General features: G+C 50.7%; 1 protein-coding gene across 1 annotated transcript; it reads right to left on the bottom strand.

The window, feature by feature from the left end:
* Positions 1–18784: 18784 nt before the first annotated feature.
* Positions 18785–58036, bottom strand: LOC144098189 (homeobox protein SAX-1-like). Its single transcript, XM_077630702.1, has 2 exons — positions 57714–58036; positions 18785–18977 (listed from the first exon to the last, which is right to left on the bottom strand). The coding sequence occupies exons 1-2, from the start codon at positions 58034–58036 to the stop codon at positions 18785–18787; spliced, it is 516 nt and encodes a 171-aa protein (XP_077486828.1).
* Between the last annotated feature and the right edge of the window lie 14053 nt (positions 58037–72089).

A 72089-nucleotide genomic window follows, 5' to 3' on the forward strand; every position in this document is an offset into this window, starting at 1 on the left:
GTCTTGCGTGATCGGAGTGACTCGGGTAAGCTCGGGTTAGTTCGGGGGAGGGCGTCTCGCTAGCTGCAGGCCGCCGAGCGGAGTGAGGACGATGAAGAGCGAGAAGACGCGGTTGCGTAAACATGCAGATGCCAACATGAAGCAGCGAAGAATGAACGCATGCTTTCTCACGTCTACCCGGTTTATTTACGCTAAAGCCCAACACTTTTGGACAACAATTTCTACGACTTGTGTCCGCGCCGAAAGTCATCGCCTGGCTTGTTTCCAGTCTGCTCACCCGCTCCGCGCAAGAGGAGCGTAGTCATTCGTTGTGGCGAGAGCGGAGGTAAGGTGGAATTCCTTAGAATACGAAATTACCAAGTGGCGCGAGGGCAGCCTCAGTACGGTAGGCAACGTTTCGACAAGAGTACTGGTCGCCAAGGCGAAGACAGGATGGATGGATGGATGGATGGATGGATACGGCTTAACCCTTTAAATCGGGTGATGGCTCAAGCCACCTAGCCATGAATTATAAAATTTTACTCTTCTCCTGATTTTAGCCACCAATCAGATAACCTTCGCTTGGTTACTTCTACACGCTTAAAATCTACTTTGCCTTCACTTTCCTTAAACCCCAATGCCTTGGATAAATCAGCCCCGCTGCTTTCCACTGTAGGGTAAAGCTCTTTACGGAAAAGTATCAAGTGTTCAGCCGTTCCCTCCTCCTCTCCGCACGCAACGCACAACGTGTCTATCTCGTGGTACCTGACTCTATATGTCTTAGTCCTCAAAACTCCCGTCCTGGCCTCAAACAACAAAGAACTTCCCCTAAAATTATCATAGATATTTTCTTTGGCAATTTCCTGCTTAAAGATCCTGTATGTTCCCAGTGCTGATTTCGTCAGCATCCCTGTTTTCCACAGAGCTCTCTCTGTTTCTTTAACCTTTTTCTTAACCGATAATTGCTGATTTGCCCCCTACTGCTGCCCAGATATTTGCTTGTCAATTTTCTAGTTCGCTTTCTCCATTTCGTGTCAACATTCATTATATACAGGTATCTGAAAACTTCCCTAGCCCACTGCTTTTCCCGCATTTTTCTCAATCGCTCCTCAAATGCTACCTTACTGCTAGCTTCTCTGCTCTCGAACGACGCCCATCCCATATCACCCTGTATCCTCTGATTTGGTGTATTGCCATGTGCTCCCAAAGCTAGCCTCCCTACGCCACGTTGTTTAATGTCTAACCTTGCTTGCACATCTGGTGTCATGCACAGGACCGCGTTACCAACAGTCAGGCTAGGAACCATCACCCCTTTCCAGATCCCTCTTACCACTTCATACCTATTGCAATTCCACAGTGCCCTATTTTTCATGACAGCTGCATTTGTACTAGATTTATTCATTACATATTTTTCATGCTCTGTCAGATACACAGCACCGTTATTTATCCACACCCCAAGATACTTGTACTCATCAACTACTTTTAGCGTGAACTCCTATATTCTATGCTCGCCGACCTCATAATTAAATATCATGACTGCAGATTTTTCCTTACTAAACTTTAAACCTAATCTATCTCCCTCTGTACCGCATATGTCTATCAACTTCTGTAAATCTTATCTTGTTGTCAGCCATTAGCACTGTATCGTAGGCGTATATTAGTCCCGGCAATGACGGTTTAATCAATTCTCCTTGCTTGAAAAAAGAAAGATTGAACCCTAGTCCGCTCCTTTCTAGCTGGGTCTCCAACCCTTGTAAATACAACATGAACAACAAAAGAGACAGAGGACATGCTCTGATACATTTTTTGCCATTTTATAAGCACTCTAGTGCCTTTATATATATATATATATATATATATATATATATATATATATATATATATATATATATATATATATATATATATATATATATATATATATATATATATATATAATATTTTAAAAGATTAATTACTCCATCATCCACATCCAATGCGCCCAGTATGTCCCACAGATACTCTTGAATAACGCTCGCTTTCGTAGGCTCCGTTAATATCCAGAAATGCTAGCCATAGGGGCCTGTGCTCCTTTTCAGCAATCTCTATACACTGCGTCAATGAAGACAGATCGTCCGTCCTCCAACCTCCTTTGTTTCCGAAACCAATTTTGTAGCTTCCCTAGCACCCCCTAGTTCTCCACACAAGCCTGCAATCTGTCCTGTATAATCTGCATCACCACCCTGTACACCACAGATGTCACTGTTATAGGACGGTAGTTTTTTTTTTTTATTCGAGAAGTGTGCCATGAGGCATAAGTTGAAAAACGAAAGGGGGGAAGGAATGCACGGGATTGAAAGTTAAAAGAAGGAGTGAAGGACCGTTGCGCTGAGGTAGTCGCAGAGGTTGTTAATGAAACGGTTGTCCATTGTCCACTTCACGAAGTCACTTTCGCGGTTCCACCGCAGGCCCACCTCCCTGAGGAGCCGTTTTCTGATAGCAGCCGTCGCTGGGCACGTCCACAACAAGTGCCGCACATCACATATGTCCGGTGCAGCGCCACAGTGAGGGCACCTGTCAGGTAGTGGCAGATCTTTGGCACGCCACCGATGACGGACAGATGGTGTCAGAGCCGCCCCTGCCCGAATCCGGCGCACGGATACCTCCTCCTGCCGAGTAAAACTACGGGGGAGAGGGTGCGAACACGGAGGAATTAGAGCGCGTGTTCGCTGGCGCAGAACTTCGGAATCGGAAACGTGGGACAGGAACGGATCTGGGGGAAGAGGGGAAGGTGGCGGATCGTCTAATGTATGAAGATGAGTCATAGCATCCGCTTGAATGTTATGTGGATCCTGGGCATGGCCGCGAATCCAGTGTATGCGCACAGGACATGGATACTTTGCGCAGAGCACATGAATAGATTGTGAAATCTGGAACGTTCGTCGAACAGCCTTCAGCTGTTTAAGGGCGGCGCGGGAGTCGGTGTAAATGTGAACTGTATTGAATGTTGGAACGAGCGGAAGGGAAGCAATGGCATTGTAAATGGCTTGAAGTTCCAATGCCAGGGGAGTGCACGTATCCGCAGTATACGTCGCGCGAGAGTTGAGATGCAGATGAGATGGACTATACACAGCAGTAACTCCCCTCTCTGCAGAATGAGATGCATCCGTGTATAATATGCACCCTTCAGGCAGATACGCTGCTGATACCGACGGGGAAACAGTGGGGCGATTGTCAGTGAGCTGGCAATAGGACCACGGTGGAAGTGTCTTTAAACGATGAAGTTTGAGAGACTGTTTTCGAGCTCTATTTGCCACCCGTTGGTCGATGATCTCACTGAGTGTATTAAGTTGGGCGAACTCCTGTAGCACAGGTATGGGTGTTAAACGAGGCAGATATGTTATGACGCGCATAGCCTCACGATTGATAGCTTCAAGGGAGTCCCACTGTCTGCGGGTGAGACGTTGAAATTGTGCCTGATATACTATCCGTGGCTGAAGGATAGAGCGCACAAGCTGGCGGGCCGTATGAGCACGTGCGCCACCAGAGCGCATAGCTATGCGACGAATCAGACCTAGAGTAGCGTGAGCCGATTTACGGGTGGCTGTCAGCCACGGGGTGCCAGTCCCAGATGTATGGAGGAGAAGACCAAGAATACGAACAGTTTCTACCTGAGGAATCAGAGAATTATGTACCGTAAAATTTAAAGGGGGAGCTTTCCGTAAGGCGGCTTTATTTCCAATTCGAATGAAACATGATTTAGTAGGAGAGAGTGTTAGACCCAAAGGTGGGAGGCGAGATGTCAATACATCCAGCGCGTGTTGAAGGACCGACTGATGAATAGACGCATCTGGATGACAGCACCACAAGGTGATATCATCGGCATATGCAAGCACGCGGATAGAAGGGATGGTCTCTAGGGCTCGAACCAGAGGAATTAAAGCCACATTAAATAATGTGGGGGCGAGAACGGAGCCCTGCGGCACTCCTCTATTGGAAGTGAAATTACCAAAGGGCTTTCCGTGGACACGCACGCTGAAGGTTCGATTTGCTAAAAAGGCGTGAATGGAGAGGAGGAACCGGTGAGGGAGACCAAGAGTTTGAAGGGAGGCAAGAATGGCAGAGTGAAGGATGTTATCATATGCCTTTGTTATGTCTGTAGCGATTACGGTTCGTACAAGGTGACTCTGGGGAGAGTGGTCAAGCACGTCAGCAGCCAAAGTAGCAAGGCCGTCCTCCGTTCCAATATGTGGGCGGAAACCAATTTGGGAATCTGGGTAACAATCATGAGATTCCAGCCACCATGATAAGCGTGCGGCTAGAATGTTTTCATAAAGCTTGCAGATGGTAGGGGTAAGGGAAATTGGACGAAGGGCCGAGAGAGATACTGGAGGCTGACCTGACTTGGGGATTGGAACCACAATAGAATGCTTCCAGTCTCCCGGCATGACGCCAGAAAGCCACACTTCGTTAAAAGTATCAAGTAGGGTTTCCAAAGCCCTCCCTTCCAAGTTACGGAATAAGGAGTTAGGTATGCCGTCGTGCCCGGGAGTAGTAGTAGTTTTTAAACGGTCAATGGAGGCCAGCAGCTCTGCCATGGTGAGGTCAGAAGTAATCCCATCGGGGGGCTCTCTTACCGATAAGTCAGGTGGAGACGTAGCGGTGCAGTCATGGTTTGGAAAAAATTGACGGGCCGCTTGTTGTGCAAATGTGTCCTCATCCACATTTAGCGCGAGGCGAATGCTCTCTGTGTAATCTGCAACCTGAGAAGGGCGCTCCATGGCGTGAAACACTCTCCAAAGATGTCGATTGCCCTGCGTAGAGGACAGGCGGGCACACCATGCAGCCCAGCGTTGCGTGCCTAGCCGCTTTGCATAGCGCCGCGCCCGTGCGGTAGCGCGGTGAAGAGTAGGAAGAGCCGAAGGGTCAGCGGGGTGACGAGTAGCGTAAAGATCCGCCTGGCGACGAAGAGCCCACAGATTCAAGAGATGTATGTCCGGGTTTGGGTCATCTTCATTTACAGTAGTGGTAATAGTGTGAGTAGCGAGAACATCAGATAGAGTAGACAATGCTGAAGAGGGGTTGAATGTAGATAAATGATTGTCTGCGCGTACAGAATCCCATGATGTTATTCGTACAGTGCGGCGTATTTTCCGTAGACGCGTAGGCGTGAGGGAGGTAAAAATAGGGCTGTGATCGCTACCCCAAGTATCAGAATCAACAGCCCAACGAGGGTTACCGGGGCCTAACCACCAAGTCAAATCAGGTGAATACGGGCCACCTCGTGGGCGGGTAGAAGTATTCGGGTGGTTTAAAAGTTGAAAGGAATGATCTGAAAAGCTCCCTTGGATGTGTGAACCCCTTGAGGAATCCGATGGGTAACCCCACGCAGTGTGTGCGCCGTTGAAGTCACCGCCAACTAGAATAGGGATACCCGAGTTGGTAGAACGTAGAAAACGAACCCAGCCCAGATTGGGAGATGCGGAGCCAGGACGACTATAAAAAGAAACTAGAATAAGGGGTGTGCGTGCAGGTTTTACGAGAAGGGCGACAACCTCTTGACGTGTGTTGCACCACCGTGAAAGGTCGAGCGGTGTGTGCGGAACTGAACTGTGAATATAAATTGCAGATTTACCTGGGCTGAGGGAGGAGGCGGTGCAACGGCGATCAGGGATAGATGGTGAATGGTATGCGCAGAAACCTGAAAGGCGTGGGAGTGCATTATGCTCTTGCAGTAGGAACGCCCATGCCTTCAGCTTTCCGTCGCGAAGGCGGATGTTCACTTCAGAGGCCTTATTAGCGAAACCGCGACAGTTCCACTGCACCACCACCGATGATGATGCGCTATCCATGACGAGGCCGAAGAGCTTCCACGATGAGGGATGTCACCTGCTTCATCAGCGCTAATATCTTGTCCACTGTCGGGGTAGTCACGGCTAACAGGTGGTCGGCACCTGATTGTGGGCCAGTGCTTACCCTAGGTGATTCCTCTGATGATTGCTCCCGAGTTATGAGAATTCTTCGAGAGGATTAAGAACGACGCTGTTCCCGGCGCTGGGTGAGTTCGTCTAGTCGGCGGCGAGCCTCCGCGATTGCATTGTCTAAAGCTGTGTCTTCATCTGTAGTATCCACATGTGATGGATGCACTGGACGTTTGGGCGTACCATTTGATCCGGGAAGGTGAGCCGCTTGTGCATATGTACGCTGGCGAGGAGACATATGGTGAGCAGCAGGCTCCGATAAAGGAAGTTCAGGGAAGTCGTTGTCGTCACATGCGAGAGCTGCAAAGCGATTACTTGTAGGAACATCCATTTTTGCAGGCGACTTGTGAAATTTCTTCGCTTGCTTCTTCTTTGGACAAGCGGGGGAGCGAATGTCATGGTCCGGCGATTTGCACAGGGCACAATGAGCTGTTGGTTCATTCATGTCGGCCACAGCTGCTGGATTAGGGCAGGTATTTTGCATATGTCCTTCTTTGTGGCAGTGATAGCAAAAAATACGACGAGGTCGGAAGGGCTGTGGTTTGACGATCGCACCGTAGTAGGTAAGGTACTTCGGGAGAGTCAACGGGCCTTGCAGGATGAGCAGGTATGAGCCCCGGCGACCCATAGGCCGTGCTTGCAGTACAACATGAGTTGAGCAGCGAATATTTGCGCGCACCTCCTCGGGAGGGCTCGTGCTGTCGACATGATAAACCATGCAGCGGAGTGTGTCAGGACCAGATGCAAAATATATTTGCACCGGGACATGCTTGCTGTCATCCAGGGGGATCCGCGTAACTGCGCAAAGTTTCTGGGCGTCCATCAAGGATGACAAGTTTACCGTGATGGTGTTCGATGGGCGATGGACGACAAACCCGCAGTAGTTCGAAGAGCCAAGGGCATGGTCAATTGTGGCTTGAACATTCCGGGCAGGGATGGCAGTCGTATCAAAGCGCAATGTAGGCTTGATGGTAACGCGGAACGAGTTCGCAGCAGGCGGAAGAGAGCCTTGACTCACGGGAGGCATCTGTGGAGGAGGCTCAGACGCTGGTGACGGCCCTTGGTGGGAATACTGAACTGGCGCGACGGGCACAGTTTCTTGAGGGAGTGCCACGGGCACGGAGGCGGTAGAGCAGTCCATGTCACAGGCCAAAGTCGTAGCATCGGAAGACGGCGCAGGCTGGAGGCCTAGAGGCGCTGACGATTGCGTACACGTGGAGGCTGCGTCAGGTGGCAACACAGCGGGCATCCGCGTAGCCGTCGTCGACAACGCAGAATCCATGCAGACGCGTAGCGCGGCCTCGCTCGGCAGCGCCGAGCTAAGCCTAGCTTGCCCCTGAGGGTTCCGGTTGGGTTTTCTCACTTGAGAATGCGCCCGCCGTGCCGGGAACTAGGAACCTTCTTCTCTGCCCTTTCCCACTCTCTTTGCTCAAGTGAAGCTATTGCAGTACCCGGTCTATCCTCCTTCGATAAATTATGTGCAACATTTTCTTCTTTAAATTTTTCTTTCTTCCTTGTTCCTATGTGTTTTATTGCTTCATTCCGTTCCAGTCGAACACCCTGATCTGTAACAATAAACCTTTGTACTAGCCTAGTCTTATTACTCATTGCATTTAGATGCTTCCAGAATTTTGAGCTGCTTTTCTATCCTTTTTTTTTAATTTTGACATGCATTGGGCACCATTTCTTCTAATTTTCTCATTAATCAATTAGGATGCTTCCCTTCTATACTTTATGAAGGTATCCCATTTTCTGTCTACTTCAACTTCTGGTTCCCCCCTCTTCTTGGAATATCTCTGTGCCCTGGACGCTTCCTGACGTTTCTCTATCGCCCTCTTGAATTCCTCATCACATCAACTCCTGGGTTTGCGTCTTTTCCCTTTTAGCCTTACTCGCACCTCAGCTAGCTCTAGCTCCAGTAATCGAGTTAATTTAGTATAAGTCCTTTCCGTTTCACTATCCTCAAAAATTACTTTCTCAATTTATTTGGCTGCTGCTTCCAATTGCATTTCTGAGTAAAAATTGCCCTCTGATTGTTCATCTCGCTTCAGTCCTTCTTTGGTTTCTCTTCTGAAACTCAACTTGATACGCTTGTGGTGACTACCTAGACTTCCGGAACCATGTTCATCTATGCTCATTACCCCTAATCTATTATACATCCTCTGTGACATTAGTGCATAATCTATCGTCGAGTGCAGACTCCCTGCCTCCCATGTTATGAGCCCTTCACACTTCTTGGTACTGTTGCATGCAACTAAATAATTCCTGCCACGCATGTCCTGCAGCATGTTTCCTGTCGAATCTTTGTACCCATCCACGTCTTCTATATGTGCGTTCATGTCGCCTAATATAATTATCTCGCCCTGTCCTCCTAGCTCATCAATGTAGCTTGAAATACATTCTAACACTTTCCTGTTTTCCTCTTTGGCGTTAGCTCCTGTCCACGTTTATACAAAGGCAAGGAGTGTTTGCTTCACTGCTCCTTTTATTTTTAGCCATAAATGTTCCTTGCATCCCAGTTTAACCCTTTGAAAATTCTTTCTTACTTTCATGAATGAATACCCCAATTCCACCCCCCTTTCTGCTGCCCTCTGTTCTATTGCAATATTCTCATGCGTAGTATGGGTTACAAGGTGGTTGCTCCATGTCTCTAAGATGTATTTCCACTATTCCATATACAATTAATTCCTCCTGCCTTAACTGTTCTTCTATTTCCTCCCATTTCAGTCTATTCCTGCCACCTTGCATGCTAATGAAACATATATCTGAATTAACTTGTCCCTGGCGCTTGTGTCTATTTCTTCTGCGATGGTTCCATCGTCCCTTTGATCTTGGTTCTTCCTTCTCTATAATGGTTTTCTCAGAGCTCTGGGTCCCCCCCCCCAAAAAAAAAAGCTGTTGCCCTGAGACCTATCCTACTATCCACCCTCTTCCCAGTGGCACCACCGTAGTGAACGCCATCCTGTGCAAAAGGATGGGGCCTGGCCTCGTACACTTACCTGTTTACTTCCATTACCCCGTATGTTAATCGTCGACTCATTAACCTAATTACACGGTTAGCCTCAACGGTCCTCCTTTGCGTTACGCTAGCCTGCCTCTGGACCTCTGGGACTGTGTATATGGTCACATGCACACTCTCAGAGGCTTCTCTAAACCTACGCATCCCCACTTCTAACTGCTTCTCGAGATTCTGGCTCCTCCCCTTCAGCACATCGTTGAGACCAGCATGGATAACGACAAGGTGTTCGCCATACATTCTGCCCCATACCACCTCCTGGGCTTTGGCCATTGCATCTACCATGCACTTCCCTGCTTGGGCCTCCACCTGCACCCGCCTGTCCGCCTTCACTGTCGTCAAAACTCCTCCCTCAACCCTCGCTACGTTCGAGTCACCGACTACCAGAACCCTCCTGCGCTCTAACCATTCGCTTCCTAACTGCGACTGTTGACCTCCGGATCGCACTACCTTTCTCTCCCGCCGCCGTGCGCTACAGCCGCGAGTTTTTACCTCTCTCTATTCCCCACTCAAAGCCTGCTGCGCTACAGCACTCTAGGATCGATGAGCCTCGTCCCCCACCTGACACTGCTCCGAACCGGGGTACCCTGCCGGCCGCGACCTGAGCGCTTCTACCTGCTCTTCTAGCTGGGCCCGCTTTTCCAACTCCTCCTTCAGCTCGTCCACAATTCGCTCCAACTGGTCGGCATTAGCCTCCTCCCTCTTAAGCGACTCGGCGACCTGAGCCTCTAACTTAATCCGTTTCCCTCGTTCCACCTTCAGGTCCACTTTGAGTTCCTTAATCGTAGCTGCCCATTCCCCTTTAAATATCTGATTGTGCTGTCGAAGCGTCGCCTAGCGGACTGACGCTTCCCTTGTGCATCTCGTTCATTTTAGGGAGTCTTTTGTGGAGCGTTAGCGGTACGCAGCGTCGTCAACCGCTCAATAAATCTTCGCCAAAAGCTAATTCTTGCAAGGGTTCGATACCATGCGTGAATGAAATCCTTCGGTTCCTCAAAAACTTGACTGACACTTGGAAGCAATGCTGATATTGTGCTAAATGAAACCCCAAGTAATTATTTTATTTCACATTTTACATTTTACCTTCTTTCAAAAGTTAGCCCTCTGTAAATATATTTCTTGGTTTCAATTCCCTCGCTATTTTTTTTTGCTCCATCTAATAGCGAACGGTACGCACGGGTGCTGACGGAAATAAACCTCATATTTAATTCAGCATTCCATTCGTTGTTCTTGCATGTGTCAGCTTGTCCGCTTTTCTCTGTCTCTATACGCCCGCTGCTTACGTAGCTGTTATGGGTTCTTGATACCAGCCGAGTCGTTCGTTTGCAATCTTTCACCAAAAAACTACACAATAATTTTTCGTACAGATGTCATCGGAAATAAATTCTATCATATTTTGTTCTTACATATGAATACGCCTACGGCTCCGTATCTGACGCCCGGTCCATTACTGTAAACCATCGATCGAGGGGAGGGGTGGGGTTGTGCAAAATAAACCGCAATGTGCAAGCCACCAATGCTCCATTGTTTGCCCTACGCTGTAACGACATGGATATGAAGTGCTCATTTCGAGCAATGTCGTCCATAGGTAGGCCCTCTTTCTACATGGGCGCTGCAGTGACGCCGTCTACCATAGCGTGCATTTAGAATGTACCTGAATTCAACCTTACGGCGTGTCGAGGGACCACAGTTGGTGTTAAACTCTGTTGAGACCTTGCAGTATCTTGAAGTTCATTGAAAAAGGCGTTTGGCCTGCAGGCATGGCCGGAAAACCGGTGCCATTTGGATCCCAACGAGTTAAGAAAGCAGTGCCCTTCACTGTTCCTCTCCGTGTCTACAGCATGGCAGAAACGCCATTGTGACGTTCCTTGTGTGTGCTACGAGGGTCCGCGTTCGACGGCGCTGCGTAGACGGAGCCCCCAGTGGCGGCATAAGCACTCAAGGGAAAGCAATTCAGCTGGAAGAGAGGAGATCGGCGACAGCTGGTCTCGTTTTGGAAGCAGCCAGCACACATGTTTCTACTGTATATGGCTACAAGCAACTTGAGTGGGATTGCTTTCGGGCCTGCCGCCATAGACCGCACGGAGAAGACCCAGGTGACAGCTGCGTCCAATTACCGAGCCATACTCGTTGAGAGTGAACGACCAAAACGAAGGGGTTTAAGCACAACCGGACCCCCTTTCCATAGTGTCGGCACGTGTCGAACGCCGCCGCCGCCGCCGCGGGGAGACGGGCGTTATCTTCCCCAATTGCCGTGACCGTGCCGGGGACAAAGGTCCTCGTTTCGGCGGGCCTGGCCCCGTGACAAGACGGCGGGCATCATCACCAACACTCCCGAGCACATCTCAGGACAAGGGACCACTTTCCCGGCCTTTTAGTGACCTCGCGTTCCGGCCTTGAGTGGCGAGTGTCATTTGATGGAGAGCGGAGGTCGGTGACCCGCGGGAACCGTCAGCGGGCCAGAGACCGTCTACCACAGCCGACGCTACCTCGACGAGAACCTTCTTTCCCTCGGACTCAACACGTGACGAGGGCGAGACCGTAAGTGCGGTGGTGTGTTTGTGCGCCCAAGTGAAGGCCATAGGCCCCTCCCACTCCTGCGTGGGCGTCCTCAACCTAGGGAATGTGGGGAATAAGAAGGATATAAAAATCGACAAGGAGTACGGAAGAAAAGAACGCTCAGGACGACATCGTTCGCCAAGGGGGCCTTCAGCGCCGAAGCCCGACTGCGTGCAGCTTCTGCCAGCAACCGTTCGAGCTCAACTCCGGAGCCCCTCCATCGTCCCCATGAAGTCGTCGGCACGTAAGCTCGGACACCCCAGCCTCTGATGTATAATCATAATCATGTATAATTATTGAATATATCTGTTTGTTTAAACGGAGCCATACGGTGTCTCTTTGCCTCTCCGTCCCGTGTGGACCTGCGCATTATGGGGGGGGGGGGGGTTGTCACACTGGTGTCAGAAGTGGGGTTCAAAAGCAAATGTCCTCTGAATGCTGCGACATTCATGACTTCAAAATTGTAATCAAAAGGGAATCACGGGACTGATTGCGGGACTTTTACCCCCATTTGAGAGGCTTGAGGCACCGGAGGGCTTGAGCGAAAAAAAAGGCTGTATCTGAGGGAGCTCCCACTCCACAGCCGTCGCTCGGAGCAAGCATGCTGGCATTAGGAAGCGTCGTTCCGACGTTTACGGGAGATAAGACAGGGGTTCCAATCTGCGATTTCTTTTCCATGCTAGAAGAGATTGGGAAAATGAGGGGATGGTCCGATGCTCAAATGCCGGGAATGGCGAGGTGTAAGATGGCAGGAGCTGCTCATGATTTTGCATGGCGAGACGAAAAAGTAAAATCCACAAAATCATTTGCGGAATTTAAGAACCTCGCGTTTGAGCATTTCGAAACTGAACCACGTCACGTGCTGGTATAGAGGTTCCGTGACGCCGGACAAATGGTAGGGGAGGACGTGCGAACGTTTGCGTCGCGGCTTCAGCGCCTAGCACGCGATACGTTAAGCAGGGAGGAGGAAGGAGACCAGCTAAAGAAGAAATACGCGGAGGATCTACTTAAAGAGTAAATGGTCGCTTTGTTCGTGGCTGGTCTGCAAGACCCCGTGCGCCGGTTCGTGCTCTCGCGCAAGCCGAGCAATTTCGACCAAGCCGTGGCGGCCGCATTGGATGAGGAACGAAATGAGGCGTTAACGACAGCCGCAGCGAGAGTACGCGTCATAGAGAGAGCGGTGCTCAACCCTGAGGTTGCTCTCTTGACAGAGCGGTTAGATCGCTTAGAACAGCTGCTATCTCAGCAGGTGGAACGCCAGGTTGAAGCGCGCGCTCAACAGCGCCCATTCGCTGGAAACCGGAGACCGCCACAAAGCTACAGGCGCGGTATGCGAGATTTTGAAGAAATCGTATGCTTCGCTTGCCAGGGTCGCGGACACATCGCCAGGTTCTGCCAAAACGTGCGCCGTGGGAGCCACAAAGAGAAGCAGGCGAGACACGCCCTAAGCAAGCCTACAGCGGGGCTCCAGATACCGAGACAAAAAACTAGATAGTCCTCCCCATCCTGAGGAGCGTGGGGAGGGAGCAGTGGATGATGAGGTGGTGGTGGTTTGTGTGGCCGACGAGGCATGCCCTGTTGTGCGTTGCAAGTTAAATGGTTGTTGCATGGAATTGTTGATAGATACGGGGTCAAAGGTGACATTGCTTAAGAAGAGCAGTTTTAACACGCTTCGAAGGAAGGGGGACCGCGAGGTGTTGGAAGCGTCTGGTGGTATGGCAACCAAATTTGAAGGCATAACGGAGGGTCCTCTTGGCATAAGTGGACTCTACCGGTTACACTTCTCTCTCGGCGGAATTGCATTGGAGCACCCCTGCTACGTATGCCCGGACACGGTGTCTCTGCCAAACGGAGTGTCAGGTATATTAGGGCAGGATTTTTTGAGAAAAGGGAAGGTAGTAGTCTCATTCTCTGAGGAAGAGGTTAATGCGGGCGGCTCAAAAGTTCCGTTTTTGAACAGGAGAGGGGCTGAGATTCGCATTACCGATATTGACACTCGTCAAACAGTGGGATCATGGGAGAAGGTATATTCGCGGGTTGCCGTGAGGCTGGTCGATGAGGCGGTCGTCCTTCCTTGGTCGGAGCACATTTTGTACGCGTGTGTGCCTTCAGATGTAGAGAGCGGCGCCGTGGGAGTGCTTGAGCCGGTCGACTCTCTCAGCAATGGCCTGAAGGCAGCCGCGTGCCTCGTGACAGTTAATGACGCCCACAGAGTGCCCCTACGGGTGGTTAACTGTAGCCAGCAGCCACTGAGCCTTCCCAAGAACAAAACATTGGCTTTCTTCACCTCTGCGACAGAGAAACGTGAGCCCACCGATACGGTACTCGCAACTGTAGAGCATGCTAGTCCTTCGGCTGCTCCAAAGGCGTCGTTCGATCTTTATCACGTAAAATACAGGGAGAGGGAGCCTCTGGCTGGTTTGCTGAACGACTACTCGGAGGCATTCGCCGCGTCCAACCTGGATTTGGGCTGCTGTGGCGTTATAAAGCACAGGATAGAAACCGGCACTTCATCGCCCGTTTACCAGCGTGCGTACAGGATTCCTTACTCCCAACGTGAGGAGGTGGAGCGGCAGGTGCAGGACCTGATGGATCGCGGCATTGTCGAACACTCAAAGTCACCCTGGGGAGCACCAGCACTATTGGTGGAAAAGCCAGATGGCTCGTATCGATTGGTAATGGACTACCGCAAACTAAATGCCGTAACTCGCATCGATCCATACCCCATCCCCAATATACAGGAGACGCTTTCTCAGCTGGGCTCTGCCAGGTACTTCACTGTAGTGGACATGGCGGCGGGATTCTTGCAGATAGCAATGGATCTGGCAGATGCCGAGAAAACGGCATTCAACACGCCCTCAGGGCACTATGAATGGAAAAGAATGCCGATGGGTCTGGCCAACAGCCCTGCTGTCTGGCAGAGAACCGCTGATGTTATCCTGGCAGGTCTTCTGGGGAGGCTGTGCTTCGTGTATATGGATGACATAATCATATACAGTGACAGTTTTGAGAACCATTTGCGCGATATTGAGCAGGTTTTGGTGCGACTAAGAGGAGCGGGTCTCAAGCTGAAGCCCTGTAAGTGCCAATTCCTCAAAAACGAGGTGAAATACCTCGGGCACGTTGTTTCAGCTGACGGCGTGCGACCGGACCCTGAGAAACTAAGGTGTGTCTCGGATTTTCCATCCCCGACTAGCGTCCGCCAGGTCCGGCAGTTTCTCGGCCTGATCGGTTACTACCGAAGGCACATAGAGGAGTTCGCCAAGCTCGCTAAGCCGCTCACCGCCTTAACAGCCAAAAATGTTTCCTTTCGCTGGTACGAAAACGCGGAGGATGCTTTTGGGGCCTGACAAGGAAGCTAATGAGTGCACCGCTGTTGCGCCACCCGGATTTTAATTTGCCCTTCGTTATGGCCACAGATGTGTCAAAGTTCGCAGTTGGTGCCGTGCTATCTCAGGTTATCGAGGGCAAAGAACATCCCGTTGCTTTTGCTAGCCGACAGCTGAGCCCCACAGAGCAAAAGTACGAAGCTACGGAAAGGGAGTGCCTCGCCGTTGTCTGGGCAGTAAAGCACTTCAGATGCTAACTATACGGCCGCAATTTCAAGCTAGTCACAGACTGCCATCCTCTGAAATGGGTGATGAGTGTCAGGGATCCTAGCTCGCGACTCGCTAGATAGAATATACACCTGCAGGAATACTGCTTTGAAGTGGAGCACAAGTCAGGAAAGACACATCTGAGTGCTGATGCACTCAGCCGCACAGCTGCCGTGGCAGCTATAGATGAGTTTGTCCCCGTAGTCGACCCCGCCGAATTACGCACAGAGCAGTGCAAAGATCCTGACCTGAAGCGAATAATCGAAAGCTTAGAGGGTGCACCGTCTCACCCCGAACAGCTAGGTTATTTCATTGGCAAAGACGGCACGCTGTGTCGGCGCGCGAGGCCAACCAGGAAAGGGAGACCAGAGAAAACCGCTTGGGAGAGAGTCGTCATACCTCGGTCGTGGACAGAAAGGGTTCTTCGCGCGTTTCACGATGCGCCATGCGCCGGTCATTTTGGCGTAGCGAAGACACGCAGGCGTGTGGAGCGTTTGTACTTTTGGAGTGGCATGCGACAGGATGTTAGAGACTACTGTGAGAAGTGTCATTCCTGTCTCGAAAGAAAAACACCCAAGGGACGAAGACCAGCTCCAATTCAGCCGTTCCCTGAGGTTTCGGCTCCTTTCGAGCGGACAGGTATGGACATAATGGGCCCATTGCCCACGACCACTTCCGGAAACAGGTACATTTTAGTATTTGTCGATCACCTTTCAAAATACGCGGAAGCGGTAGCACTCCAAAATCAGAAGGCAGACAGGGTTGCAAGAGCATTTGTCGAACAGATCGTGCTCCGACATGGACCCCCGAGGCAACTCTTGACAGATCGGGGAACGAACTTCGTGTCGCAGCTAATGAGGAGAGTTTGCGAGCTGCTTCAGATCGCTAAGAAGCAGACAACACCGTACCATCCGGCTTGCAACGGCGCGGTGGAGAGACTGAACCAAACCGTGGCCGGGTTCCTGTCGCATTTTGTTTCGCGCGACCATCGGGACTGGGACTTGTGGCTCCCGTATGCAATGTTTGCCTACAATTCCGCAGCACACGAGAGCAAGGGCGAATCGCTATTCTTTCTTCTCTACGGCCGAGACCCGGACCAGCCTACTGAAGTGCCAGAGGGCCCCTGTCGTGTCCCATACGCTTCTCTGGACGACTATAAGGTTGAGCTATAATCGCGCTTGCAAGTGGCGAGGGACATCGCAAAGGAGGCCTTAAGGAAAGCGGCGAAGCGCAGGAAGGAGGTGCACTATCGCAGTGCTAGAGACGCGCCGTTTGATGTGGGGGACAGCGTGTACATTGAAAACTGCCAAAGGCAGATTGGGCTAGCTCGTAAGTTCCAGACGAAGTGGAGAGGACCGTGCGAGGTTGTCGAGAAGCTTTCTCCGGTAAACTTCAGAGTCCGAGACGTGAACCGGCGCTTGATAAGGATACACGCAAATCGCCTCAAGTCGGCACCGGTTCAGTATTCACGAAATGAGGAAAGGGAAAGCGCGGATTTTGATGGGGACAGAAGTGATGCGGAGCGCGCAGATAGTTCGCAAGAAACGCCCTCTCCTGCATTTGTTCGGCAGGCGCCAGAGGTGACGGCCGGAATGCCACCGGATTTACTTCATGCATTGCTAGAAGAAGAAGAAGCGCGCGAGGTTGCCGCGCAGATAACGCCAGGAGAGGCTCCTTCCACGAGCCCTCGCGAGTCTCAAAGCAGACAAAGGGTCACAGACTTACTTGGTATGACTCATGAAGGCCGATATCCGCTGCGAAATCGGAAATCTAAGTCGGACTAATGGCGTAAACAGAGCGGAGTTGTGAACTGGTTAGAATTGTGTAATGCCGCAGCTCATAACATTGCTATGTGCTTATGTGTTAAGATATCGGAGTTGGTAGTTAAACATTTCTGTCATTAAGTAACACCTTCACAGGAGAGCATGTGGAGCGCATGCAGAACCTGCCCTACTTCCTTTCGTTATCTATATTTTTGTCTGTGCCGTGATTGTGCTAGAAGTGGGAGCTCCTTTGTAACTGTGGTAAATTTATTTCGTCCAGTTTGGACTAGAAAGGAGAGGCTTGTGTGCTGAGTTTCATGTTCATCTGTAAAAGATGATCAGTGCTGCCCCTGGAGACGCCAGTTATGACAGCTGAGGCATATGGTGTTGTGCAGTGGTGTTGAGTGCAGCGAAAAGTGTTTTGTCGGACGCACTGGGCGAGGCGATTCAGAAAGCGAAGGGGAGCTGCATGGACTCAAATGTTCGGAGAACATTCCTCTGGAGGGTGAGCGAGTGTGACGTTCCTTGTGTGTGCTACGAGGGTCCGCGTTCGACGGCGCTGCGTAGACGGAGCCCCCAGTGGCGGCAAAAGCACTCAAGGGAAAGCAATTCAGCTGGAAGAGAGGAGATCGGCGACAGCCGGTCTCGTTTTGGAAGCAGCCAGCACACATGTTTCTACTGTATATGGCTGCAAGCAACTTGAGTGGGATTGCTTTCGGGCCTGCCGCCATGAACCGCACGGAGAAGACCCAGGTGACAGCTGCGTCCAATTACCGAGCCATACTCGTTGAGAGTGAACGACCAAAACGAAGGGGTTTAAGCACAACCGGACCCCCTTTCCATAGTGTCGGCACGTGTCGAACGCCGCCGCCGCCGCGGGGAGACGGGCGTTATCTTCACCAATTGCCTTGACCGTGCCGGGGACAAAGGGCCTCGTTTCGGCGGGCCTGGCCCCGTGACAAGACGGCGGGCATCATCACCAACACTCCCGAGGACATCCTAGGACAAGGGACCACTTTCCCGGCCTTTTAGTGACCTCGCATTCCGGCCTTGAGTGGCGAGTGTCATTTGATGGAGAACGGAGGTCGGTGACCCGCGGGAACCGTCAGCGGGCCTGAGACCGTCTACCACAGCCGACGTTACCTCGACGACAACCTTCTTTCCCTCGGACTCAACACGTGACGAGGGCGAGACCATAAGTGCGGTGGTGTGTTTGTGCGCCCAAGTGAAGGTCCTAGGCCCCTCCCACTCCTGCGTGGGCGTCCTCAACCTAGGGAATGTGGGGAATAAGAAGGATATAAAAATCGACAAGGAGTACGGAAGAAAAGAACGCTCAGGACGACATCGTTCGCCAAGGGGGCGTTCAGCGCCGAAGCCCGACGGCGTGCAGCTTCTGCCAGCAACCGTTCGAGCTCAACTCCGGAGCCCCTCCATCGTCCCCATGAAGTCGTCGGCACGTAAGCTCGGACACCCCAGCCTCTGATGTATAATCATAATCATGTATAAATATTGAATATATCTGTTTGTTTAAACTGAGCCATACGGTGTCTCTTTGCCTCTCCGTCCCGTGTGGACCTGCGCATTATGGGGGGGGGGGGCGTCACACCATCGTAGTCGGTCAGCACACGTGTGTGCTTAGCGTGTAGCAGGGGAAACTGACACGTTTTTCCACGCTTCTCGGCAGGGTTAAACAATTTATTCATTCTAAACATGAATTAAAAGTGACACGTATTACCCGCTGAGACTCAATAATATTCTGTTGCTCACATTGATACGATTTTATGCGCACGAACAAATACAGTCGGCTTTAAATGTGCCGCGCACTCTTGTGACCGATGCTTGTGAACGAGTCTCTGCACATGAAGCACCGCTGCCCCCCCTCCTGGTGGACAGCGCGCGTATTGTCTCTGTCTAAAATCCCGTCACGAAGACGCCTCCCAGGTATCCTCGTTTTGAGAGGCAGTGTTCACCGGCGGCCGTCGGTGTGGTGGCGGCCAGCAGGTCCAGGTACACGTCGGGTGCCGACGGGCTCCGCAGGTGAGCGTCGGGGTCCGGCCGCCGAAGCTGCTCGGCTTTCAGCTGGCTCTGCCGCTTCCACTTGGTCCTGGCCAGCGGGGAAAAAACAAAAACAGGCGGAGCGCTGTATTCATTGCGATAAATGAAGTTCACGAGGGTGAACGCTTGGTGGGCGAGTTGGTGTCAAAAAGGTTAGCGAAGCCGCGCTTTTAACCAGTGTTACAACAAACGAAGTTCTGTCGGTCCTACAGTCGCTGTAAAATAGTGAAAGTAAGGACACTGAAAACCTCCAAATATTGCCAGCGAAGTAGACATCCCACATACTTGCTCCGATATTAGAATACATAATAAACTTGGCATTTTCCTCAGGAACTTTCCCGAAAAAGCTACAGATTGCCAAGATTACTTAATTTTTAAAGGAGGAGACTAAAATAATTTCTACCGACCTATATCGATCTTGCCAGTATTTTTTCGAAATGTTTTGAAAAATTCTACAAGTGCGCATTACAAGCTTTATTAACAAACACAGTCATATCAGCTTCCAAGTTTGGTTTTTTTCAGGAAAATCAACAGAAACAGCGTTATTAACCATGAAGGAAATTATATTAGAGTCAGTTGAAGAAAAAGAACTAACTCTCGGGGTTCTCGTGGATTTTTCCAAAGCATTCGGCTTCATAAATCACAAAATATTATTCCTTAAACTTGAGCACTATAGATTTCGCGGCACATTCCTTCAGCTTTTAATAACATATTTAAAGCACCGCCAGCAGCGTGTTGTAATTCACAATTCTTCATCGCACTTTAAATCCATTCATTTTAGCGTGCCGCAAGGAAGTATTCTTGGAGCTACACTGTTCAAAATCTTTATTAACGACATTGTGAACATTGACAACAGCGCTAATTGTACAATATATGCAAATGACGTCAGCATATTTTTAGGGATAAATAATTAGTGACTTGACATTAAACGCTGATGAAATTCTGCGCAAATTGGTCGACCGGAGTACTGAATGTTTATTGAAAATTAACGCTACCTAAACTAAAGCTGTACTTTTTAGACTTAAGAACAAACCACTAGAACATTTACCTACACTAACGCATGGTTCTTAAAGCACTGAAATAAAGGCGTCAGTAATGTGTCTAGGTGTGACACTGCAGTGCAGTCTTTCATGGGACATACACACCAAAAACCTGCTTAAAAAACTTGCAAAATGCACAGGTATGTTATACAAAGCCCGCTCTTTACTACCTATGAGTGTCAGACATTTAGTTTATAATGCACTATTGCTATGTAACCTTTCATATTGTCATCTGGTTTGGGGTACAACAACATGGTCAGATACATATAGGTTACAGAAAATACAGAAAAAGGTCCTTCGTATCACTGAAAATGCCCCGTTTACAGCTCACACTGAACCTCTTCTCGCATCATTAAAAGTAACTCCAATTAATAACCTATGTAATTTATTGCTAAATAAACGATCTGAAAGAAAACAGAAAAATCATGACGCATTCTTTGATGGCACAGCTAACTTACGGTCCAAAGCTAATTACTACCCAACACGTGTTGTGTTGCGTGGTTCATGCGAAGGAGCAGACAAGTTTCCAGAGGCGAATCGGCGTTTATTGCCACATGTTCGTCGGTGCGTGGCTGGTCGAGATAAGCCCCCGCGCAGGTTGCGGCGCACGCCTTTTATTCGTTCTGCGGACCTGCGCATTAACGACTGCGGCGATAGGCAGTACACCATATCCTTCCCCTTTTATATTGGCTAATTTAACAAGCTGAACTCCAGCTTGATATCTTTCCGCTGGTCGACGGTCTCTAGTCGGGTAGCGTCTTGTACCCGCCGTCTGGATCTCTTGCGAAGCGGCAGGAACACTGGTGGTAGCAGCGGAGGATGTCACTGGGTCGACGCTTGGTGGAAGCGCCAGCAACTCGTATCCATCCTGGTCAGATGCCTCGCGGTCCGAATCCGTGGTCCGCGCGGGCAGTTGGTCCTTGTGACGACGCCAGGTGAAACTGCCACGGGGTGTAGACAAAGGGCCGGACTGCCCCACAACAACACCAGGGACTCAAGTTTGGTCTGCCTCGACAATTGTGCGCCATCACTTGATCACCGACTGCTATGTCACGATCACGACGTGGGCGAGCCACGGATTGCTTGAACTGATTATATGCAACCCTTCCTGCCACCGCTGGCTTGACAACATCGAATCGATTTCGCAGCCGTCGTACTAGTAACAAGTTTGCTGGTGATTCAGTTGTTGTCGCATGAGGCGAGTTGCGATAGGTAAGCAAAAACTTGTCAAGCCTTAGATGTAATGTGTCCGCTCCGCTAGATTTACGAAGAGCGTTTTTGAGGGTCTGAATAAAACGCTCTGCAAGCCCGTTTGAGCTGGGACCATACGGCACTATAAGCACGTGACGACAACCCAATTCTTTTACAAAAAGGATTGAACTCTTCGGAAGTGAACTGCGGGCCGTTATCAGTGACAATGGTTTCTGGGAAACCAAACCGCGCGAGCAGCTCTCTCAATTTGTTTTGGTTTCGTTTATGAGGGTTTAACATCCCAAAGCGACTCAGGCTATGAGGGACGCCGTAGTGGAGGGCTCCGGAAATTTCGACCACCTGGGGTTCTTTAACGTGCACTGACATCGCACAGTACACGGGCCTCTAGAATTTCGCCTGCATCGAAATTCGACCGCCGCGGCCGGGATCGAACCCGCGTCTTTCGGGCCAGCAGCCGAGCGCCATAACCACTCAGCCACCGCGGCGGCCTAGCTCTCTCAATTTGTCAACTGGAGTATCCGATGTAGTCGAGCGCATAAAAAACACTTCCGACCACTTCAAGTGCGCGTCCACGACTACAAGAAACATTGCGTGCAAGAAGGGGCCAGCGAAATCTATATGTACGCGCTGCCATGGTGCTGTCGGCCAAGACCAAGGATGCAGGGGAGGTTTTCACGGCTCGCAACGTTGTTCTTGATCACTTACGCAGGCCTTGACACGATGCTCGAAGTCCGTCTGGATGGACGGCCACCACATGTAACTGGGCGCCAATTGCTTGCTGCGCACGTTGCCTGGGCGCCCTTCGTGGAGTTCGTCCAGCATCAAGTTGCGCAGCTTTGCCGCCACGATCACTTGCATCCCGAACATGATGCAGCCTTGGTGAACTGTGAGCTCGTTGCGTCTGTCAAAAAAAGGCTTGAAATCTTTTTCAGTGACAGACGCCGGCCACGCCACATTTATGAAATATACCACTATACAAAGCAACGGGTCCCGAGCCGTTCGAGCAATGTCCTGGTATGCAACTGGCATTGATTGGAACCGCAAAGAATAAAAAGTTTCCCCTTTCTTGTGCTTCGCCCTTCACCATTGATAGCTACTTCCTGTTTTTAGGGGCTGGAGCCTTGAGGAGTGCGTCAACCTTCTCCGTCGTTGCCGAGATGCCCTGTGCGCTGATTCTGTGTCCGAAGTAGCGAATGTCCTGCAGGAAAATCGAACACTTTTCTTTCTTGACATGAACGCCTATTTCAAGAAGTCGTTTAAACACAGCTTTCAGACTGATGAAATGCTCTTCGTCATTTTTACCAGCCACCAGAATGTCGTCTAGGTAGCAGCAAACCCCGTGTAAGCCCTTCAGTATGGTGTCAATTATTCTTTGGAAAATCCCAAGTGCGGAAGAAATTCCAAACGCGAGTCGATTAACAGCAAACAATCATTTCTGCGTATTCAAGTGAGATAGTGTTTTGACGACTCACACACGACCACTTGCTGATAGGCCCGGTTGAGATCTATCTTCGAGAAATGCTTACCTCCCGACAAGGCTGTGAACAGGGCGTCCACCTTCGGCAATGGGTAGCGGTCGACATCAAGGCAGGGGTTAACGGTCGTCTTGTAGTCGCCGCAAATCTGTATGCTGCAATCTTGCTTGATTACGGGTACTGCAGGCGTAGCGTATTCTGACGTCGTAACCACCGATATAATTCCCAGTTGTTCCATTTTAGCCAGTTCGGAGTCGGAAGCTTTTTGCAACGCGAACGGAACATCCCTGGATTTTAGGAATCTCGGCTTCATATCCGGTTTAAGAAAAAGTTCCGCGCGGTCTTCCATTATCGTGCCTAACTCGTCTTTGAAAGGGGGTTGGTACTTCGCCACCAGTGCGTGAAGCATCTTTTTCCAGATTTTCCCCATTCCATCCGGATGGCGTGGAGCCACTCCCGGCGCCCAGTAGAGGTGGTCCATTGTGGTCTACAAAGTAGAGTGAAAGAATTGCAGAATGGTCGCCGTGCTGCACGTCGACCGAAGAGAGTCCCTGTGGTCGCACCAGCGCTCCTGTGTAGGCACGAAGTTTAACTGTAGTAGGCTTCAGAAAAGCCGAAATAAAGAGCTGACGGAACTGCGTCTTTGACATGACGGAAACAGCCGCTTCCGTGTCCAGCTCCATGTTCAAGACGGCGTCGATGGTCATCCGTACGGGGACAGGGTCGCGCTGAGCTGCCGACATGCCGTTTAGACTGAGGGTCGAAGCTTTCCGCGACACAACCGTCAGCATCTTTACATTCTTTTTCATCTGATTTTTCTTAGAAAAAGTCTTACCACTGCTTTGGCAGGCTCTCTGGATATGCCCTTTTTGTGTTGCAACTGAAACAGGTTGCGTCCAAGTGAGGGCATGCTTCACTCCTGTGTTTTGGCGAACCACAGCGAAAGCAGCTTTTGCATGTTTTCTGCGACTCAGCTTGCACCTTGTGCACATCGCCGACTGCGGCGTCGGTGCCGCGTGCCTCGACATCACTCTTCTTAGCCGCTTCCATTGCAAGAGCCCGCTCCACCTCTTTCTGGAACGTAAGCTTGCTATCTTCCGTGAAAACCACTCGCTGAATGTCTTCTCTTAGCAGGCCGCACACGAAGCGGTCCCGAGGGCACTCGTCAAGGGCGCTTCCGAACTCGCACGTTGGCGACAGTTTAAGGCAACATAACTAGATAAGGACTCGCCTTCTCGTTGACACCTCCGGTGAAACTTGGCCCGTTCTCCAATGACGGACGGCTTTGGGGACAGGTGTTCGCTCAAAACTTTCTTGAGGTGTCCGAAACTCTTCGTAGAGGGCAGTTCTGCAGCAGTTAATGACTTCAACAAACCGTAGGTCTTCGGACCGATAATGCTCATGAAGGCGTGTACCTTGTCGCCGTCGGGCGCTCGGTTGACGGTCAGGAAGGACATAAGCCGCTCTTCGCATGAAGCTCAATCGCTGGCGGACTCGTCGGAGAGTTCCAGCTGGCCCAGTCGCCCAGCGAAGTGCGTCACTGCTGCCTCGGCCCCAGTCATGACGACAGTCACAGGCTCCGCACACTGCAAGAAGACAGTCTTCTCCACCGAGTGAATTTCGGAAACACTTGCCTTCCAAACGGAAGAACGACGTCTTCAAATCCCATCTTCGTCGCCAGTTGTATTATTATGTGGTTCATGCGAAGGAGCAGACAGGTTTCCAGGGGCGAAGCGACGTTTATTGCCACATGTTCGTCGGTGCGTGGCTGGTCGAGATAAGCCCGTGCGCAGGTTGCGGCGCACGCTTTTTATTCGTTCTGCGCGCCTGCGCATTAACGACTGCGGCGATAGGCCGGACACCACAACACGTAACAACGACGTCCGGTATGTGCCATCCTTTCTTGCTAATTACGGTCGTCAAAAGCTCCGACATATAATTCCAACTCTTCTTAATCGGCGCAATGAGCCCTGACGACCTAATGATACGGTTTTGTTTTCTTGCTGCAAGTTTTCTCCTTCATTCTTCCTGTTTCATTTCTCATTGTTATTCTTCGTTTTGCATTCTTAAGTGTTCCTGAGCGTTTCGTGTTAATTCTGCCGACTTCGCTTATATATTATTGCAAGAGGATGTTCACAAATTTTTTATTGAATATGATGTTTACCTATGCACTGTAGTCTTTTTTTTAATTGTTCTATCCGTGTGTGGTATTTGTATTTGCAGTGTACATTTTAACACACTAACAAAGACAAAGGAGCGTGAGGCAACAGCAGCTGGCACCACGACACGGCGTCTGGAAACGGACGGGAAACCGGCGCAGCAGCACGGCTCGCCTGGCGTGACGTTAGATCATGGGGAGTGCTAACTGTGCAGACACGATCACGTTTAAATCCCACTTGTACCTGCACGGTGGTCGCAGCCGAACTTGTAGAACGACGACAAAGAAAGGAATGAACAGACAGGCAAGGACTAAGCTGCTGTTCGTGCCTCCCTTTGCCCTCGTTCTACAAATTCCGCTGCGACCACCCTGAATAATGAAGCAGCTACCCGCACCCTTTTAACGCCCATTTATTCATCGTCGATACCTCTCATGCATTGCCAATGGTGATAATCACGGTCTTATGTTGGGAGAGAGACGCAGCTTCGCGAAGAATGGGGTGACTACTCTGTTTTTCTCAACGCCAGCGCCGTCGAGAGAGAGAGAGAGAGAGAGAGAGAGAGGAAGAAAGAATAAACGGAATTTCAGTTTTAGCCCCCCGTCCGGGTCGTTTCAGTACATTGTGGAATCTGTCGCTGAACTAGTTGGTGCATAGCGAAAAGACAGCGACAGCCAACAAAGAAACAACCCCCAGAGAAGCGTGCAAGCCACCACAGCCTCGCACCGTGAGCTCTTCTCAGGGTGTTGCTCCCTTATTGTCTGCTGCTGTCTGTTCAGTTCTGTGGCCGTATGCTAGATCTTGCTTTGCAGGTTACCAACGCTCTGGACAAAAGCCTGAAGAAGGGGGATGCTGGATTGGGTTTGGGGAGCGAGCTGCTCACCGAGGCAGGTAGAATGATGAGTTGCATGTATTGCGCTGAGAGTATTTGTGCGGGATTCCTGGTCCGTGGGAAATTCTTGCATAGTGTGCAAAAGATGGGAAATCTCTGCAGTGGTGCAGGCATAGGGATTGGGTGCCTGGTGAAGTAGGCAAAGTAGGCGGGCTCTAGTTTGTGGGAAACTGTAAAGTGTTGAGACAGCTTCTGTAGCTGAGTGTGTTAAAGGAGCCCTAAAATAGGTTAATGAGTAGATTCTAATGCGACCGATCTGCACATATGTCCTTTGTGAGCATTAGAGTCTAATTTGAAATCTCGGCGTGGAACCAATAATTTCCAAATAATTTCTTTAATTTGCTGCCTGTAACCGGTTAGGACGACACCCGACAGCGCGGCCATAGACGCCGCTCCCGCTGTTATATAAATTGAGGAATCTGAGCGCAAGTGGGAGGGACGGGACGAAGCGGGGTGGCATGCTGTCCCGAGCTGTTTTCTTTCTTCCTTTTTTGGCGAGTCAGCGTGCATGAGTTGAAGCGGGAAAAGCAGCATCATATTTAATCGCCCACATATTCGGTGTTAATGAAGACATCTGAAATATTTTTGCGATGACAACTCATTGAAAAACAATGGCGTACTTTTGCTAATCTGAGTAGACATTTCCTTATTTGGTTTATTGAAGTTTCGGCCAATACAGTTTTGCCATGAAGTCGAGGCAAGAGTGACATACAAATCCCCTGATTGGGTCTTGGGCACCTTAGTTAACACGTGAAACACAACGTCAGCAGGCACGCAGCAGCAAGAAATAGTGGCCTTCAGGCCACAAATGATTACGTATTTGTACATATTATAACCATAAGCAGCAACAGATGGAAGCGACCAGTTGCATATGCAAACAATTTCTGATACAGTAAATACGATTAGACAACTGGAATGGAACAGAAATAACATCTCCCGTATGAAATTTATCGCTTTTAATGAAGATGAACAAGGAGGATGGTTGATCTACTATAGGGTAAAACCATATCGTGGTCATTCCAAATCAACTCACTTTGGGAGCTGATAGTGAGCTGTGTGTTGTAAACACGTAACCAATGTTTAACCTAATTAGAAACACCTTAGGCATACTGTATGTCACACCAGTTTAGCTAGACTAAGAGGCAGCTATCGCTGAATTCAGCCATATATATATAATGTGTGTGTGTGTGTGTGTGTGTGTGTGTGTGTGTGTGTGTGTGTGTGTGTGTGTGTGTGTGTGTGTGTGTGTGTGTGTGTGTGTGTGTGTGTGCGTGTGTGTGTGTGTGTGTGTGTGTGTGTGTGTGTGTGTGTGTGTGTGTGTGTGTGTGTGTGTGTGTGAGAAGGAAGCCAAGTCACCGGTGCATAGGTGTTGGTTCTATATTTTTTCAGTTTGTAGTGCTGATCAATGGGAGAATATTGCTTCGATTAATTTGTGCTTTTAAAGCAGCAGAAAAACAACCATGCCGCGGGTGGTATCCGAACCCACGACCTCCGAATATCGCGTCCGGTGCTCTACCAACTGAGCTACGGCGACGGCTGTGCAATCTGTTGCTCTCGTGGGTATCTGTGTTTGGCGTGTAAGCGAACCTTGAGAGTGTTTCACCAGCGCCACCCTCGACATAGCGGCGGACGTAGCACGTCCTGTATTAGCGCGAGTGTGACGTCGGACGCCATCTAACGGCGAGGGCGGAAACTGTGCGAGAACCCTCTCATGCTACCTATGGCATCAAGACTGCCAGGACCGAGACACTCGTTAATCTATTAGCGGACAAGGCAAAGGAAATAAGGGGCTGGTTTGACAAATATGCAGGAACCCAAAAGTCACCGAAACCAAGGTGCATAGGGGAATGTTTCTATTTTTTTTAATTTGTAGTGCTGATCCCCAATGGGAGAATAATACTTCGATTGATCTGTGGCTGAAAGGAAACTACTTGTAAAGCAGCATAAAAAACAACCTTGCCGCCGGTGGGATCCGAACCCACGACCTCCGACTATATATATATATATATATATATATATATATATATATATATTGCCACACTGCGAGCGCCGCCATGCGGCCGAGCGGCATGACTGGGCTCGTGTGGGAGCGAAGAAGAGGACGTTCCCGTTCGAACGCGCGCTGCTGGGTTTTCTGGCCTTCGGATTAACAAAAGCCCTTTTTTTTCGTGCCGCCCTACGTTTGTCGGCGACATTTTGGTGGAGGTGCTGGGTATCGTTCCATGAACGCTCACCCCGAGGGCAACTCTGACGCTGATCAGCGACGCTTGGACACAACACCCGTCCATAAAGCGAGCCGCCGCCTGCGAGGCCTACAACCCGAGTTCGGCCAACTGACAGCGCCGGTAAAGGCCATGACATCCAACGCGGCTAGCCAGACAAGTCAGCACTCCGGGAGTGCCCCGCCATTTGTCCTTCACGCACCTCGATCGCCGCCACCGTTCCACGGGGACAGGTTCGAGGACGTCGAAGACTGGTTGGCCAGCCTTGACCGAGTGGCGAGTTTCAATGAGTGGGACGGCGAGCGCAAGCTGCGCAACGTCTACTTTGCGCTGCAGGACTCGGCCAAAACGTGGTTTGAGAACCACGAAGCTTCCTTTATCACCTGGGGGGCTTTTCGTCGAGAGCTGCTAGCGACATTTACCAGCAGCGAAAGAAAAGAGAAAGCGGAAATCGCCCTGCGCTCGAGATCACAGCAGCCGAACGAGGGCGTCGCGATGTTCATCGAGGACATGACGCAACTGTTCAACCGGGCCGACCCTGCTATGCCCGAAGCCCAGAAGGTACGACACTTAATGCGTGGCGTAAAAGAGCAGCTGTTTGCCGGACTGGTCCGTGACCCGCCACGAACAGTGTCCGACTTCACCAAGGAGGCAATGGGTATCGAGCGCTCTTTACAGGAACGGGGCGCCCACTTCGGACGTCAGGCTACTGTAGCAGCCTCTTCCCAGTCCCAGTACACGCCTACGTCGCTGCCCGCCGCGGACCTTCGGGAACTTGTAAGAAGCCTGGTGCGCGAGGAACTGGCGAAACTTCGCTTTGAAGCTCCGCAGGTCAGCGTCGCTGCCATTACGGACGTGGTCCGCGAAGAAATCCGACGAGTTGTGCAGCCACCCCCAGCTCCACACCCGGCGCCCTCCGTTATGACGTACAGCGAGGCGCTACGAAGTCCCGGGCCAGCGATGCGAGCCTTTTCCCCCATCGCTCCTGTGCAATACCTGCAGGAGCCAATCGCAACAGCACCCTCCGTGCGGCAGGAGTTCAGGCCCCCCGTGAGCAAAGCGCACGTTTGGCGTACGCCAAACAATCGGCCGCTCTGTTACCACTGCGGAGAGCCTGGCCATATCCTTCGCCATTGCCCCTACCGCAGGATGGGTTTAAGGGGGTTGTCACCTGACGCACCTCGACCACGCTACGGTGAAAGACCACGGGATATCGAACAGTACTTGGCTGAAAACGTGCAATTCGACCTCGCAGCGACGCCAGTCCCGATCGCCGTCCCCAATGCGGTTCTCTTCGCCCGGCCGCCCGTCATCCTCTGGCCAGTTCAGAGGTACGTCCCCACGCCGGGAAAACTGAAGACGGCGTCCTCTGGGGGTAGGACCGCCGCTGCCGCAGACAGTGAACAGCCTCCATCCGACGATTTTATGCGACGACCCCACCCGCCGACCTTAAAGACGATCCCACCGCCGACCTCACCGACAACCTCAGCGACGACCCCATCGACGACGGCACCAAAAACCTCGCCGACAAATTGTCAAACAATTGCTTCCGCCGCCGAAATTCTTGTTGCCGCCGATGGCTATGACGTATCTCCACTCGTCGATACCGGAGCCGACTTTTCTGTCATGAGTAATAACCTAGCCGCAACCCTCAGAAAGGTTCTAACACCTTGGAATGGGCCGCAGATACGCACAGCTGGTTGCCATGTGATAACGCCGGTTGGCGTCTGCACCAGCCGTATAAAGATCCGCGGTGCAACTTTCACAGGCTCCTTCGCCGTGCTACGAGAGTGCTCTAAAGAACTGATTCTCGGCATGGACTTCCTTAAAGAGTATGGGGCGGTCATCAACCTGCATGAGCAATTGGTATCGTTTTCGACACAGCGAGCCGTTGATACCGACCCCGAGCCGCACAGAGCACCATTACGCATCTCTGATGACCACACAACGATACCGCCGAGAGCAAGCAAGTTTGTCACAGTCCAGTGTGATACCAGCTCCGGTACTCGGGGCATTGCCGAAGCGAATATGTCGCTGCTACTGTCTCGGCAAGTTTGCGTTGCTCGCGCCTTTGTCGACCTTGTGCACGCGCGTACCACGCTCTTAGTGACAAACTTTAGTTGTGAACCCCAACATTTGACGAAAAACACGGTGATTGCCCATTTTGAAGAACTTGGCGAACATGCCGGCCAATGTGCCTTATCAACAACGGCTCCCGAAATAGCCGAACAGGACACTGCAACAGCCATTAGGACCTACGTGAACCCTGACCTTCTGACCAATCAGAAACGCCGCGTGGAAAGCCTTATTGACTCTTTCCGCGACTGTTTTGCATCAACATCCAAGGTTCGCCAGACGCCAATAACTAAGCACCGTATTATCGTCGACAGTGACCAGAGACCGCTATGTCAGCGTCCTTATCGTGTTTCGTCGAAGGAGCGCGATGCTATCCGCCGCCAAGTTGCCGAAATGCTCCACGACGACGTCATACAACCATCGACGAGCCCCTGGGCGTCACCTGTTGTCCTCGTCGCAAAGAAGGACGGCAGCCTACGGTTCTGTGTAGATTATAGACGCCTCAATAACGTTACCAAAAAAGATGTCTATCCACTGCCGCGCATTGATGACTCATTAGACCGCCTCCGTCATGCTACCTACTTTTCGTCACTCGACCTTCGTAGCGGTTATTGGCAAATCGAGGTCGACGAACGTGACCGAGAAAAGACCGCCTTCGTTACTCCTGACGGACTGTACGAATTTAAGGTGCTTCCTTTCGGCTTGTGTTCAGCCCCTGCGACGTTCCAACGTATGATGGACACCGTATTAACTGACCTGAAGTGGCAGTCCTGCCTTGTCTATCTCGACGACGTCGTGATTTTCTCCGACACGTTCGAGGAGCACCTGAAACGTTTGCGTGCCGTCTTCGAAGCAATTCGTTCTGCGGGTCTGTCTCTCAAGCCTGAAAAGTGCCACTTCGCATTTCGGGAGCTCAAGTTTCTTGGCCACATTGTGAGCGCTCAGGGCGTTAGCCCCGACCCAGAAAAGACCGCCGCCGTTGCTGCATTTCCCCAGCCAACAGATAAACGAAGCTTGCGGCGTTTCCTGGGGCTTTGCGCCTATTATCGGAGGTTCGTTCAAAACTTCTCCAAGCTCGCAGAGCCGCTGACTCGCCTGACAAAAGACTCTGAACCCTTTTTCTGGGGCCAAGATCAGGAAAAAGCTTTCATAGAGCTTAAGGCCCGCCTCCAATCTACGCCTATCCTTGCCCACTTCGACGAGCAGGCCGACACGGAACTGCACACAGATGCCAGCAATGTGGGCCTCGGTGCGGTGATTTTGCAGTGGCAAGACGGTGTGGAACGCGTGAGCGCATACGCAAGTCGCACTTTGTCCCGTTCCGAAGTGAATTATTCCACAACGGAAAAGAAGTGTCTCGCTGTTGTGTGGGCAATCACAAAATTTCGCCCATACCTGTACGGCCGCCCGTTTCGAGTCGTCAGCGATCATCACTCCTTGTGCTGGCTTGCGAACCTCAAAGATCCATCGGGGCGACTTGCACGGTGGAGCCTTCGGTTGCAAGAGTTCGACGTCACCATCGTGTATAAGTCGGGTCGGCAACATAGCGATGCAGACTGTCTCTCCCGAGCTCCTCTTCCGTGCCCACCAGATGAGTCCGACGACGATTCTGCTTTATTCGGCGCTGTCACCACATCCGACCTTGCCCACCACCAGAGGGCCGACTGCGAACTGCTGCCTCTAATCGAGTACCTCGAAGGAACCGCTCTGTCCCCGCCCAGACTCTTCTCTCGCGGACTTTCGTCGTATTGCTTAATAGATGGAGTCCTCTACAAGAAAAACTACGGCCCGACCGAAACTGCGTATCTCCTCGTTGTCCCAACCGCACTTCGTCAGGAAGTTCTCGCTGCATGCCACGACGACATTTCTTCTGGCCACCTCGGTTTTTCCAGAACATTGGGACGCCTCCGCCACAAGTACTACTGGCCACGGCTTGCTGCGGTCGTCCAACGCTACGTTCGAACCTGCCGTGAGTGTCAACGACGGAAGCTACCACCGACAAAACCGGCCGGCCTTCTGAAGCCAATTGATCCACCGCAAATCCCATTCCAACAAGTCGGCATGGACTTACTGGGCCCATTCCCGGTGTCCTCCATGGGAAACAGGTATATTGTTGTTGCCACGGACTACCTAAGCCGCTATTGTGAAACCAAGGCTCTTCCCCGTGGCACCGCGGCTGAAATTGCACAGTTCTTTGTTCACCACATCGTGCTTCGCCACGGCGCCCCCGTGGTTGTATTAACTGACCGGGGAACCGCGTTTACGTCGGCTCTTACACACGAGGTCCTCCGTCTTAGTGGCACCAGTCATAGAAAAACTACTGCTTACCATCCTCAAACGAATGGACTTACTGAGAGGCTGAACAAGACCATCACAGATATGATGTCTATGTATGTCGACGCTGACCATCGCAACTGGGACGAAATACTTCCCTACATCACGTTTGCGTACAACACCGCCCTCCAAGAAACGACGCGCTTCACCCCCTTCCGTTTGGTGTATGGCCGAGATGCCCTGACCATGCTTGACGCCATGCTGCTCCCGGATTGTACCCCCTCGTCTGCCCCAGGCGCTGACCAATTCGTTCGCGATGCAGAAGCCGCTCGCCACCTTGCTCGACAACGCATTCGCCACCAGCAGACATCTGACGCCCGGCGTTACAACCTCCGCCACAGGGAGGTGATTTACCAACCCGGCGAGCACGTCTGGGTATGGAGCCCTATACGTGTGCGCGGTCGCTCTGAAAAGCTTCTGCGGCGCTACTTCGGTCCCTATGAGGTGCTACGTCAACTCAGCGATGTGAACTATGAAGTGTACCCGCAAGGAGTTGTCCGGTCTTCTCGCCCGCCCAAGTCTGAAGTCGTCCACGTGTCCCGCATGAAACCGTATTACGCCCGTTAGCCCCTCCCGGAGTTCACATTCAGTGCTGCCGCCACACGCCATCGCACTTTCGGTGTCTCCACCCTCTTTATCCCCCTTGCCGGAGGCATCGAGGCGATGCCTCTTGAAAGGAGGGGGGCAATGCCACACTGCGAGCGCCGCCATGCGGCCGAGCGGCATGACTGGGCTCGTGTGGGAGCGAAGAAGAGGAAGTTCCCGTTCGAACGCGCGCTGCTGGGTTTTCTGGCCTTCGGATCAACAAAAGCCCTTTCTTTTCGTGCCGCCCTACGTTTGTCGGCGACAATATATATATATATATATATATATATATATATATATATATATATATATATATATATATATATATATGTGTGTGTGTGTGTGTGTGTGTGTGTGTGTGTGTGTGTGTGTGTGTGTGTGTGTGTGTGTGTGTGTGTGTGTACGTGCAAAGTAGACTAGGCCGCCGCGGTGGCAGTTCTATGGAACACTCCGAAGCTCGAGCGCCGAACGCTCGGTCGCTCGTGCGTGCTCTGGACTGAACGCGGTCTCTGTTCTGTGCCTGGACGGTTCGGCTGGTTGTTCGTGACGCTGTACTTATTACTGTGCTGTGCTCTGATTACTGTGGTGTGCTGTGGTGTGCTGTGTGTGCTGTATTAGTAGTGTGCTGTGTTCTTATTACAAGTGGGGGAGGTGCCAACGATCCCCCCCACTGGAGCTTCGCACCCGCGCATTGACTACCACCTCTGCAATGCCTGCGACCGTCACCCAAACCGCTTCACCGCTTCCGTCGGCTGTCTTCTGTTCCGGCGCCACGCGGCAGCGTGACCCGACCATTTTCAGCGGCACAGATGACACGGATGTGGAGGATTGGTTGGCCTCCTATGAACGCGTAAGCGCATACAACAAGTGGGACGATAGCGTCAAGCTCACCTTAGTTATCTTTTATCTGAGCGACGTAGCCAATCTCTGGTTTCGAAACCACGAGGCTGACATCTCAAGCTGGGCAGCTCTAAAAACCAGTCTGACAGAAGTCTTTGGCCGTCCCGCCGTGCGAAAGCTTCGCGCCGAGCAACGCTTGCGAAGTCGGGCCCAGCAAGCCGGTGAAAACTTCACCAGTTATATAGAAGATGTCATCGACCTCTGCAAGCGTGTCAACCCTTCTATGAGCGAGGCCGACAAGATCAGACACATTATGAAAGGCATTGATGATGATGCCTTCCAGATGCTCGTCGCCAAAGATCCCCAGACTGTCTCCGGTGTCATCGGCTACTGCCAAAGCTTCGATGAGCTGCGCAAACAACGCCTTTCTACCCGGCGTGCAGGCTTACAGGAGGCCGCACTTTGCAGCTTAGCTCTGCCAGGGGACGGGGCTCTGGACCAACAGTCGCTCCTCCAGAGCATCCAGCAGTTTGTACGTGAGGAAGTCGCACGCCAACTATCTTTGTCTACCTGCCGCCTACGCCTGCGCCGTCGCTCACTCCCAACCTACAGCGTGTTATTGAGCAGCAGGTCGCTGAAGTCCTGCCACCTCCTTCTCAGCCACCCCTGATCGCGGCTCCTCTTACGTACGCCGATGCCGTGGTGCGGTCGCGGCCCTCACCTGCTGCCCCTGTCTACAGGCCACCTACCCGGCAGTTAGAACCCCAGCGACCTGCAACACCACCTTACCGTCCGGTTGCCCGCCCCCGTTCACAGCCGCAGCCACTCAACCCCTGGCGCACACAAGACAACCGCCCTATTTGCTACGCCTGTGGCGTCGCTGGTCACGTTGCTCGTTTGTGTCGCAGTCGTGACCACCGTCCCTACGATTATAGGCGTGAGCCGACGTACGACCTTCCGTCGTCGTCCTCGCCTGCGTCACACATGCCGCCTCCGGATTCTTGTTCTCCTAGTTGCCATCCCCGCTACCACCGCTCGCCGTCTCCTGGCCGTCGTTCCCGTTCCCCAATGCTCCGTCGCCAACCCGCCGTCCACGCGGAAAACTAACCACCGCAGTTCCGGAGGCAAGAACTGCGTCACCAGCGGCTCACTCAAGACCTGTTTCTGCGCCTGCCAATATTATTACCGTTTTCGTTGAAGGAGTCGCCGTCGAAGCACTTGCTGACACTGGCGTAGCCGTTTCGGTTCTCAGTAACACCCTCTGTCGCAGACTCAAAAAAGTGACGACGCCCCTTCCTCCCGTTTCTCTCCGGACGGCCAGCGCTCAGGACATTCGACCGTTAGCCGCCTGCATCGCCCGCCTGCTCATCGGGAACGTTCCCTACACAATCTAGTGCATCGTCCTCGCCCGCTCCTCTCACGACGTTATCCCTGGCTGGGACTTCCTCTCCTCACATCACGCCGTTATTGATTGCGCCCGTGCTCAGCTTGACTTGTCGCCCTACAGTGACGCCGCCTTGGACGTAACCGGTGCTGCTGCCGCTACTGTGGTCGTCTCAGAGGACAAAGACGTTCCACTTTTCTCTTCAGTGCTGGTGCCTCTTTCTTGTGCTGCGCTCTCAGATGCAACAGTGACTTATACCCCCTCTTTACGATGCGCTGACCAGAAGTCTGTTTTGCTGCCTCATGCTGTGCTGACAATTGTTCGTGGCTCCAGCGCTATTTATGTGGCCAACCCGTTCTCCTGCCGTACCACTTTACTCCGTGGCCAATCGCTTGGTAGCGTTGCCGTTCTCGATCCCGCCCCCGCATACCCCCTCGTCGATAGCGCGGCCGGCCTTCACGTCAGCGCCATTACGCCTGTTCCCATCACGAATCAGTCGTCTGTAGATATTTTTCACCGTTCCGTCGACGCCGCCCTGACGTCTACCCAACGAGACCAGCTTATAGCCGTTCTGCAGCGTTTTCAAGCTTCGTTTGACTACCAGCAACCTTCCTTGGACCGCACCACCACCGTTACTCACTGTATTGACACTGGAACCCATGCCCCTTTGCGCCAACGTCCGTACCGCGTGTCAGCCGCTGAGCGCAGCATCATTGACGCCCAGGTGACCGACATGCTCCAGCGTCACGTGATACAACCGTCGCACAGCCCGTGGGCATCGCCAGTAGTTCTGGTCAAGAAAAAAGACGGTTCCATCCGTTTCTGCGTGGACTACCATCGTCTGAATAAGATTACACGCAAGGACGTTTACCCTCTCCCCCGTATCGACGATGCCCTTGACTGCCTGCAGGGCTCTGAGTTCTTTTCTTCATTGGACTTGCGCTCCGGTTACTGGCAGGTGACGATGGCGGAAGCCGATCGCCCAAAATCCGCATTCGTCACACCCGACGGGCTCTATGAATTTATGTCATGCCTTTCGGCCTCTGCACTGCACCCGCCACATTCGAGCGCATGATGGACAACATACTCCGAGGACTCAAATGGCACGCATGCCTTTGTTATCTAGACGACGTTGTAATCTTTTCCCCGGACTTTCCGTCTCACCTCCAGCGCCTCGAGACTGTTCTTCGCTGCCTGGCCGACGCTGGCCTGCAACTTAATTTGAAAAAGTGCCGCTTCGGAGCTCGGCAGCTCACCATTCTCGGTCATGTCGTATCGAAGGATGGCGTTCTCCCGGACCCGGCCAAGTTGCGAGCTGTGGCCGAATTTCCAAAGCCCACTTCTGTAAAAGACCTCCGCAGCTTCGTCGACCTCTGCTCCTACTTCCGCCGCTTTGTCCGCAATTTTGCCACTATCGTCGACTCCCTGAACAAGCTCCTTTCCACCCACGACCTTTCGGCCTGGTCGCCAGCCTGTGATGAAGCGTTTACGACACTCCGTCGCCTCCTCACCACTCCACCAATTCTGCGTCACTTCGACACTCGTTCTCCGACGGAACTCCACACCGATGCCAGTGGCGTCGGCCTCGGTGCCGTACTCGCTCAACGCAAGCAAGGCTTTGACGAATACGTTGTCGCTTACGCTAGCCGGACACTCACAAAAGCTGAAGGCAACTATTCTGTCACCGAGAAGGAGTGTTTAGCCATCCTTTGGGCGATTGTCAAATTTCGCCCCTACCTGTATGGGCGCCCTTTTGACGTTGTCACCGATCACCACGCCCTCTGCTGGCTGTCCTCTTTGAAAGATCCCTCTGGCCGACTGGCGCGATGGGCTCTGTGACTCCAAGAGTACGAAATTCGCCTTATCTATTGTTCCGGTCGCAAACATGCCGATGCTGATGCCCTCTCACGTTCCCCTGTAACATCTGAGGCAGCGCCTTGTATATCCGCCCTGTCTTCTTTCAAGTTTGAGTTCGCTGATATTTCTTCCGAGCAACGCAAAGACCCGTGGATCACTTGCCTTTTTGATCTCCTATCTGGCCAATCGTCTCGACCTCCTTCCCGTGCTCTCCGTCGTCAGTCCCACCATTTCGCCATCCGAGACGAGCTCCTTTACCGCCGCAACTATCTCCCGGATGGTCGCAAGTGGCTTCTCATCATTCCGACACATCTGCGCTCCTTCATTTGCTCTTGCTACCACGATGACCCCCAGTGTGCCCATGCCGGATTCTTGAAGACTTTCACCCGTCTACGACAGCGGTACTACTGGCGTGGGATGGCCCGTTACGTCCGCCAGTTCGTTCAGTCCTGCACCACATGCCAGCGACGAAAACATCCACCTCGCCGACCCGCCGCTCCTATGCAGCCGCTGCCTTGCCCAGTACAGCCCTTCGAGCGTGTTGGCATCGACCTCTACGGCCCTCTTCCCAGCACATCAACCGGGAACCGCTGGATCATCGTTGCCGTCGACCACCTTACACGTTACGCTGAAACATCGCCTTTACCATCCGCTACAGCCCACGACATTGCATCCTTCATTCTCCATCGCATCATTCTTCGCCACGGTGCGCCCAAAGAGCTGCTCAGTGATAGAGGTCCGGCCTTCCTCTCAGAAGTTGTAGAAGCTCTCCTTCAGGAATGCAACGTTGTTCACCGCACCAGCTCCGCTTACCAGCCCCAGACAAATGGCATGGATGAGCGTTTTAATCGCACCCTCGGCGACATGCTGGCCATGTATGTTGCTTCCGACCATTGTAACTGGGACCGCGTTCTCCCTTTTGTCACATACGCTTATAACTCCGCTGCTCAAGCCACCACCGGATTCTCTCCGTACTTTCTCCTATACGGCCGTGAGCCATCTTGCACAATGGACACCATTCTACCTTACCGCCCTGATGCTTCCGAATTTACAACTCTATCTCAAGCCGCAACTTATGCCGAAGAATGCCGACAGCTTGCCCGATCCTTCACTTCTCACGCCCAGCAGCAGCAGAAAAGCACCCGTGATCCCCCTGCACTTCCTCCCGCTTACCTTCCTGGCTCTTTGGTCTGGCTCTGGGTACCCTCCTCAGGTCCCGACCGTTCCTCCAAACTTGTTAGCAAATACCAGGGACCCTACCGTATTCTTCAGCAGACATCCCCCGTCAATTACCTCATCGAACCGCTTACGCCATCCCCTGATCATCGCCGCCGAGGCCGCGAAATTGTCCACACGACCCGCTTCAAACCTTACTACGACCCCGCCGTCGTCACATCGCCCTAGGCCGCCAGGATGGCGCCCTTTCGCACGGGGGGAATTGTAAGACTGGACACGGGCTTTAGAATCTTCAAAGGCTGGCGCTCAACGAAGAAGACGACGAGAAGCGCCGAGCATTGCGAAGCTCGAGCGCCGAACACTCCGAAGCTCGAGCGCCGAACGCTCGGTCGCTCGTGCGTGCTCTGGACTGAACGCGGTCTCTGTTCTGTGCCTGGGCGGTTCGGCTGGTTGTTCGTGACGCTGTGCTTATTACTTTGCTGTGCTCTTATTACTGTGGTGTGCTGTGTGTGCTGTGTTCTTATTACAATATATATATATATATATATATATATATATATATATATATATATATATATATATATATATATATATATATATTAGCAGACAAGGTAAAGTATATGAGGGGCCCGTTTGACAAACTTATGAAGGGAGCCAACAGTCACGGAAACCAAGGTGCATAGGGGAACGTTATTTTTTTTTAATGGGTTGTGCATTATCAGTGGGTAATATTACTTAAATTACTCGCTTAAATCGCTTAAATTACTTATAAAGCAGCAGTAAAAACAACCATGCCGCCGGTGGGATCCGAACCCACGACCTCCGAATATAGCGTCCGGTTGTTTTTTCTGCTGCTTTATAAGTAATTTAAGCGATTTTTTAATCTAAGTAATACTATCCCACTGATAAAGCACAACCCATTAAAAAAAATAACGTTCCCCTATGCACCTTGGTTTCGGTGACTGTTGGCTCCCTTCATAAGTTTGTCAAACGGACCCCTCATTTACTTTACCTTGTCTGCTAATAGCTTAACGAGGGTCTCGGTGCTGGCAGTCTTGATGCCACAGGTTGCTTAAGAGGGCTCTCGCACAGTTTCTGCCCTCGCCGTTAGATGACGTTCCACGTCACGCTCGCGGCATTACAGGACGTGCTACGTCCGCCGCTCTGGTCGAGAGTGGCGCTGGTGAACACTCTCAAGGTTCGCGTACACCAAATAAACATAAATACCCACGAGAGCAGCAGATCGGACAGCCGTCGCCGTAGCTCAGTTGGTAAGAGCACCGGACGCGATATTCGGAGGTCGTGGGTTCGGATCCCACCGGAGGCATGGTTGTTTTTTCTGCTGCTTTATAAGTAATTTAAGCGATTTATTAATCTAAGTATTACTATCCCACTGATAAAGCACAACCCATTAAAAAAAATAACGTTCCCTATGCACCTTGGTTTCGGTGACTGTTGGCTCCCTTCAAAAGTTATATATATATATATATATATATATATATATATATATATATATATATATATATATATATATATATATATATATATATATATATATATATATATATATATATATATATATATATATGGAGCGAACATGGAGGGAACTTGCGCTGCGGATTTTGAGCGGCGCGCCGGCGCGGCGAAGCACCGCCGCTGTGCTTCATCACACGCGGCGGAAAACGGGCGGCTGCCGCCAGGATTTAGAAACGGCGCAATTCCATATGCTTAGTAAAATGCTGAAAAAAACAGCTTTGCATTTAAAGTTAAGCTATTATTTATTCAATGACGACAAAGAGGATGAATTATTCTTTGTGACCCCTTTCTGAACAAAAATAGTTAACCTGTTCGAACGTCCCACGCTTCCTGTCGTCAAACGACGCGTAGTGGTTAAGACTGGCAGGTTTGAAAATGCAGAATTCTCAAAATCTGGCGCGTTTCATCGCAAAAATTTTGAGCTGCGGGCATCTTCAGACAAAGTGAAATCTTCATGCGACTTCTGTTTGCCGTGAACGTGAGGCACAGTGTAGTGGCCACGACGAGTTCGTGGTGAAGCGAGAGGCCGCTTCCAACGTTGTTAGATAAGGACAGTTGGAAAACTTGTCCCCTGCCCCACTTCCATTGCTTTCATCTCAAACAGACGCGAGCGCCATCTCTAGGTTTTGACAGTACCAAGTTAGTTTTCTTGGTTTACTCCTCGCCGCCGCTACGGCCATTGTCTGCGCTTGGTCACATGGTCAGTTTGCTGCATAACTGGTCTACACAGGCTCGCGCATCGCATCGTCTGCGCCGAGCGCGGCTTCGGTACAAGAGGCCAGGATGCTTGGGGTTGAGCTTTTGTCTGTAGATCTCGGCCGAAACTTTAAGCACTTCTTTCCGCGGTCCCACGCGGGTAAAATTAGAGAAAGACGACTTGCCGCTTACCCCCCTTACCCCCTCGTAGTTTGTGTTCCTCGCGTGTGTAATATGCGGTTGTGCAAAGTAGGCTGTAAGCTTTCCTCTATTGATTAGATCACTAAAAGTTGAGTGTCTGTAAATAAAACCTGGCAAAAGCTTACAGACACTAAATGTTTTTCGTTCTTTTTTTTCGGCATACGCACTTTATTTTTTATTCAGCCACTTTGTTTTAATGCGTCGAGATGCAAATATAATCGTCATGGTGGTTGAAGCATTTTCTATAAGTGATCAATACTGGGAGCACGCTAGCTCTACTTCTTGAATCAGTACCTTATACGCATGTGATAAGCTGTTTTCCAACGCGTCTTCAACGTGCCCGGCTAAGGTTATGGTTATAAATGCTACTAAGCCGTCTTGTTTCATTATTACAACAGAGACGAAGGTGCAATTTACGTTTGTATTCATTATAAATACGTTTCTGGACGCACGCGAGTCACCGTCTGCTGACGCTCCTCAAGCTCGAAGTAGCAGACGACGCGCCCATCACAAAGCGACCACAGCGCCACCGCCTAGTCGGCACCCGTTTTGAGTCCGCTCAACGCCCGGCTGCCCTTATCTAAAAACGTTGAGCAATGATTTTAGATAACGTTGGATAAAACAAAGAAATCTAACGTGGCACTGTCAAAACCCTAGAAATGGCGCTCACGTCTCTTTGAAATGAAAGCGGCGACGGAAGTGGGGCCGTTTCCCGGGGGCAAGTTATAGGCAAGTTTTCCAACTGTCCTTATCTAAAAACGTTGGCCGCTTCGGCAGGCGCGGCCATGTTTGTAGAAGAGGGCGGAAGCCAGACGCGGCTGACTTCGCGGGCATCTCCTGTGAGCGAAAAAAAAGCTAATACATAAGAGATGGAAAGTTAGAAACTTTTGAATAGGACGTTTTGCGGACCGCCGTAAAACTTGCTCATTGGAATGTTTCGTCTATCTTCATTGCCTGCGAAGTTGGTTAATTAATCTCGATTAGTTATGTAATTCACAATAAAAATGGTATGACTTGCTCTATACAATACCCAGCAACATGCATTTGGTCGCGTCGTCTTAGAGGGCCGCGGCATATTTTTTAACCTAGCTAAAGTTAGCAGGGACAGCCTGTGTGTGTGTGTTGTATATATATATATATATATATATATATATATATATATATATATATATATATATATATTGCTACGGTTGTGCTTGTGCTTGGAACGCTCGTGCTTGGTGCGCTCGCGCTTGGAACGCGAAGAGGACGAAGTGCGTTTCTGCTGCTGGGCTTCGCGTGCCCGGTTGTTCGGCTGCGTGGCTGTAAGCTGTTTCCCTGTAAATATATTTTTCCCTTTTGGTGTGCACATCTTCACGTTACATTATTGGTGTGAGGTGCGGGGTACAGCCACAGCAAGCACGGAACTTCGCAGCGGTCGTCAGCTCGCCGGCTCTTCAACCATGACCAGCGAAGGGGCCGCTCCGTCGGCGTCCGCCAACCCGGCGTTCATCATTGCCCATCCGAGAGATCCTGGGACCTTCAACGGAACGGACGGCGTCGACGTGGAGGACTGGCTCGCAATGTACGAGCGCGTGAGCACACACAACAGGTGGGACCCGACCCTAAAGTTGGCCAACGTCATCTTCTACCTGACGGGCACTGCCAGGGTATGGTTCGAGACCCACGAGGATGAACTCACCAGCTGGGATCTCTGCAAGCGCAAGCTTTGTGACCTGTTTGGTAAGCCATTCGGGCGTCAGCTCGCTGCGAAGAAGGAGCTCGCATGCCGTGCACAAACGTCCACAGAGTCCTATGTATCATACATTCAGGACATATTAGCTCTCTGCATGAAAGTCGACGCCACTATGTCAGAGTGCGACAAAGTAGGTCACGTGCTCAAAGGCATCGCAGATGACGCCTTTAACCTTCTTGTATACAAGGACTGCGGAACGGTTGACGCAATCATCAAGGAATGCCGCCGGTTCGAACAAGCGAAGAGCCGCCGAATTTCTCCGCAGTTCACGCGGTTGCCGAATACGACTGCGACGTCGTCCTGTGTAGACTCGACTCCACCGAGCCGTCTGCCGACATCTGAGAGCCTGACACGACTTGTGCGCCAAGAAGTAGAGGCAATGTCCTCCGTTGCGTTTCATCCACCCGCAACAGACAGTACTCCAGCAGTATCCCTTATACAGGCTGTCGTTCGCAAAGAATTTGCCAATCTTGGGATTCAACCTGTTTGCTCAGTTAGTGCCCCATATGCTCGCCGCATGTCCCCGGAGCTCGGTTCTGAACGTGCATACTACCCTCGACGCAGCCGCAATCCAGATGAATGGAGAACACCAGATGACAGGCCCATCTGCTTTAACTGCTCCCGAGTTGGCCACATATCTCGACACTGCCGAAGCCGTCCGTCCTCGACCTACAGCCGCTACCCGCCGGGTTCTGCATATTCCCGCCGCTCTCCCTCGCCCTCGGAAACGACCTCTGCTGGCCACAACGCTCAGACCCCGCTTACCAACCGTTCGTCGTCACCTCAGCGCCGTCGATCTCCATCGCCCCGACCTCGCCGCCCTTCGTCGCCGGCCCCATATGCCCGCTCCCGGTCGGAAAACTGATGGCTGCAGCATCTGGGGGTGATGCTGCTCTGAGGACCCGACCAGAAAACCCTCCTTTAACTCTTCATGCTCATCGGAACATCCTTAACGTCGACGTGGACGGGGTCCCTGTTACCGCTCTGATCGACACTGGAGCGCACGTCTCAGTCATGAATGCTCGTCTTCGCCGTCGCCTAAGGAAAGTGCTCACTCCTGCCCCCTCAACTGTGGTCCGTGTTGCAGATGGCGGTATGTCTATTGTCGTCGGAATGTGTACTGCTCGTGTTTCAATAGCCGGCCGCCATACTTCTGTGCTCTTCACTGTCCTCGAACACTGCCCTCATGACATCATTCTCGGCCTTGACTTTCTCACCGACCATTCCGCCCTTATAGATTGCGCCACAAGCATCGTTCAACTCGCTCTACCTGTTCCTTCAGAGCCACCGGATCCAATTGTTCACCGACTGTGCACCGCCGACTTTGTCCGCCTGGACCCCGATGCCGCCACTTATGTCCGTTTCTCCTCGGTCCCGCCAGTTCCCGATGGTGACTACATCATTACTCCGGTTCCTGATGTGCCCTTTACACGCAGTGTTGCCCTTGCGCATACAGTTGTCACCATGTCGGCAAATCAAGCGTCCCTTCCGGTTCTCAACTTTGCCTCTTACGTTCAGCCGCTCCCACAAGGTATGTCGCTCGCCACGCTGTGCCCTGCTGCCGAATGCGTCGTATCGGCGGTGAGAAGCGTCCCACCCTCGTCGAACTGCCGCGACTCTGCCGTCCCACCACCTGATGAATATGCAAAAATGATTGCTGCTGACCTCTTACCAGGGCAAGCTCACGACCTTCGGTATCTTCTGTCGTCTTTTCGCGACATCTTTGACTTCGATGACCGCCCTTTGGCTCGAACATCTGTGGTCACGCATCGCATCAACACCGGTGACGCAGCTCCTATTCACAGACGACCCTACAGAGTGTCCAGTACAGAACGCACCATCATACAGCAAGAGGTGGACAAGATGCTCAGTAAAGACATCATAGAGCCCTCGTCGAGCCCTTGGGCCTCACCAGTTGTGCTGGTTAAAAAGAAGGACGGCAGCTGGCGCTTTTGCGATGATTGCCGGCACCTAAACAACATAACAAAAAAAGACGTCTATCCACTCCCAAGAATAGACGATGCTTTGGACTGCCTTCACGGAGCCAAATTTTTCTCTTCAATTGACCTTCGGTCCGGGTATTGGCAAATCTCTGTTGATGACAATGACCGCGAAAAGACGGCATTCGTCACACCGGACGGCTTATATCAGTTTAAAGTTATGCCATTCGGTCTCTGTAATGCGCCAGCTACCTTCGAAAGAATGATGGACTCCTTGCTTCGCGGCTTTAAATGGTCCACATGTCTATGTTACCTCGACGATGTTGTGGTTTTTTCGCCCACGTTTACCACGCACCTCGAAAGACTGGCGAGCATTCTTTCTGTCTTCCGTCGAGCCGGGCTACAGCTCAATTCGTCGAAATGTCAATTCGGTCGCCGCCAACTCACCATTCTCGGACATCTAGTCGACGCTTCTGGTGTCCGCCCGGATCCTGTTAAAGTTAAAGCCGTCAAGGACTTCCCTATTCCCCAGTCGTCTACGGATGTGCGCAGCTTCGTCGGCCTCTGCTCGTACTTCCGCCGTTTCATCAAAAATTTTGCCGGCACCGCTCGCCCCCTGACCGACCTTCTAAAGAAAGACACCCCTTTTACCTGGGGCCCTGCCCAAGAGGAGGCCTTTTCTTCGCTAGTCGACTTACTCACCTCCCCACCTATTCTGGCCCATTTTGATCCGTCGGCTCCGACTGAAGTTCGCGCAGACGCCTGCGGTTATGGGATTGGCGCCGTGCTAGCCCAACGTCACCAAGGGCAAGAACGCGTTATTGCATATGCCAGCCGCCTCCTTTCTACAGCTGAGCGAAATTACTCAATTACAGAGCGCGAGTGTCTAGCTCTTGTTTGGGCCGTAGCTAAGTTCCGACCGTACCTGTTTGGCCGTCCATTCTCCGTAGTGACCGATCACCACGCCCTTTGTTGGCTGTCTTCACTGAAAGACCCCACAGGCCGGCTCGGACGTTGGACGTTGCGCCTCCAAGAGTATTCTTACACTGTTCATTACAAGTCAGGGCGTCTCCATCAAGACGCCGACTGCCTGTCTCGGCACCCTGTAGAGCCGCCTGATCCTGGAGACAACGACCTCGGCCCGTGCCTCTTCGCTATCTCCGATCTGGTTAACATCGCGGACGAGCAGCGACAAGACTCTTCCTTGCGTATTCTCATTGATCGCCTCAACTGTGCCAGCCGAGATCCTTCATTGCAACTGTTCGTCATTCAGGATGGCGTCCTATACCGCCGCAACCTTCGTCCTGACGGACCTCCGCTCCTGCTAGTCGTTCCCCAGCGTCTCCGTTCATCTGTCCTAGCGGAACTACACGACCTACCGACCGCAGGCCACCTCGGCGTCTCCCGCACATACGATCGGGTCCGACGCCGCTTCTTTTGGCCTGGTCTGTACCGCTCTGTTCGGCGTTACGTTGCCCCCTGCGACCTCTGTCAACGCAGGAAGAGACCATCAACGTTGCCTGCTGGCCTTCTACAGCCTATTGACGTACCTCTCGAACCATTCTACCGTGTTGGACTCGACCTTCTCGGACCTTTCCCGACGTCCTGCTCCGGCAACCGTTGGATTGCTGTCGCGACCGACTATGCGACCCGGTACGCTATCACGCGTGCGTTACCAACAAGTTGCGCAACCGATGTCGCCGACTTCCTATTGCAGAACGTAATCCTTCACCACGGCGCTCCACACCAATTGCTGACGGACCGCGGCCGCTACTTTTTGTCCCGAGTAGTTGACGATATCCTCCGGTCCTGTGGCACGCAGCATAAGCTCACTACAGCTTACCATCCCCAGACGAACGGGCTTACCGAGCGCCTCAACAGGACTCTGACCGATATGCTATCCATGTATGTCTCGCCCGACCACCGCGATTGGGACGTTGCCTTGCCTAATGTAACATTTGCTTATAATTCGTCGCGGCATGATACCACCGGCTATTCTCCTTTCTACCTTCTGTTTGGTCGGCATCCTGCGCTGCCATTGGATACATTACTACCGAGTTCTACTGCCTCGACCACCGAGTATGCACGTGACGCCATCTCCCGAGCAACTATGGCCCGTGAAATCGCCCGAGACCGGCTCACCGCATCTCAGACCTACCAGAAGTCAGTTTACGACCGCCGGCATCGCCCAGTACACTATCCGCCGGGCTCACTCGTCCTCCTTTGGTCTCCTTCTCGCCGTGTCGGTCTCTCTGAGAAACTTCTACGTCAGTACAGTGGCCCTTATCGAGTTCTCCGTCAGGTGACCGACGTGACCTACGAGATTACACCTCTTCATGCTCCGACGTCGTCCTCTAGCCCTTTGACTGACGTCGTTCATGTAGTCCGTCTCAAACCGTACCACACGCCTGCTACATCATCCACTTAGCACCGGGACGGTGCTTTTGCCGCCGGGAGTTATGCTACGGTTGTGCTTGTGCTTGGAACGCTCGTGCTTGGTGCGCTCGCGCTTGGAACGCGAAGAGGACGAAGTGCGTTTCTGCTGCTGGGCTTCGCGTGCCCGGTTGTTCGGCTGCGTGGCTGTAAGCTGTTTCCCTGTAAATATATTTTTCCCTTTTGGTGTGCACATCTTCACGTTACAATATATATATATATATATATATAGTTACGACCGGGGGTTTATTCAGGCCACGACGGGCGACTGAAACCAACTGGGTCCGCTTGCTGAGCACGAGACGCAACCAACCACCTCGTTCTAATCATCATCTGCGTACTCAGCGATTCCGACAAAATAGATTAGGCATCGCCTCTTCATGGGCGCACACTTCCCCCTACGCAGCTGAAGCCCGCAGGGCGAATCAAAAAGCGCCGCGCGAATGGTAGGGCTTCAGGCGGGCAACATGAGTCAGCTCAGTTTGTGCAGAACGACGGCCGCTTGCCGTGAGACGCGCTATGCGGTAGTTGAGCTCACTAATTTTCTCAATAATAACACAGGATCCATCGTAGTGGCACAGCAGATTCTGGGACAGTCCCCGCTTTCGGACAGGCCGCCACAACAAGACCAAGTCACCAGGGCTGTAAGTGACGTGACGGCGGTGGGCATCGTAGCGGGCTTTGGACCCATCTTGGGCGGCGAGGATACGAAGGCGGGCAAGACGTCGGGCCTCTTCGGCGAGAGAAAGCGTCCCGGTGATGGAGGGATCTTCATGAGGCTCGGCAGAAAATGGTAGTATGGTGTCCAGGGTGTAGTGTGGAGGGCGTGCATATAGTAAAAAGAAGGGGCTGAAGCCAGTAGTCTCATGGCGCGCGGTATTGAAACCGTAGGTGATGAACGGTGTCTCTGTTTTTGTGTTTTGAGTCAACGTACATTGACAGCATATTAGTGATCGTTCGGCTCATACACTCAGCCCATTCGTCTGAAGATGGTAAGGCGAGAAATGGGGAAAATGCGATGCGCAAGAACGGAGAGGCTGCTTCACGACGTCAGCGGGGAACTGCCGACTACGGTCACTGATGATAACTTTTGAAAGTTCATGGCGGAGAACTATGGACCGCCGCATAAACGAGGACACATGATACGCTGTAGACGAGGGTAGGGCGGCCGTTTCGCAATACCGAGTGAGGTGATCAACACAAACCACTATCCAGCGGTTCCGTGATAGGATTTGGGAAATGGGCCAAAGAGGTCTATGCCCACTTGCTCGAACGGTGCGGTAGGTGTTGTCACAGGGTGAAGCTGACCAGCAGCAACGCTAGTAGGGCGCTTATATCGTTGACCCTGAGTGCAGCTGGCGGCGTACCGCTCAGTCGTGGCCTGCATTTTCGGAAAATAGAAGCCAGCCTGGGTACAGGGGAGCGTTCGTGCCGACCCAAGATGTCCAGATGTAGGGTCGTCGTGCATGGCCATCGAAACTACCAGGAACAAGCGCTGGCCCGTGGTAGAGTAATTTTTTTCCATAGCAGATCATCTCGCAAGCAGAAGTGGTTAGTACCGGAGATGTCTTCAGCCTCCGTAAGAAGAGGCCGCAGGGTCGCATCTCTCTGCTGTTCCGTTTTGAATGTGGTGAGGTCAGGAAAACACGGTGATACTGACGCGACGCAGTGGTAGAAATTACCGATGCTAGACTCCGTCTCAGGAAGGGGCAACCGCGAAAGACAGTCCGTGTCAGCATGCCGGCGACCGCTCTTGTAGGCAACTGTGTAGTTAAACTCTCGTAGCCGGAGAGCCTACCGTGCAAGGCGCCTACACGGGTTCCGAAGGTTAACGAGCCAGCAGAGGGCATGATGGTCGGTGACGATAGTGAACGAGCGGCCGTAAAGAAATGGAAACGCTGCGTGCCAAACACGACGGCGAGGCATTCCTGCTCGGTGACCGTATAATTGCGCTCCGGCTTACTGAGCGAGCGACTCGCATGTATACGCAACAACGTGCTCTTTGTTGTCGCAGCGCTGGACAAGCACAGCGCTGAGGCCAACACCGCTGGCGTCAGTATGAATCTCTGTAGGGCCGGAGGGATCGAAGTGGCGAAATACAGGATGGGACGTAAGAAGGAATTTTAGGTGGCGGAAGGCGGAGTTGCACTCAGGGGTCCACTCGAAAGCCACATCATTCTGAAGCAGGCCTGTCAGGGGGTATGCGATGGCCGTAAAGCAAAGAATAGAGCGGCGGAAGTATGAGCTTAAGCCCAAGAAACTTCGCAGCTCTTTGAGAGACTGTGGTGGCTTGAACGGCTCGACAGCTGCAGTCTTGACTGGATCAGCTCTGATGCCGTCCTTGACTACGAGCTGTCCAAGCACTAACGCTTGACGTGCACCAAATTGGCACTTTTTAGAATTAAGCACAAGGCCAGCTTTGCGCATACAGTCCTGGCGAGAGCTAAACTGTCGTTGTGTTTACTGAACGTCTTCCCGAAAATAACAACATCGTCAAGGTAGCACATGCATATTTCCCATTTCAAACCACGTAGTATAGTGTCCATAAATCTCTCGAAGGTGGCGGGTGCATTACAAGGGCCGGCTGGCATTACATTAAATTCATAAAGCCCTTCAGGTGTAATAAACGCTGTTTTCTCTTTGTCCGCGGGACGCATAGGGATTTACCAATACCCAGACCAGAGGTCAATAGAAGAGAAGTTGGAGGCTGAAAAAAAACAGTCGATGGCATCGTCGATTCGAGGCAGCGGGTATACGTCTTTTCTTGTGCCGGCATTCAGACGTCAGCAATCTACGCAGAAACGCCATGATCCACCCTTCCGAACAAGAATTACAGGAGCAGCCCAGGGTCTCGACGACTCTTGGATAACGCCTTTGGTTAACATCTTCACATGTTAATTGATCACCTTGCGTTCAGACGGTGACACTAGGTAGGGCTTTTGTCGGATCAGATGTGAGGCGCCAGTGTCAGCCCGGTGCAGGGTCCGAGACGAGGGGATGGAAAATAGGCCACCATGCTGTGAGAAGTCAAACGCAGTGGAGTGTCGTAGGAGGATGTCCAAGAGAGCACGGCGCTCATGCGTGGAAAGCGATTTGTCGATCATGCAAAGTAACTGTGACTCGTCGTAAAGCTCTGGCGCAGCTGCGCCCAAGGCGTCGGTAACCAAGGCAACGGATTGCGGCGAGTCGTGGCTGCATGAAGCAAGCTTCACGCCTTCAGGCCGATTCTACAGATTCTGTCGAACAATTCTCTGTCCGCAGTGCAGTGCGTCCGGTGGTGACGGAAACCATGCCATGGAAAACCAAGATATTCTTCTTCATGCAGGTCAAATGGTTTGGCTCCACAGTCGCATCAAACACGTCGAGAGTGGTGCCGGGGAAGGAAACCGGTACGCATAGAGCCGAAGAAAGAGGAACGACAGTATGTCGGGTAACACAGAACTCATTCTCTCAACTGCGCGAGCCTTCCACAAGGCCAGTGGTAGACGCTGAGCTTCCCGGTGTGACAGACGTTAGCGCCACACATCTGCAAAAAGTCGACGCCAAGAACAACGTCGTGCGTCGATCGAGCGAACACCGCCATTTCCGTGCTGAACCCTTGACCACTCAAGGAAACCTTAACACTACACACTCCCACTGCAGGCAACGGCTCGCCACTCACACCACAAAACTTGGCATTTTTGTCCCATGGAAACAAAACTTTACGTCCGACGCGACACTTAAGCACGGCACTCATGACTGAAACAGTAGCACTGGTATCCACCAAAGCCAACACTGGTACACCATCGACTAGCACATTCACTTTGTTTCGTAACATCACTACAGGCAGGGGTATTTCTTCCGGCAATAGCATTACAGCGACCTCACCCCCATCGGTCGCGCCGACTAGTTTTCCGGCGGAGGTGAGGAAGAGCGGCGTCAGGGTGATGGAGATCGACGAGTTCGGAAAGCTGGAGGTGGTGTCACACTTCTATCCGATGCCGGCGAACGATTCCGCATTTGTGCAGGCCATGGGTTGCCGGAATCAGGCGGTGTTGGGATTCAGGTAGTGTGGTTGGGCCGGAGAAAAGACGAAGAAGATCGGAGGAAGAAAACGTGGAAAACTTTATACAAAGACTATTTACATATTTATAATAGCCACCCGATTCTTGGCCGATCCCCCAGTGTGGGTATGTGCCATCTTTTGATTGGCTAACCACAACAACCACAACATACTGTACAGGTGAGAGCAACTGAGAGTGCCTCTCAGTAAAGAAAGCTTCCTAGCGGTCGGGAGTCTCTCGGTACCCAAACCGGCAGCTCGTTAAGTACCCTTCGTATTCCCCAGATCCCTGGCTGGCGAATACAGTTCGAAGAATGATGTCCAATCAAACGTGCAGACGATGACACTGGTGGGACCGCCTACGGCAGGGCGGTCCTGATGTTCTCTCGCAGTTCGGTCGATGGAAAGGGAACACGACACGGTCACGTTGTCGTCAACACAGCTTCTACGTGGGCGCGCACGTAAGTCCAGACTGCGCCCATGTGGCCCCGAAGGCGCGTACGTGACATAGGAATGCGGGCCCATGTGGCACAGGAATGTCAGGCTGTCTCCCAGCAGGGGTTGAAAGATCTTGCACTTCGTCGTCTGATGACAGGAAGGCGGAACCTCTGTCGAAGGCGCAGCTCTCCCCCAATTTTCAACCCCAGCGTGACTAATGAGGACAACACTCTGTTCGTCGACTCGATAGAATGCTCGACCACGTGGGGATGCCATTGTCGTCGCTGCCTTTGCCCTTTCTTCCGCGGACGCCAGTATTTGCAGGCACGTTTCTTTGGTTTTCTGGAAATCCTGGTCGGGGAGTTCGCGTCTTTATTCATTTGGGCTGGAAGGCACGCCAGGCATAACAGCGGGTAGGATGGGCATCGACTAGGAACAGGTTGGTAATCAGGCCGCGGAGGATAGGTAGAGGAGCCGTAACGGGATGGATGTCAGCGGGTACAAAATCGGGAGATGTCACCAGGCTGACCGCAGCGGTAGCGCACAAGAGAGGGACCAAGAGCAGACTGCGCCGGCGAGTAGTCATCATACGAAATACTGGGCCGGAAGTGCTCGTCGTATGTGGCAGGCGTGGGCTGGTAAAAACGAGACCGGTGGTCCGGGGACGATCGCTGTATATTGCTCGGCCGCAGCCACCGGGGTACGCAGTGCTCCTCAACGTCCGCAACATTAATGGCGGCTGGCAGAGAAGGGCGCGTGGGATACACAGGAGGGAGCGCTGAGGAATTCTGAGTGAGTTCCAGTGACCTGGCCAACTCTTCGCGAACGATCTGGTGGATCGTGGAGGCCAGATCACACGACGATGATGTGTCTACAGCTGTCACCGTCTTCACCCCGGTGAAACGTCCGAATTTCGGCGTGATGCGACGCATTTCCAATGTCTCAAACGTCCGACAGTGCTGGATGACGTCAGACACGGACTCGAGACTTTCTTTTCCGATCAGAAAATTATAGACGTCTTCGGCGAATCCTTTAAGTAAGTGGCCAACTTTGTCCTCTTATGTCATGACAGGAGAGTCGACCTTGCATAATTTGACGATTTCTTCAATGTACTTCGTACATGTCTCACCGGGAAGCTGAGCGCTTTGCGCAGGCGCTTGTTCGGCTCGCTTCTTCTTCGCCACTGAGTCACCGAAGCACTTCCTGAGCTCCTATACAAAGCGGTCCCATGTCGTGAACGAATCCTCGTGGTTGTCGTACCACGTTAGGGCCGTGTCAGATAGAGAAAAGACGACTTCCGCAAGTCGGGAAAAGGAGTTCCACTTATTGTAGCGACTCACGCGTAGGTAGTGGGTGAGCGATTCATCGACGTCGTCGCTGGATGAACCCGCGAACGATCGTGGCTGCCGGTAATGCTGCCACGACCTGCTGGGCACAGATCTCGGAGCATCACCGTCCAGGGTCATCATGGGAACAGAAGGCGCCATACCAACAATGCAACGACTCCGGCGAATGTGAAGCTGGAGATCCGTCTTCAGGGAACCTGTATACCCCGCACCTCCACGAAGATGTTACGACCAGGGGTTTATTAAGACAACGACGGGCGACTGAAACCAGCTGGGCCCGCTTGAAGGAAGGAAGGAAGGCCTCAGACGTTGCCGGCACATACCCACTACGGGGCAGTGGCCAAGACACAGGCGGTTAATTACTGGATACAGGAAAGTCTTGACGAGAAAAGGAGTGGTAATAGTATGTAGTCTGAGAGATTGGAAGAGGGAAGGAAAGGGGTCCAGTTAATTTGGAGATCAAAGACGGGACAATTGCTTAATGTGCATAATAGTACACAATGCCTGTAATGTTGCAACGTTGTACTGACTGAGGGCGGGAAAAAGAAATTAGAATGGGAGTCGCACCGTTTCTTGAAGAAAATTTTGCACAGCAGAGCGCACACTCCTGTCGCTTCGTCCAAGCAAAGAAGCGCCAATGGAAAGAACAACCGCGGAAGACACAGGCAAGCCTAGTTGATGAAATGGAATTTGCAAAAGACGCTTCCTCAAATGAGAAAAGCGGCGGCAGAACAGCAGGAAGTGATCTATTGTCTCAGGTTCGGCACAAAAAGGGCACAGTGGGGAAGCTGCCAGGCCAGATCTGTGAAGGTAGAAATTTAGAAGGGGAACCCGGCAACGCAAGTGCGTGAGAGACCTCTAGTCTGCGTGAGCGCCAGTCTTTGCTACTCCAAGGATGCAGAAGATGCTGATATTCGGGAGATGATGTAAGAGCCGAGGCAGCAAATTCCTGAAATATTGTATAGCTGCGAAACCTCACCGCAGCTGTATATGCACACGATGGCAGGACAGCAACAACTGGGCCGCTGAGCGAGGCTCTTGCTATGGAATCTGCAACCTCATTTAAGTGAGAGCCCATGTGACCGGGTAACCAAAGCAACCTTACCGAATTTAGATGGAGCGGAATCAGGAACTTAAAGAGGCGTAATGGCCGAGAGTCAGTGGGTGAGGATAAGGAAGAGCAAATGAAGAGAGAGTCTGTCATAACCACGACCTGGGAAACGGTAGATTTTAATTTTCGTAAGGATAAGATTACTGCTAATAATTCAGCCAGAAAAATTGGAGTGAAGTCAGGAAGACGGAGGAAGGCAGGTGTGGGAAAAAATTCCCACACCTGCCTTTTCGCGATCCTGCGAGGCATCGGTAGCAATAAGAACAGGAGTGGGAAAGGACCTTAGGTGGTCCTGCAATAGACCCTGAAGAAGCGGGAAGGGCTGCAGCTTTGAATTCGATGGAAAAATGTAATCGAATTCAATGTGGACAGATGAGGAGTTGTTATATATTTGACGGACATCTGTGAAATGAATATTAATGCGATCAAGGAGGGACTGCACGTAACATATCTGCGGGGTATGAAATCGAGACCAGGCAGCACTAAAAAAGGCGGAAGGTTGACTAAGAAATATTATGCTGGAAGCGTGAAGAGGTGAGTCGCATAATTTTAAAAATGTTTGAACTGTTAAAAGGCGAAACCTAGCTGATAACGAAGGCATTCGTGCCTCAAGGTGCAGAACAGCATTGGCGAAATATTTTGGAAGACCCAGACAAATGCGCAACGCCTCACGCTCCAAAAGCACAAGAGGGCGAAGTTTATAGGCAGGAGCTCCTGAGAATAAAACACACCCGAACTCCAAAATTGGGCGGACGTACATTTTATAAATCATCAGAAGCGTAGGCCTTCTCATGCCTGACCTAGCACTACAAAGCCTGCGCAGGATGCCAATGGCCCGAACTCCTTTTGCAGAAACTTGCTCAATGTGTGGCCGCCAGGAGAGAGTAGGTACGTATATTACACCGAGATACTTCCCCGTCTGAACTTGAGGTAATATGTTATTTCTATAGACCAGGCAGATGTTTACTGGAACAGAAACTGGAAATACTAACAATGCGCATTTCTTCACATTAAGGGACAGATGAATTCTTCCTAGCCAGTTGTCAAGAACATTGAGGTAATTTTGCAGGGTTTGATAAAGAGTGTGAATGTCACCTGCTGATGCAAAAAATGCAATGTCGCCGGCGTACACATAAGTTTTCACATTTTGAATGCATGGAATTGAGCACGACACGAAACCAACCACCTCGTTCTCCTCCTCTTCTGCATACATAGCGATTCGGACCAAGATGCCGACCAAATAGACTAGGCATCGCCTCTTCATATATATATATATATATATATATATATATATATATATATATATATATATATATATATATATATATATATATATATATATATATATATATTGTCACGCGTGAGTGCGGGAGATCGCAGTTCACAAGAAATAGCAGCGGGCTTCGGCGAACGTCTTGACCACAACTCTAGATCGCTGTCACTTTCATTTCCTCTTTTTGAGGCGGCGCGTGCTTCAAGTCAGCGCTAAGGGAACATGCGGAAAGCACGTGTCACTCGCTCCCCGGGAAGGAAGAGCATCGTCCTGATGCGTAGCCTGTGTGTTCTTCCACTCGTAGTAAGGCTTGAGACGAACAACGTGTACAACCTCAGGGTGCAGGGATCGCCGAGACTTCTGAAAGCCGTCAGAAACGACCTAATAGTTGAGGTCTCCGATTGGCCTGATCATTTTGTAGGGTCCAAAATACCGGCAGAGGAGCTTTTCGCTAAGTCCGCGTCGGCGAATGGGAAACCAGACCCACACATGGTCTCCTGATGTGTACCGAGCGTCACGACGTCGGAGGTTATAGTGTTGGGCATCTCGGCATTGTTGGTCGAGAATCCGCACTCTGGCCAGCTGACGAGCCTCTTCAGCGAGCTGCAAGAAGGTGTGAAGATCCGCGTTCGGGTCGATGTCTTGCACATGCGGTAACATGCCGTCCAGCATCGTGGTCACGTTGCGGCCGTAAACGAGACGGAACGGTCGCATGTTGGTCGTCTCCTGTACGGCCGTATTGTATGCGAAGGTGACGTATGGGAGCACTTCGTCCCAAGTTCTGTGCTGAACGTAGACATACATTGTGACCATGTCACATAGCGTTCTGCTTAATTGTGCATAACAGTGCATAACAGTGCACCGAGGTGCATAGGGGAATGTGTCTATTTACTTATCTTTTAATCTGTAGTGCCAATAAATGGGACAATATTACTTCAATTAATCTGTCACCCTCATTTCATTCGCCGTCTGCAAATAGCTTAACCGGGGTCTCGGTCCTGGCTGCCTTGATGTTATAGGTAGCATAAGAGGGTTCGCGCGAAGTTTTCGCCCTCGCCGTTAGATGACGTTAAACGTCACACTCGCGGTATTACAGGACGTGCTACATCCGCCGCAATGGACTAGGGTGGCGCTGGTGAACACTCTCAAGGTTCGCTTACACGCAAAACATAAATACCCGCGAAAGCAACAGATTGGACCGCCATCGCCGTAGCTCAGTTGGTAGAGCACCGAACGCGATATTCGGAGGCCGTGGGTTCGGATCCCACTGGCGGCATGTTTTTTTTGCTGCTGCTTGATAAGTATTTTCTTTGTGTAGTGCTCATCAGTGGGATAATAAAATATTAATCTATCGCCTAAATAAAATTACTGTAAAGCAGCAGAAAAAGCAACCATGCCGCCGGTGGGATCCGAACCCACGACCTATCGCGTCCGGTTCTCTACCAACTGAGCTACGGCGACGGCTGTCCAATCTGCTGCTCTCGTGGGACCCACGAGAGCCTGGCTAGTCCTGGTGTGCCCTTCTGCCCTTTCTCCCGACTTTCGGTGACAATATTATATAGAAACACTGCCTTTACAGTTATGTACATTGAGGCTTAGCACTTCCACAACAGTTCAGTTTATGATTTGTAACCGCTGTACACTGCCATCAAAGCGGGTCTTAGTCATGCTGCTTACATAGCTGCTTTTAGTACTCACATTTTTTTCTGTACTGAAAAAATACTGAATAGTGAATGTGAAAGTGAATGTGGGCCCACGGACACTTCAATCGCGATTACAGGCACGTGGCAGTGGTGCCCACCTGTAAAAAGCAATGCGTTCGCACAATATTTCGTGCTTAGCCAGTCAATTTTTAAGAGCGTTAGCTCTTATTCATCACGTTTCTCGATTTCTTGGGGTCCGCACCACCTCCTTTCGGCGTGAAATCTTCGAAGACCGAGGAATTCAAGATGGCGGCCCCCACAGTAAATCGATATAACAACCCAATTGGTGATTGATTGGTGACGTGATTGGTATATGGAATTGGTGATTGATTGGCGACGTCACTGATTTTGTGACGTCAAAATTAGGTGGTCACGTGATTATGTTTAACTGCTTATACCTCAGTAATTAATGACCTCCTCATAAAACAAATGAGATATCTGGAACACTCTAGATAAGTAGCACACGTTAGACAGCGATATTAACTAATGAAGTTAACATAAGCTAATATTTAGTAATGGTTAGGCTTAAATTTAATTGCTTATAATAGTATAACCGATGAGGTCATGATCTAACTAATGGCATATTCTTAACGGGCTGGATGAGTAGAATACGTTAAATATCGGTATCGCCTAATTAGGCTAATACTTAGTTATGGTTAGGCTTAACATGGCGGCCGGGACGTCAGCACTCGGCAGCTAACTAGGCGGTAGGCGCCCGCTCGCCGTGAGGTATAGAAAACTAGCCTAATCACGCGGTAATACATCGCATGGATGATAGATTGCGCTGCAAAATAGCTAACGCTCGTTACTTGAACGTGTTACAGACGGTGGCGGATAATTTTTTTTCTCTCATGCCCTCTCAATTTTTTGCAGACTGCGCATGTCGCGCACGCACGCACGCACGCACGCACACACACACACACACACACACACACACACACACACACACACACACACACACACACACACACACACACACACACACACACACACACACACACACACACACACACATGCAAGCACAGACACGCAGGCAGGGACACACAAAAATCGTGCCCGTCATATGGAACTGGTCCACCCACCTCCGATTCTGGTACCAGGTTTTGACCTGGGTCTCAGTGAGTCTCAGCGCCTCGGCCACTGACCCTCGGTCGGAGACGCTGAGATACTTCTGGTAGCGAAACTTGGCCTCGAGGAAGGCCAGCTGCGCCTGCGTGAAGGCCGTACGCCGGCGCCGGGGCTTCTTGACGCCTTCCGCCTGTCGGCCCTGCTGCTGCTGGCCACCGCTGGCCGCCGCCTTCTTGGAGGAGGGCTCGCCCTTGGCGCCTGAGGACGCTGCCCTTCGCGCAGACTTGCTCCCGCTTGGCGGAGGTACTAGAAACGTTGGAATGCTCAGCGTCAACATCCCGGAGTTGAAACCCACACAGAAGACCGTCCTTCTTTATGGACAAACCGCTTGCGCCCGCTCCTTTTTTCGTTTCGAAAGGCGATTTAGGACTTCGGTTCAACCTAACTAATGATGTCTGAAGAAGCCCAGCTGCATATACAATATATCATAGCAAGTGGGCTAGCTGCTGGGTTGAAAAAAGAAAGTGGTATGGATTTAACGTAGTTAGACTGAGTAGACGCGGGAAGGCATGTGTTTAGCCTGCCTGGCTCATGGTTTTGCTTTGCCGGGTCGTCAGCCCATCTGGCGACGATGTTAGTTCGATAGTAGTATTAGTTAATGGAGACGACGATATGCAATGCACAGCACGAGAGTGTGGGTTGCAGTTCAACACGAGCCGTGATCGGCTGCGGCGATATATCACATGTGCTCTCGTGCAGTGGCCAGCGAAGCTGTACTGTTCGCGCCGCGGTGGTTTGGAAACCCAGTCGCGGCAGTATTTATTTTATTTAATTATTCATGGCTTAGCCAAGGTTGCCTTCAAGGTAAAGCTTCACACAAACTCGGTAAGCCGGTTTGACCTCGCGAAGTAATGCCCTCGCACTAAAAGTGGGCATAGCATGTGATCAGAAGGCCCAATGCGGCGGGTTACTCAGGGTCACGGGGGACTTCAAGGAGCAGTAGGCGTTGCAGGGGGTCGGCAGAGGGTGAGGTGGTAGGTTGAAATAATAGTAAGTTAGCGTGGATAGGTGGACCGCAGCTGGCACAGGACAGAGGTCTTTGCAAGAATGGGTCCTGCAATGGACATAATTGTCGATATTGACGTAGGTAGCGCAAAAATTCACAGACTGTTTTACTAATACCGTTACAGGGTTTCTTCTAGAGAAAAACTGTATGCTGCAGGGACTCCACCACGTTCAGTGTTCAGTATGCTGTCGGCGGATACTCGCAAGAAACAAGTTGCAGCAACGCTGTGAATTGCTGTTGTGTTCGACTCAGACAGCAAGCGGAATACATCCTTGCGAAGATGAGTAGAGCGGCTTCCTCAAGCAAGCCCTGCTACAATGCCATGCCGCCTGCATACACGGGTTATCGTTGTCAGTACCAGACTCGATGGCAGGTTGTCTTAGAAGTAAATGTTTCCTCTTACTTAGAGCTTATCAGCAAAGTAGGCAGTAGTGAGACGCGCCCGAGTGAGTGGGCCTAAATGGTGAGTTCGGACAAGAAGGGTCATGGCACCGACGGCGCTACACGTGGATAGCCACGCGCCATGGGGAGGCGAAGCTAGAGGGTGCTGGGGAAGAAAAGGGACTGGTGCAGCTGTCGGCACTGCCTTTTCGTCCTCCGTTCATCGGACGGAGAGAACGGACATGAATCGCATCGCATGCTTGAAGCCCGTTTTATTGGTCATATATATATATATATATATATATATATATATATATATATATATATATATATATATATATATATATATATATATATATATATATATATATATACGAAAACTACACAAAAGAAGGCGACAGGGAGCCCGGACCAGCAACGCTTTGACAGGCTTAACGCCAGTTCAGGATAAATGGAAATAAGCTAAGTGCTCGAAATAAAAAAGAATACATAATATAAAGAGGAGAGCAGGGAAGTAAAATGACCAAAGCCACAGTCAAACAATCAAAGCACGGTGTGCAGGCCACGATGAGAGCCACCCAGGCCAAACAAAGGAGGAGGGGACAAAGCACCGCTGGCTTGGCAGCCCTTATATTCTCTGGCGGTGGCGTGCTTCTTGGGAGCAGTGTCCGGAGCCCAGTGCTGGAGGCAGCGTTTGAGTCAGAGCTCACGTGGTGACATGGATCCAAGAAGGCAGAGACAGAGGCACTGACTGACCTTTTGCGCGAGTGCTTCGGCGTCATCGAGACATAACAGTTCGTGCCCAACAGTGGTGGAGGCGGCAGTGAGGGCGGTGGCGACGACGCATGTAGTCTCTCAAGCTTTTCCTTCGTATCTATGTCCATCTATTCGCCTCTGCCTTTCAAGTGGCAGTGATGGTAATTGGAGATCGCCATTTTCTCGTCGTGTGGACGGAAGGACACCGGACGGACAAAAGTCCACGGAAAACAAGGGGTAAAAATATAGCCATTAAATGCATTCATGCATTAAAAAATATACTGAAGGCCATCGCGGTTGAGCTCCTTGTCACATCTTTTGGCTGTAAAACGGCCGCGGTCTGCGTGATGCGAGTGTATGTTGCCCTGTCCTGTCAGGTGCACTTTCCCCAGCGACTACTGCACCGGTAAGCGTTCTTTTAGGCCTTCCAGGAATTCACAAATGGAGGTAGTGCAAGACCATGATTCGGCTAAAAACACCAATTTAAAGCATTTTTTTCGGCTTTTCTAGGGCTCCAGCGGAACTTTGTGGGAGGGTGGTACCTCTCTAAACACTTTCCTGGGTGGAGGTCAACCATCCTCTCGTATGTCTTGAAAAAAAAAAGCCATCTCCCGTCTGCCGCCTTTTATCGTTCTGTCACTGCAGACAGCGGGCAATCTGCCGCGAAGGAGGCATATAGTTACATAGTTGTCTTCGTCACTAAAGTCATCTTCGTTTTCTACAAAGTCATTAGACAACTTTCCATACAACACACCAGCTGGAATGGAAGCATGACACGATTTATCGGCTCCAATTCAGGCCCTCAAAACTCTGTGATTAATAAATGTTTTTACATCAGTATGGTGCTGCTATCCTCGGGAGGAAAGCCAAGGAGCCAACTTGCAGGCAACAATAGTTCCAACCAGATGGCACGCAATTTTTCCCACAGAAGTAGCAGACAAAACGGACCATGCCCGACAACTGACTGGACGCGCACTTTTCCGCTGCAGGGCGGTGCCCGACAGATGACCGGAAAGGGTTAAAAGACCTCACTTATGTGGTGGAAACAAATCCCAAGCGCTGCTGTACTGCTCCTCTCCTAGTACAGGTGAAGCTTCGGAACGTGCTCCAAGCACACCGCTCGCAGCGTGTGCTCAGCACCATGAGGGAAGAATACAGCGCGCCAAGGAAAGAGGACGCAAGGAAGGAAGACACGTCAGGAGTGCCTGTTTGTCTCATGTGTGTTCTTTTCTGTGTGGTCTCGTCCCTTGGTCGTTGCACGCTTCCGTCATGACAAACCAACAAACCCAAACTGCAGAGGCGGATTAATGGGTCATTCTTGGAGAGGGCGTTTTTTTTTCTTTAAGGGGGGGGGGGGGGCGGTCTTGTCTGAACCATGTATACCATCGGCTTGTTTGGTTGGAAAATGGCGTTCGGCGTGGCTTTCCTATGCAAAATTGCTTGCTTCGGGGAAAAGTCCGGTAGGGAATATCTTGTCTGGGAAGAAAAGGGATTTTCTTCCTGCAGTGAGAAAAAGGCCACTTTCGGATTATTTCGCATAAGATGACGAAGACGGGATGGAGGATCAGGAAGCTGCCGGCACAGAGATGGAGGTAAGGCGGTAAAAGATGCTAAAATATGCCCAAACACGCACTTCTGTAAAAGTTGACAAGCCAACGCACTCCACATGCAAAAAAAAAGGCAGACCAGACAAAACAAGTAGTCGGAAAGAAAAGCGGAAAGATCAAAGAAAGGCACTAGCACACTAAATATAAACTAACTGAATAGAGAACCACGTCCAATGAGAACGCAGTTCGAATAACGTGGAACCGCAGAATTTAAGAAAACGAAACCAATGCTCAGAAATTCACTGATGTATTTAATAAAAAAAATAAAGGTATGCAAAAAAGTAAAAACTGACTGGGAAACTTCGTACAACGCCAAACATATTGGAATGATGCAACCGTAGGCAGTAAGAAAAAAAGAGGAGTAATCGGTAGACGACATAAGAAGGAATGGCAGCGGAAGAAATTGTAGAAAGATTTGAAACCAAAAAAAGCTTGCAAAAATAAGAATGTACCATCAAGCATGTTGGAAATTCAGTGTTAGCCGGCGCCTTAATTCGCATTGCTTGCATGCCACTGTATTGAATTGTATTTGAACCTGAACATTTCTGGCGGAAGTGCTTATGCTTGGGTTTGTAATATTGGGGAGACTGGCACCAACAAAGGATGAAAAAAAAAGCCAACATTTCTGGACTAACTCGCCTCCTTAATAACGGGTGACTTCGCGCCCAATTTCGGAACGCTGCTTAGATTACAAGGTTTACTTAGCTCAGCTCAGAAGCCCTTCGTGCTCCCTTATGTGAAGCAAGTGTTGAAGGGAGCCATCTATATAATTTCCGAACCGTTCTTAGCCGCTCCTAGCGTAAAGAGGCACTCAGAGCGACGAGGACCCGCTCTTACGCGTCTGGTGTCTAGAATATGGGCCTAATAATAGAGATATGTTTGTCGAAATCAACAAGAACAAAAAAAAACAAGTAGGCATCTATATCTTTCGATTTGTTTTGAGGCCCGCGTGCCTACAGATCTGCGCTCATTTCGAAATTTAGGCGCATTATTTCAATGCTCTAGGTGGTTGGGCAAGTGCTGCGGCACTGCAGGTACAGTAGCGATTGTTCAGTATGTTCCACTGTTAAAGGGAACATGCGATCGCGTGTCGTTGTCTTTGCGCGAGGCGCTGCTGCAGAAAGCCAGAAAGAATGCCGCGCTTATTATGGACCGGAGTTTTTTTCGGAAGTCTGTTCCCTTGCATGGATCTCATTTTTCGAAACCACAACGCATCGATTACCTCTTCTCGCTGCTGAATTGGCTTTTTCCATTCTGTGGTCGCGTTTCGTGCGAAATAAGCAACATTTCCTCCGGACTAGATTATCCCCGTGCGAGTGCCTTGGTTCATATGCCACTTAACGTGTACAGTGCACGTTGAGTGGCATATGAACCAAGCAATCGATGCGTTGTGGCTGCGAAAAATGAGACCCATGCAAGGGGACAGAATGCCGAAAAAACTCCGCTCCATAATCAGCGCGGCATTCTTTCCGGCTTCCCGCAGTACCGCCTCGCGGAACGCCAACGGCACGCAATCGCATGTTTCCTTTAACAGTGGACCATACTGTTCGTTCTGCCATTGTGGACTCGGCGCCGCCGCAGCCGCTGGAGACACCTTACTGCGTAAGCGTACATAGAGCGAATGATTATGCCGAGATGCAGGCGCGTTCAGGTCAAGGACAGCGATAAGGAAGCATGAAGGTAGCGTGGTGCCCACTTCAAGGAAAGGACGCTCCACGGAGGCTTCGCTAAGGTTTCCTTAGTAAGGCGTGTTTGAAAACTGAAGGAAGGAAGGCGAGCCACTGTTAAGCGCCTCACTATGCAGCAGTTTCAAACACGAACTCCTATGCTAAATTAAGGTATTGTTAGAGACGAGGGGTCCTTGAGTGAGCTGACTCTTTCAGCGCCGCAGGTCCCTTCTTCGAATGACGTTGTCGGACTTGGTTATGAAGGAAACTGTACAGGGGGTTTATTTTACATTATATACAAGATTTTGGAACCCATTGGAGGGTGATGGGGGAAGGTCGGAGGACCTGAGAAGATCTGAGGATGATCGAGGATGCTTTTCTCACGGCACTCGTCGTCCGGTTTAAAAAGGGTCCGGTCCCCAGGATTCCCCAGGTTCGAGGCGGTCTTCGCCAGGTTGGGCGTGGCCTAACTTGCGTTGTCGTACACACACACACCACTTCACATCGGGACACGCCCCCGTCACATGCCTCGCCGGAGAAAGAGGGTGCCGCTGGACAATCGCCCCCACCAGAGAGAGCGGTGTCTTCGCTTCCGAAGGACAGTTCTCACGCTCAAGCCGGACACGTCTTCCGGGAAGTCCGAATGGGCGAGGCGCCGGCGAGCAGGCATAGTTGAAGGGGTGAGTCACCCCTGCTCGGTTCTGGCGGTCGCTAACTGCCTCCGTGCCGCACGGTAGATCTTCCGGGAACAAGGTTTACAAACGGCAGTGGAATCCTCCGTCTCGATTCCAATAAACCACGTGAGGACCGGCCGTGGGAAACAAAATGCCTCTCGCCGTGCAGGGATCCCGGCTGCAGGTGTCCTGGCCGAATACGCAGCTGAATCAGACCACCGGCTGTCGCCAGAAACCTTACAGTATGTTATCAAAATAACCGTGAAAGAAAGTACACAGAACGTTTACTACTTTCACGTTAAAGGACCACCGGTGGTCAAAATTTATCCGGACACCCCCATTACGGCACCTCTTTCTTCCTTTCTTCTCTCAGTCACTCTTTTACCCCTTCTCTTACAGCGCGGTTCGGGTGCCCACCGAGGTATGTGAGACAGATACTGCGCCATTTCCTTCCCCCAACAACCAATTATTATTATTGTAAGCTTGAATTATTTATAAAGATGAAATCCTTCTCAGGAGGGCTCCTGAGACCAAGAGCCCTGTGGCCTTCCCCTTCATGCTAGCCCGGCCAATCAGCTCGCCCTGTTCATCAGCTTGTGTGGCCAGAAGAGCGGTCTCCCAGGAGGCAGGGGTAGGTGTGTAAAGCGGTGGTACACAGATGGGATGTGTGCGTGCCCAGATGTAGTGATCGGGTGTGGGGGGCTGGCTTCGCAGGCGGTGCTGTTTTTATTTACCCCCAGGGCTGACGCATTGGAGAGGGGAGTGGGTGGGCAAAGTATATTAGTTCACAATTAAAAATATTAAACAAAGCATGGGAAGGCATGGTAACTCCTAATTATACAGTGTTAGCTAAAACACATTTAGATCGGGTGTTATCATAAATGTAAGCAATGTCGGAAGGAAGGCGATTCTAATCTTGTGAAGTTCGGAGTAAAAAAATGGCAGTGGCTTCACTTGGCTAACCCTAGAATTCAGCGAAAAGCAAGCACGCTTGCTAATCGTCTGAGGCTCGTCCATGGCAGCTCCGCTACACGCTCGCGACAGCCGTTCTATCAATGCCTCCTGAAGAACGTGCCTGGAGCCTCTCCTCGATTTAAAAGGGCCCCGAGATCGCCACGACATTGCGCAGACTGGCCGCTAGGCGGCGCTAAAAGATGACCCTCAATGGAGATGGACAGGCGGGTGCAGGTGGAGGCCCAGACAGGGAAGTGCATGGTAGATGCAATGGCCAAAGTCCAGGAGGTGGTGGGGGCAGCATGGATGGCGAACACCTTGTCGTTATCCATGCTGGTCTCAACGATGTGCTGAAGGGAGGAGGCAGAATCTCGAGAAGCAGTTAGAAGTGGGAATGCGTAGGCTTAGAGAGGCCTCTGAGAGTGTGCATGTGACCATATGCGCAATCCCAGAGGTCCAGAGGCAGGCTATCGAGACGGAAAGGAGGATCGTTGAGGCTAACCGTGTAATTAGGTTAATGAGTCGACGACTAAGATACGGGGTAATGGAAGTTAACAGGGATGTGTACGAGGCCAGGCCCCGCCCATTTGCACAGGATGGCATTCACTAAGGTGGTGCCACTGGCAAGAGGGTGGGTAGTAGGATAGGTCGCCAGGCAACAGCTTTTTTGAGGGGACCCAGAGCTCTGAGGGAACCAGTGTAGAGAAGGAAGAACCAAGATCATAGGAACGATGGAACCATAGGAGAAGAAATAGACACAAGCGCCATGGCCAAGTTAATTCAGATATATGTTTCATTAACATGAAATGTGGCAAGAATAGACTGAAATGGGAGCAAATAGAAGAACAGTTAAGGCAGGAGGAATTAATTGTATATGATTTAGTGGAAACGCATCTTAGAGACATGGAGCAACCACCCTGTAACCCAGACTACGCATGCGAATATTGCAATAGAACAGAGGGCAGTAGAATGGGGTGGGGGGTGGAATTGGGGCATTCATTCATAAAAGTATGAACTTTCAAAGGGTTAAACTGGGAAGCAAGGAACATTTATGGCTAAAAGGAACAGTGGAAGGCAAGCAAACACTCATTGGCTTTGTATACCTGTGGACAGGAACTAACGCCAAAGAGGATAACAGGAAAATGTTAGAATGTATTGCAAGCGACATTGATGAGCTAGGAGGACAGGGCGAGCTAATTATATTAGGCGACATGAACGCCCATATAGAAGACCTGGATGGGTACACAGATTCGACAGGAAGCATGGTGCAGGACATGTGCGACAGGCACGATTTAGTTTTATGCAACAGTACCGAGAAGTGTGAAGGGCTCATAACATGAAAGGCAGGGAGTTTGCACTCCACGATAGATTATGCACTAATGTCACAGAGGATGTATAATAGATTAGGGGTAATGAGCATAGATGAACATGGTTCCAGAAGTCTACGTAGTGACCGCAAGCGTATCAAGTTGAGTTTCAGAAGAGGAACGAAAGAAGGACTGAAGCGAGATGAACAATCAGAGGGGAATTCTTACTCAGAAAAGCAATTGGAAGCAGGAGCCAAACAAATCGAGGAAGCAATTTTTGAGGATAGTGAAACAGAATAGACTTATACGAAATTAACTTGATTACTGAAGCAAGAGCTAGCTAAGGTGCGACTGAAGCTAAAAGGGAAAAGACGCAAATCCAAGAGTTGGTGGGATGAGGAGGTCAAGAGCGCGATAGAGAAACGTCAGGATGCATCCAGGGAACACAGATATTCTAAGAAGAGGGGGGAAAAAGAAGTTGAAGTAGACAGAAAATGGGATACCTTCATAAAATGTAGAAGAGAAGCATCCTGTTTGATTAATGAGAAAATTAGAAGGGTGCACAATGGATGTCAAAAGTAAATAAAAAGGATAGAAAAGCAGCTCAAAAATTCTGGAAGCATCTAAATGCAATGAGTAATAAGACTAGGCTAGAACAAAGGTTTATTGTTACAGATCAGGGTATTCGACTAGAAGGGGATGAAGCGATAAAACACATAGGAACAAGGATGAGAGAAAAATTTAAAGAAGGAAATGTTGCACATAATTTATCGAAGGCGGATAGACCGGTTATTGCAACAGCTTCACTTGAACAAAGCGAGTGGGAAAGGGCAGAGAAGAAGGTTTCTAGTGGCACGTCAACAGGACCAGATGGTATTCCGATTACGTTAATAAAGAAGCTAGGACCAAAATCCAACCAAACATTAATACAGGTAGTGAATAAAATGATAGTGGTTGGGAAAATCCCCGATGTATGGCGATTAAGTAGAATGAACATGATGTATAAGGGAAAGGGGGACAAAGCTGACGTTAAGTAACTACCGTCCCATAACAATGATATCTGTGGTTTACAGGGTGGTGATGCAGATTATAAAGGACAGATTGCAGGCTTGGATGGAGAACGAGGGGGTGCTTGGGGAGCTACAATTTGGGTTCTGGAAACAAAGGAGGTTAGAGGACAATCTTTTTTCATTGACGCAGTGTATAGAGATTGCCGAAAAGGAACACAGGCCACTACGGCTAGCATTTCTGGATATTAAGGGAGCCTACGACAACGTTAATCAAGAGTATCTATGGGACATACAGGGCAAATTGGATGCGGAAGAGATAGTAATTAATCTTTTAAAAGATATATATAAAGTTACCAGAGTGCTTATAAAATGGAAGAAAAATGTATCAGAGCCTGTAGAGATACAGCGGGGGCTTAGGCAAGGATGTCCTCTCTGTCTCCTTTGTTGTTCATGTTGTATCTGCAAGGGTTGGAGGCCAAGCTAGTGAGGAGCGGACTAGGCTTCAACCTTTCTTTTTTCAAGCAAGGAGGATTGATTAAACAGTCATTACCGGGACTAATATGCGCCGCTGATATAGTGCTAATGGCTGACAACAAAGAAGATTTACAGAAGTTGATAGACATATGTGGTACAGAGGGATAGATTAGGTTTCAAGTTTAGTAAGGAATAATCGATAGTCATGGTATTTAACGATGAGGTCGGCGAGCATAGAATACAGGAGTTCACGTTAGAACTAGTGGATGAGTACAAGTATCTTGGGGTGTGGATAAATAACGGTGCTGAGTATCTGACAGAGCATGAAAAATATGTAATGAATGAAGCTAGTAGGAATGCAGCTGTCATGAAAAAAAGGGCAGTATGGAATTACAATAGGTATGAAGTGGTAAGAGTGATCTGGAAAGGGGTAATGGGTCCTAGCCTGACATTCGGTAATGCGGTCCTGTGCATGAGACCACATGTTCAAGCAAGGTTAGAAATTAAACAACATGGCGTAGGGAGGCTAGCTTTGGGAGCACATGGTAATACACCAAATCAGGGGGTACAGGGTCATATGGGATGGGCGTCGTTCGAAAGCAGAGAAGCTAGCAGTAAGATAGCATTGGAGGAGCGATTGAGAAAAATGGGGAAAAATCAGTGGGCTAGGAAAGTTTTCAGATACCTGTATATAAGGAATGTTGATACAAAATGGAGAAAGCGATCTAGAAAATTGACAAGTAAATATCTGGACAGCAGTAGGGGGGGGGGGGCAAATCAGCAATTATCGGTTAAGAAAAAGGTTAAAGAAACAGAGAGCTCTGTGGAAAACAGGGATGCTGACGAAATCGGCACTGGGAACATACTGGATTTTTAAGCAGGAAATTGCCAAAGAAAATATCTGTGATAATTGTAGGGGAAGCTCTTTGTTGTTTGAGGCCAGGACGGGAGTTTTGCGGACTAAGACATATAGAGTCAGGTACCACGAGATAGACACGATGTGCGTTGCGTGCGGAGAGGAGGAGGAAACGGCTGAACACTTGATACTTTTCTGTAGAGGGCTTCACCCTACAGTGGAAAGCAGCAGGGCTGATTTATCCAGGGCATTGGGGTTTAAGGACAGTGAAGGAAAAGTAGATTTTAAGCGGGTAGAAATAACCAAGCGAAGGTTATCTGATTGATGGCTACAATCAAGAGAAGAGCAAAATTTCGTAATTCATGGCTAGGTGGCTTGAGCCACCGCCCAATTTAAAGGGTTCAGCCGTATCCATCCATCCATCCATCCATCCATCCATCCATCCATCCATCCATCCATCCATCCATCCATCCATCCATCCATCCATCCATCCATCCATCCATCCATCCATCCATCCATCCATCCATCCATCCATCCATCCATCCATCCATCCGTCCGTCCGTCCGTCCGTCCGTCCGTCCGTCCGTCCGTCCATCCATCCATCCATCCATCCATCCATCCATCCATCCATCCATCCATCCATCCATCCATCCATCCATCCATCCATCCATCCATCCAATTTCGGTTTCAATGGCTGGGAGACTGTGATGCGCGGCGCCCGATCATGTGCTGTTTCATCCTTTTTTCGGGCTTTGAGCAACAAATTTTATTTTGTTAATGACAAAAAAATGTTTTTGAATGTCGCAGAGGGCAGCTAATCCTTAAAAAGTCTGAGCTGACTTCCCCATAATACTGAAAGAGGATCATCAGTTTCGATTTCGAAATCTGAAAGCGTGCTCTGCACGCCGTTCTATCATGCCGTTAGGGCCTTTTGTCTGCTGCATAACCAGTAACGTTTTAACAATTTACAATGAAAGGAACATGTACGAAACATCCATATTGCAACAAGTGCTTGAAGTGGCTATAAATGCAGCAAAATAAGTATTTACACTGCATGATGCATGGTTGTATATTGTACTGCTGCCAGTAGCAAGAAATCAATAACTACTTCGGACAAACAAAAAAGGAAATTAATTCATGATATAGAATAAGGACAGGAGGAAGTCCGGAATTATCTGAGCTCTCAACTGTAGCCAGGTGACCCGTGGGAAGGGAGGACTGCATGGCGCTCAATGGATGGAAGCCGGAGATGTCGCGGTAACCTGCCTGGGGAGTCGTTGGCCCGCAGGGGGCCCATCGCTCACATGTAATGTTCTTAGAACATCGCGAAGCGCGCGTCTGTTACAATCTTGCTGCGGAACATTTCGAGAGATGTTTCGATCGGGTGAAGCAGATCTTGGAAGGCCCAGCCTGCGCTCTTTCTGGTCGTATTTTCGACGAGCTTTCGCCGAACGGTGAATAACGTTGACAAATTTCACATAAGCCCATGTCGTTTTTCTCTATTCTTTCCGCAGGAAACACATCTCACTAGGTTCCTGTGTGATGCACACGCGCACAGCGACTTTGGGAGTAACACAACAGGCCTGACTAACCGGATTTCTCCAAATGACAAGCACGTGCGTTGATGAAATGACAACTGAAACAAGGGAGTATCAGGCAGGGCGTGTGAATTATAAAAAAAAGAACTGCGCTTGAAGGCACAGACAAGAGCGCACATACAAGGAAACATGGCATGCGTCGGTGCGATGAAGGCGGCGGAAATCGCTTCTTAATTACTCCAGTTTCAAGAATTTTCGGGAAAGAGGTTTCTTGTACATCTTCGCAACTGCGTTCTTGCCCGTTACGTCAAGTGCATGGTTTGTTAGCAACGGTTTCATGAACTTCTTGCAGATATTATGCAGTAGTGCTTCCCTAGCTGTGGCCGCTATCCTTGTTCTCACACGTCAGGACTGCAGGCAAACCCGCGATTGTATTCACACTAGTTGTAAAGCAAGCATGTGTCTAGTGGCCTTTGAAGATGCGTTCGGTATTTGAGCATGACGTCGACGAACTTCATGAGGCCCTGTAGCAGTCATAGGAGCGCTGACGTCGGGTAAAAGAATCCATCCCTGTCTTTGCGAGCAGTGAAACTTTCTACATGTAGCATTTCCTTGGCTGGAAATGCAAGCTACAAACTTCAGAATAATTTTATGTTGTGTTTTTCTCCCAGTTTGTTTTTCAAGTTACCTTGAGCCGTCTTTCCCGGAGCTCTAAGTCGGCAGGAATTTCATGGAACGAAACGCGGGGCTTTTTGTTTCGCTGACTGGACATGCAAAATGGAACGCAACAGCAATGCATTTTTGCTCGCTACTCCCTCCGGCAACTACAGTCATCGACGCGTCACTTGTCAAACAGTAACACTAAACACACCACACAAACAAAATATAAAACAGCGCACCACAGGGCATACTTTTTGCTGCAACGGCAGTCACAAGAAATTTTTGTGCTGCCTGCGAGTCGTCTGCTAGAGGGTCATCTGACAGCGCGGCCATACGGCGGACGCGCTCTCGACGGTGGGCAGAAAAACCCCTGACGCTTCAGGCATGTTCTTCAGGAGGCATTGGTTCTATATACAGGTACCCATACGACCACTTGGTTATGACGGGGTATCACATGGTGTTACGACACCCCCATCGGCTGTCATCACAAGGCGTCACATATCCCCATCGGATGTTCTTGAGGTCAAAGGTGAACCCAAAGGTACCCGACGTCAAAGGTCAAAGGTGAAGTAAAGGTCACGAGTCAAGGTCAGAGGTCAACAGTTCGGCACCATAACTGTACCACATAATATGGTCATACACGGCTATCCTTGGCTGGGCTGAAGGTTGTTAAAGGTCGTCGTGCGGTCTACCCGAAAACTGGTTTACCTAGCGTGGTGGAGCTTTTCGCTTCAAAAGTAAAGAAAGGTTTTAGTAAGACATGGCTCGATACCAACCTTACGATGGTCGACACGGTCAGATATATAATGTGGCTGAAGAATGAATTCATCAACGGAGGGCCGGTGATAGTTAAAGACTGCGAAAGAAGTTTAAGCGAAAACTTTTTCGGGGGGAAGCTAATGACTGAAGAGAGATACCCGATTTCATAGAGGTTATATGGCAGTTTGGTTATAACAGGAACAGATGAAGCCAGTAGAGTGATTCTGTACCATTTCAAGTGAAGTATTGAATATGAAATGATACTTTATTCTCGAAGGCAGGTTTAAAAAGTTAGCAATTTAGCAATGAACTTTACAAATTGAAAAATAGTGCTGACGACACCAAGCGACTCTCATGTTTGGGTAATTTTGACAGGAACATCTAGTAAACGTTTTCCAGCAGCTTTATATATCCTTCTTTTGCACCCTCGTTATGCCATGAATGCACGGCTACTGATGTTTCTACTTGATCAAACGCTTTCTTGCGATATGACTGCTGTGTAGAGTGTTTCACGTAATTTGAGCGAATACTTAAAAACAAGTGACACACTACACGACTGAGGAACCAAAAGCAAATTGTTTGTCGACATGTGGCGTACTGGGAAAAATTTTTGTAATTCAATTTGCAGTCAAGCCCGTTTATAACGAATCTGACGGTCATGCGAATTGCGCGCGTTGTATC

Source organism: Amblyomma americanum, chromosome 7 (assembly GCF_052857255.1).
Source record: "Amblyomma americanum isolate KBUSLIRL-KWMA chromosome 7, ASM5285725v1, whole genome shotgun sequence".
In the NCBI taxonomy this organism is placed as follows: Eukaryota; Metazoa; Arthropoda; class Arachnida; order Ixodida; family Ixodidae; genus Amblyomma; species Amblyomma americanum.

Coding starts and splice junctions, on each gene's coding strand:
- LOC144098189 (XM_077630702.1), bottom strand. CDS start 58,036: ATGTTGACGCTGAGCATTCCAACGTTTCTAGTACCTCCGCCAAGCGGG. Junction 18,978..57,713: donor ACCTGGTACCAGAATCGGAG/GTGGGTGGACCA, acceptor CCCGCTGGCCAG/GACCAAGTGGAAGCGGCAGA.